General features: G+C 36.5%; 1 protein-coding gene across 2 annotated transcripts; it reads left to right on the top strand.

Moving 5' to 3' along the window:
- Positions 1-27,938: 27,938 nt before the first annotated feature.
- LOC138709162 (uncharacterized) lies at positions 27,939-70,675 on the top strand. 2 transcript variants are annotated; one of them, XM_069839725.1, is made up of 3 exons: positions 27,950-28,062; positions 36,787-36,833; positions 68,697-70,675. In XM_069839725.1, the coding sequence occupies exons 2-3, from the start codon at positions 36,788-36,790 to the stop codon at positions 70,412-70,414; spliced, it is 1,764 nt and encodes a 587-aa protein (XP_069695826.1). In that variant the 5' UTR covers positions 27,950-28,062; position 36,787; the 3' UTR covers positions 70,415-70,675. The 2 variants fall into 2 exon arrangements, with proteins under 2 accessions (XP_069695817.1, XP_069695826.1); XM_069839716.1 differs by lacking the exon at positions 36,787-36,833 and having other exon boundaries at positions 27,939-28,062.
- Positions 70,676-72,089: the final 1,414 nt, after the last annotated feature.

The raw sequence follows: 72,089 nt of genomic DNA, 5'->3' as shown, positions 1-72,089 counted from the left end.
AAGTGTAAGAATATATTTTTGGCATTTATATGTAAATCTGAGTGCCAAAAGTTAAGCTCTGTCTTTAAATTAAGCAATTAATGCTGTGATTGTTTTAAGAGTCAGAAAGGTACAATTATAACTTAAGGTGTGCCGTTAGTAATTTATAACTGAAGGCTGAGGGAATCTAGTACTCGTAGAGAATCTGAACGTATGTGAAAGCTTCTACGAATGCGCACTTCCTTATAGATCAATAAGATTTATATAGTCCTACATTCCTTAAATTTTGTTGTTTTTATGTAGAAGGCAGACTGTCCTCAAATTACTTTAGTTAAGTTAATGTTTGTTCAAGAAATCGTTTACGAGGTTATAAAAAGATGTATATATCAAGATGTACTATAAAAATAATTGGAAATGTCGAAACCTATAAGTAAGACACTGTTTAAATAAGAACAATGGAAAGAAATCTAAGAAAACTTTAGAAATCTGTAAAGGTACATTCCATTTTTAAATGTAATTCATTAGGCCTAATATTAATATTATTCTGGTAAATTTCATTTCCAGCTTCAATTATTACATTTGATATATATTTCATACGACTGAGTTACCACTTCTTTCGATTAGAACACAGCTTCTTTCAACGGTGCCCAGAGTTCTACTCTAGGTTCTGCCATGGCCGGGTTTCCTCTGAAAATATCGGCTATATGTTGCATGAAAATGAAGCCACATTAATTCTTCCAGTCATGATTTGAAACTTTTTAGAAAGTTTGAGTTCCTGAGATATAAAATGTTCCACTCTTAAAATTTATGAGTGTATTCTATGTGCTTAAATAAACACTGTTTCGTTTCATGAATGTGATTTCCCCATTAATCTCAGTCACATTATCTAAGTAAGAAAATAAAGTGAATAGTCAATATGGCTGTTCAAACAACTGTTTTTATTATTACGGCTCGTACTTGTTAGAATACAGTTTGCCTAATACCTGTAACTAGTATTCACAAACAACACGACTCTTTTTATGTAATCAGCATCGTCTGAGATGTTATATTATTTTATTTTAGTAGGTTATTTTACGACGCTTTATCAACAGCTCAGGCTATTTAGCGTCTGAATGATATGAAGGTGGTAATGCCGGTGAAATGAGTCCGGGGTCCAGCACCGAAAGTTACACAGCATTTTTTCATATTAGATTGAGGGAAAACCCCGGAAAAAACCTCAACCAGGTAACCTGCCCCGACCGGGAATCGAACCCGGGCCACCTGGTTTCGCGGCTAGACGCGCTAATCGTTACTCCACAGGTGTGGACTAGATGTTATATGAAACAACACAAGAAAACAGGTAACATTCAGGAACTATATGAAAATGTTCATTTTCTTTTCAACATTTAAAATAGATATTGAAAAATTCCACATTACTTTTCCCAAGCAATAAATTCGTTATAAATAGTGAAATATGTATCTATAAGAAAACAAATTGTTGCACATCTGTACGTGCTGAATGAATATGTTGTAGAGAAACCGCAACGCGGCAATCTGGTTCTAGACCAAGCCACTCGCAGTCTCCGTCTATCTAGAGAGCTTGTTATAGATCATAAGAGGTACGCAGTGCAGTATCGATAATTCAACACACCACAAACTATTAATGTAAAATATTACTAAACATAAGTAGTTAAAGCATTATTTACTCGTCGAAATTAAGAAAGAAAATGCTTCCAAATATTTGTTGTCCCTGAATTAAGAAGTGAGAAATAATCCGCTGCAGTTTCCGTCGAGAAATGGATTCGAAGTATTCCCAGATGCTAATTTTGAGTTCTTGCAGGATAATGATTATTTTTGTACACTTATCTTTTAGAGTTCCTCAGAGATAAAAGTCATATGAAGTTAGACTGGGCGATCAACACAACGCACAAAAATAATCCACGTACTCTGCAAGAACTGAAAAATAGCATCCGGGAAAGCATCACCTCCATATCTTAATGGGAACTGATGCAGTATTGCTAGTACCTAGGCTATTTGTTCTCAGACTCCAACACGGGGAGAGCAATACCATGAATTTAAGGAGATCATTTATATTTCCCGTGTTTGGATTTTGTGTTTGAGGTTTGGTTATTGTTAGTTTGTTTGCAACTAGGAACCAACCTCATTCTTTTACGCTACATTGTTATGAAAATAATGTCACTGGTTGTATTACTTTGCTACTTTGAGTATATTTAACAAATAAGAAATACTCGATTGTAAACATAATGCGTATTGCATATCATGAAAAAAATTAGAGATGGCTGATGTATAATTTTTAGGTAGAATATTTGATTCATTATACTTTATTCTTTTAATTGCTAGGTAAAAAGAAGACAGTCAATTGCGTATGACATAGGTACTCAACTTTTCAAATCTTAAAACTTTTATTATGTTTACATTGTAGTAAATGGAATTCTTAACAACTTCTGACATAGACAGACTGTAAACGATATGAACTGCCAAAACAATTCTGGCGATAGAGCATAAATTACTGAACAAAATATCTAATAAAATGTTTTTGTAACTTTTGTGGTTTCCCTAGAAAAAAATGTTATCTGTGAAGTCTAATGTTTTTGGAAATGATAGTAGACCGTCATTATTTACTTCAATCCGCCATGTACATTGCAACTGTGGTCATATCCTGGTTTACAAATCAGAGTACTCTGTTGTCTCTCTATTGTGGTGGTGCTAGCGTGTGTTGGACGGAAGGTCATTGGCAATGACGTTCACATTCACTCGAACAATAAATAACCTACTATCAATCTTAAAAATATGATATTTTAGAATTAAAAAGAAAAATAGAAGAAAAAACAAAATTTCATTACACATCATGTTTAGTAGACCGAAATATACAGTCTGTATAATTTTGGCAGTTTGTATCATTTACATCCTGTATAGTCTCTCTACTTTGGAATTGACCACCATTATAAGTATTTTAACACCAAATTTAAAAAAGTATTCATGGTACGACTTCTGCTTAAATCAAGTAAAAAGAAAAGAAAACAACAGAAGGGAGAAGCGGTTAATATTAGCCAAATGGACTATTGTATGCAGGGCTTTTTAACAAATTTCGCGTAATTAATAAGAACGTTACTGGACGTGTCAAATTATTAATTTATTATTTTTTGGATCTAACTAGAGGTACTGATATGCATATAAAGCTAACTGAATAGATTTCCTCACTTATAGTCATAAGTAGGGCTGGCACTTTCCATACAATTAGAATTATGTACTATTGTGATTAGATGGCTTGGTCGGTGTTATGAGCGAACATTTGAGTAGGGGTGATGTGGAATGAATCAGTTTCTCAGCATACTCAAAGGAGCAGGAGGAGAACTGCATGCATGCTGACGTAAGTTATAGCTGTCTTGAACATTGGTCACGCACCTGTACTCCATGGCTAATCACAATTTTCCACTCACTGTTATCCAAACACTTGTACTTAACACAAGGCAGTCTCCTCTTTTCGCTCTTCCACTCACAATAAACTAAATTACAATTTATTGGTTCCATTACGACACTGTTTTTTCAATAGCTAGTATACTACGAACGTTCACAAGAAAGGAAGTGAACTCTACAGGAGCTGCACAGTGACTAACACACACACCCCTTTTTTCCTTCTTAGTAGTCTATAACAGTCGTGCTTACAGAGGACAACCTGCACTCAATACATATACGTGGAGCTAAGGCAGGGCGAGGTGCATTACGCTCTGATGACGTAACAGTACGCTAGCTCGAGCTACAGTAATTAGCACCATACAACACATAGTACAACATGGGTACAAATACTGCCGAAAGGCTTCAGAGAAGTGATACAGGACGCCTAACCCTGGAGAGAGACTAGGAAGAGAAATACTTCCTTGAGCAAATGGGTGAACGATCGAGATGCTTGATAATCGTTGTTAAAAAGAAATATAATGTGGAGCGCCACTATATAAATAAATATTCTCATAGTCGTGATTCGATCACAGGAGTTGATCGTGCACAAATGGTTGCGGATCTGAAAAAAGTCTTGTCAACAGAGGTACGTTGTATTATTAAACAGGAATAGTTTCTTTTTATTTTGTAAATTAATAATAAATAACCGAAATAACAATGTGCTGCAGTTATGTGTTGATGCTTTAATTTTTATTTGTAGAGCAATAGTGAAGAAACAAGTAATGGTGCTTTGAGGGCGAGTTACAAAATTTCGAATTTGATAGCACGAGACTGAATCCGTTCATCAAGGCGTGTTTACAATTACGGGCGGAGCGCATGTATCCTAATGAAACTGATAAGCTAAATAAAATACTCCTTTCTCGGCACACGGTAACATGCCATATTGAGGAGCTAAGTACAGATGTGAAAGGCAATTGTTTGTTAAAGTGAAGGAATTTATTGTGTATTCTATTTGTCTGGACGAGTCTACTGATATTGTGGACACAGCTCATCTAGCCATTTTTGTTCAAGGGGTGGACAAACAATTCAATATTACGGAGGACTTTCCAGGTATTGTTTCCATGAAAGGGACAACAGGTGAAGATATTTTCTATGCCGTTAAGGAAAGTATAGAAAGATCGCAACTGTCCTGGGATTTACTGACTTCAGTTGCCACTGACAGCGTCGCAGCCATGGCGGGCCGTAATATCGGGTTTGTGGGACTTTTAAAAACAAAATTGCCTGCAGGTCAGCAAATCCATTGTATACATTGTGTCCTTCATCAAGAGGCATTACGTGCAAAAACCATTAAATTTGAAAGCGTCATGAGTGTTGTGGTGCAAATTGTTAACTTCTTAAGGGCTTCAGGGCTTGGCCACAGACAGTTCAGGGATTTTTTTATATCTCTTGATTCGGGGTAATTATATTGATGTGCCTTACTTCTGACAGGTTCGGTGGTTAAGTCGTGGGAATATGCTGCAACGTTTCGTTCTTTTGATTGAAGGAATTTGTTTGTTCCTTTATATTAAAGGAAAACCTTTGCCCCAGCTGACTGACCCTTCTTGGCTTGTAGACTTGACTTTCCTGACAGATGTGACAAATCATTTAAATGATCTAAATATTTCCTTGCGAGGTAAAAAATCTCCTGATTGTTGATTTGTTCAATAAAATTAAAGCATTTCAAATGAAATTAATTTGTGGACACAAGTGCAAGAACGCAATTTGCCCCATTTTCCAAACCTAAGCAAATTTGTGTCTGTTACCGAATTCACAATATACTGCATTTTTGGAGTCTTTGACTAACTTATAGAAGGCATTTGAGGAACGATTCAGGAAAATAAACTCCCTTCAGTTGGATTTTCAAATATTCATGTTCTCATTTTCTGTTGATACATGCACAGTTCCCACCATGCTTCAAATTGAATTAATAGATCTAAAAAATGTGACGCCTTTCTTGAGGAGAAGTTCAAAATAACTGAAGATATAATCACGTTCTATCATTATGCTTTTGCTTCATCGGGAGTGCCAACCAAAAGTGGACTGATATTATCTTTCAAATAAAAATTATTATTATTATTATTATTATTATTATTATTATTATTATTATTATTATTATTATTATTATTATATCTCATCTGATCGTTTTCCACGTCTGCACAGGCATGTAGCGAAAATAATGAGTATGTTTGATACGACGTACTTATGTGAGTAGGTTTTCTCTGTTCTAAAAATATGTAAAATCAGCCACAGATCACAGCTAAGCAATAAGCATTTGACATGTATGATTCGGCTGCATTCGAGTAGATCGATTGTTGCAGATATTACTCGTCTGCTGGGACAAACACACAAGTAATGCCTAGCATTTTAAGTTTACGTCTATTCCTAAAACACTGTTTATGCTTAATTTTTTTTGTCAATGTAAATGCAATAAATTTATTTATATTGCTTATATTTTGTTTGAAAGACGATCCTACATCCTCATCTTCTTGCCCCGCTGGCTTCGCTGAGTTCCATAGGAGCGAGTTCTACTCGTTGCCTGGTTCACTTATACCTGCCCAGTCTGCACCCATATCGCCCTGGCGAGTCTTCAGGGCACTCCCGTGAGCACCCCTGCTCTATAAAATGGGCTTGTCTGGTTTACTGCGCATGTTTTGACCGCCATGCTATCCAAAAGCAACAGCATTTTCAGATAATACCTACTGTACGGCAGTTGTCTCGTAAACACTGTTTGTACGACAGCAACTGGTTCTAAATAGGTACAGAAGATATTCAGTAACAGGCGATTGTATCGAGTTAGTGGGCATCCGATGTCGAAAATATTGCTTAAAAAGCTCTTTTTAAGTTGTCAATATTTGGGGAAATGGCACCAGGTTTGTTTTTTATCTCCAAGACCGGTGACAGCGTTGGGAAACGTAGTCAGAACATATCGATGGATACCTCGTATCTGTAAATTGGCAGGTGAATAAAAATGATTTAAAAGTTAATTTTTGTCAAAACAGACAAATTTTTTATATATATTTCTGCTTTTCACGATCTCCTGCTCGCGCTAACTGTCCAATTTTGTGAACATAATAATAATTTGGTTAATCTAAATAGTAATGTAGTTTAACTAAATGACCATTTTTGTAGATACGTATGAGGTATCACTTCTTACCCATCAATATTTTCATACAATCGTGGAAGTAATAAACGCAATCAGTACTGAAGATAGTTCTTCGATTAGAGAGGCAAAATGCCTCATATCGAACCAACTCTTTCAAGATTTACTAATACTGAAAGAGATTTTAAACATGTAGCAAGGTCAATCACAATGGTGGAACCCGGAAATTGTTAAAAGCTCCTCATTGTCTCGAAGATTTGCTCGAAATCATTATTCAAGCTACATGTGAAGCAAGTGCAGCAGTGAAAGAAAAGTTGAAAAATGTTTTAAGAAAAATGCAGTATTTTCTACTATGACATATGTAAAATTAGAGATGAACTCTTGAAGGGTCATATACGACGTAAAGTTTGGCTGCATTTGAAATAAGCCTAAATAAACGCGATATTCCTTTTTCAAGTTTGCTCCCATCACATGTTGTGACGTGAAAAGAATATTTTCTGAATTCAAAGCATGTTTCTCCGAAAATCGAAGAAACATTGAAAGTTTATACTGTTCTACATTGCAATAGGTTTTTACAATAATGTGTAAGTTATTATCAGGCAGCATTATGCAATACGCATAGATTTTAAGGTATAATATGTAGGTGTATATATTATACTCGTACAGTACCAATAGACGTATATGTCCATAAATACATAGAATTTATTGTGTCGGTAAGTGTACTGTATATCGAGGGCTTAATGTGAAACTAACGTACGTACGATCGATGTTATATTTACAAAAAAAAAAAAAAAATAATAGGCCATACGGGTATTTCACATTAACTATACCATCCTGCTTTGTAGTTACGAATTGTATTATATACAAAATTGTTCGGAAGTGTGTTATGATTTTTTGTGACCAAAGAGAAGAAAGATTATTATCGACTGGCGTAAAAACCTAAAAATGTCACTGATTAACTTTACAACTTCTTTACCGTGTTAACTTTTTAGAAAATTACCTGGCTGACTAGTTTCGAAGTGTTTTTCTTCATTGTCCACCAGCGCGGGACCTTCACTAGGCTTCGGACAATGAAGAATAACACTTCGAAACTTGTTAGCCAGGTAACTTCCTAAAAGTTAAAAAGTAAAGAAGTCGTGAAGTTAATCAGTGATTATATATGTGTTAAAAGTGTATATGGAAGAATAAAGAATAAAAATGTCAATTTTTGTAGTTACGTTAGCTTCACACTAAGAACTCGATATAGGCTATGTTTGTAAATATTTAAATATGTGAAATGTATAGTATAGGCGTATATTTATTGCATGAATAATTGAAAAGTGTGATCCTAAAACGCGTTCAGTCCACGTTTATGAAAGGACTGGGCTAGTTTTTGTATCCACTATTCTATATATTGAGCGAGTTTTCAAGTGCCATGCACAATAACGCAAACTTTTAGACGAGGTTTGCAGTTATCTTGGAGGAAAACATGCTTAAAATATGATAGATGGCTCAAACATGATCATATTATATATCTGTATGTGCGTGCGTGTAAATAATAAAAATGGGCACTGGACTGAACGAGTTTTGGGATGAGACTTTTCAATTTTATTGTATAAATGTTTATAAATATGTAAGTATTAAAAGTGTGATTATATACAGAAGACATTTTCTTTTATATCCGTTGCACTGTATCTTTTTGTTGGGTCAATGAAGTTCTTGTTGTCAGACCACGCAAGTTGCTTGTGATTGGATATAGTAGGTGTGCAGTACACCTCGCGTCCACGGGTCGGAAATGTGCTAGCTAGCCCTAGTCACAAGCAAAGTCTGAGTTTGTTTTTTTTTCTCCCTCTCTTTATGAGGGCGGGAAGGGAATATCCCATGCTCCGCAACCTGAGGTCTATTGTGCGCACCCTGGGATGAGTTGCATGCTTACCGACCCCACCTACGCCGCACCGACCTAACCGCAAACACCCTGACGACCAGTCCCCGCCATCCTTCCAAACTCGTGTACCATTCTACGCCAACAGTCCCCCCCCCACGTTTCCACCCTCAACGGTCTGAGTTGTAAGCCCCCTCTCTCGTCTCCTCAACGGTCTGAGATGTAAGTCCCCTCTTCCGTCAGGAGAGGAGTGGATTCCGCTGCTACTTTGAATACAAGTTAGATGTACCTCGATCACACTAGTTCCGCTTGGTACGGACAGCAAGTTGCGAGTCATGAGTTCTCGCTGCAGTGAAGTAGTTTCCGGTACTGTGTGTTTACATCTATTTATTCGTGTATCTGTGTGTAAGTCGGTGAACAACAGGAATAATATTCAAGTACAAAATACCACTTGGATTTAATAATAATAATAATAATAATAATAATAATAATAATAATAATAATAATAATAGTAATAATAATAACGAAGTATTTATTTGAAGGCAGTTTATATGCAATAAAATATGTTTACGAGGGATAGAGAAAATCAAACAATTTTCAGGAGCGAGCACATTTTGCTATGTAGTGACAATATCTTGAGATGAGCAACAACTGTAATAATATTAATCTAAAACGCACATTCTTCCTACAACCGCGTTTGTTAACATGTAATCGTATTAGCCATAGTGACATAAAAGAAATCGAAGTCTTAAAAAATGTTGAACTCGAAAACTCTGGCGCCATATAAAAATTTTTAGTCGCCATGGCTACCTGGTGCCCGGAATTTGTCTACCCCTGATTTTTATACGAGTAAGTAAAACGCATGTAGATTACTTTACATCAAATTAAAGGTTAGAATTAACAAATGAGAAAATATAAATGAAGAGTCCACTGCAAGAATTATGGATGTCATTTGGAATACATTTTGCAGGAGAAGCGATTGAAACTTTGAAATGCTTAGCGCTCAAAGCTTAACTATGATTTTCCGATCATTACTGGACAATGTCTATCAGCGTTAATGTCATGTAACTCTCTATATACAATTTATATGGCTTAAGCTATGCATTGACAGTCTTGGTTCATTTTCGACAAAAAAGTGACATCCATCATTCTTGCAGTGGACTCTTCAAATGTTAGCACACACTTAAAATAAAAAGTTCGTGCTTTATGAGTCTCTACATATTACGATCAATGAAGCAAACATTTCAAGTGTTCCAAATGAAAATTTTCTCCTTCTTTCTGACAAAATACATTTTCTTCTTTCCTAATGAAGTGCTCGCTACCAGATTTTTCTATTAGAGCACTAATCTCCAAGAGTCTAGCTTTGTTTTGTTTTCGTATGTTCACTGAACAGCAGACCTGAACTGTTTAAGTAGGATTGGATGACGTCAAACTATACTTACTCCATACATACCTACACTATTACGGGTTGCTTGGAGACTATAGGTAACCAAACGCAGGACTCTAGTGATAAATCACGCTAATGTTCAAACGATATTCTGCCCAAATATTTCATTAACCAATATGATTTTCTGAAATACGTCTTATACTTCTGTTGGCATAAATTGACAATAGAAATGTTATTGGGAAGAATATCAGTAATTTCACACTTTATAACTCACTATGAAGTTACTGTGAATGTTCAGTCTAGTGTTTCGAGTAACTTCTATAGGCCTACTAAGTGACAAATGTCTGTTAGCAGGCTTCGGTCCTGGGCACAGAAACGCATGAAGTTCAGGTCGCTCGGGCGATAGTGTTGTGTTGGTCGAGTGGAGTGGGAGATGGAGCGCGCCGTTACTTCGTGTCTCAACATGTAAACAGTCCGTCACAGCACGGCACAAAATATATTTCATCCTGTACAGTTGCAGTGTATACAGTACATTCCTAGTGTAGACAATAAATGTCTACCATTAAAGTATTAACATGAGTTGTAACCTTCAATCAGGTGTCCCTACGCCGAAGCCTGTTACACGTACCGCAGCCAAGCAGCAATAGGCCCGCACATAACGGTAATACACATTACGGACCCACCTGTGCTGTTGCAGTCGGGTGACTGCACACGTGTCATGACGTTATTTATACTCCGTGTACTCTAAATCTCATACTGGTTACTCTGTGTCCCTAGGTCGAAGCCTGGTTATCAGGTAGTATACATTAGGGTGACCAGACGTCCCGTTTTTAATGGGATTGTTCCTCTTTTCAGCCTCTTGTCCCCTGTCCCGATAAAAGTGTGCTCGGGGCGCCGCCAAATGTCCCGTTTTTTTTAAATGGCGTCCCTTTTCCCCAAATTATTGTTAAAATATTTCTCTTCCTTCTATTTTATTATGAAAGAAAAATACATTAGTTTTACAAACATAATTCAGAATGTACGTTTTGTGTTAGAAATACCTGGCACCAATGCATCACCAGAAAGAGTTTTTCATTGATGAATTCAATTCAGTCTGACGAAAGGAATCAGTTTTCAGTTAAAATCATAAAGGCCATGTTAATCACAAAATGGTATTTAAAAAATGTGTATTGCATGGACTTTCATAGTTTCCTGAAGGAAAGGCCAACACTTCTAGAGCAAATTCACACATCTAAGAAATTGATACAGATTGTACAGTTGATCTTCATGGAGAATGATAAAATAGTTCAGAGGTAATATGAGGGAAAAATTGTGTTATGAAACAAGTTCAGAATACAGTGAGATGGATATGATGTGAGATCCAATTAACCTGAAGTAATATTTAAACAGATAAGTTAACCTAATTAATCCAGACTAGTTACAATATAAAATTTGTCAACAACGACTTGACCCAAGTATCCATGCTACTCTATTATGTACTTGCATAATTATTATAGTCTAGTTATTGTAAACAGTGCTGCATTTATTACTTTAAAATAAATAAAACTGGACATTATTGCTCACTGACATTATACAAACACAAATAGTAATGAATGTTTAGATAAAATGTTGATTCATGTCAACTTTAATAAGTGTACCGATTTTTTTATTCTGGAAATCTGGTCACCCTAGTAAACATCATATGCCATAACAAGATGAAATGTCTTAAAATACTGCATTCCTGTTAATAAAATAATGTAAATATAACTAGAAAAATGATATCTTAAGGAGTATAATAATTATTTAAAGATAATTTTATTCCTTTGTTATAATACACGTAGACTAACAAAAATAAAATAGGACTTATATTTCTGCATATATTCTGTACGTTTTGTAGCGAATGTTGAACGGTCAAATAATCGATTACTCTTTCTTCAAAATTAGAAGAAAAGTGAAATAATGTACACAACACTGTCATAGAAATCTTGCTTCGGAACAAAAATATCCTGTGATGTGTGAACTTATTTGCACTAGTGGTCTCTGCTATTCTAAAAAAATTATTTATTGTTATATTGTAATAAATATTTTGTGTTCCAATTCCAGGTTTTATTTGTTTACTGTATTGGAATTATTTATTATCGATTTAAATAAAAATCATTTGTAACAGTGCTTGAAATTTACTGTGTTTCATTCAATTTTGTTCTAATATCCCATTAACAATGTGTCGCTACAAAATTCAACAGAAGGTATTGTCTCTACATATTGTGTTCTCTTTTACTCTAAATACTCATATGAGTATATGCTGTTGGTGAATTGGTGGCATTTGCTTATTCGCACTTAAAACACTGGTCTGCATTTTGAAACTTTGTTTCCGTTGCTTTGCATCAAATATGCGGTTTTTTAAGATTTTTCTGCTGAATTCGAAAATAATCTCTAATATTTTTTCCAGCGCGTCAGGTTTTCATACAAACCCTAAAAATGTGAATTTTATGCTAATAAATTAATTTCTATCTAGAAAAGAAGTTACAGCTTTGTGAAACGTCATGAAAATTATTTTCAACAAGCATCTTGTGAGAAAAATCTGGACTACAATTTGCTATTAACCATAAACAATCACAGTCATAACATTGCCTCAATATTGCACTTCAAATTTCCTCCTTGACCTCCTCGAATGTTGTTCAGAGCAGTCCTTTTTCAACATCCACCAAGCAACCACAATGTTATCACGCCACTTCCCTTGTTACTTCATTTTGCATTTTTTGAAAACTTGGTGAAATTTTTCACCTTGTTCCTCATTAAAATCTCCTAAATTATCAGAAAAATAATTTAGATGTGAATTAAGGAAATGTACTTGACACTCATGTTTCAACCAATCTGTCTGAAATTTTATAACATCTCTTTCGCTATGTTAACATAATTTTTTTTTCCAAGAAACTTAAAAACTGCGTTTCTGAACGCATTTCAGGCATCAGTTACATTTTCACTCATTCTCGGACTGGCTGTCCATCATCAATTTTCTAATTTGGGGGCCAATGAATATTGCCAGCTTAAATTTGTTCATTGGTCAATGAGGAAAATTTAACAGAAAGGTATTTAAAGCATTCAATATCTTTATTAGAGCTTTCACAAATTATTTCATTAAACCTAATTTCACACGTTTCGACATTTATACGAAGCAACACTATTATTCTGTACTCTCGTGGAAAAATGAGAACTGCTGTCACACTTCACTTTTACACGACAATGAACAAGACAGGACTGAATCTGCAACTTTAAAACAACTTTTAAAGGGAGGTAGGTTATCTCTGAAAGGTTTTTAATGTGTAGTCTCAGGCTAGATCGCACACCCCATAAATCTATATACAGGGCATATCAAAAGTCCGGTAACACTTTCAATATTTTATTACACAAAAACTACTAATGATAGCACTTTCAAACACACGTCAGTTTAAAGTCAAACTCTCAAAGTTCTGTTTACACCTTACAGAGATTCAATGTGTGAACCACGAGTGACTCAGCAGATGTCCAAACGATAATCAAACTCTTCCCATGCCCTTTTCAACATATCCTTTGTGACCGTGGCGGCAGCTTCTCAAATTCTGGTTTTTAGTTCCACTAAATCACGTGGCAAAGGCGGTACAAACACACGGTCCTTTAGGTACCTCCATAAAAAACGTCACATGCAGTCATATCGGGTGACCTTGGTGGCCATGTCATGAAACATCTGTCCCTTACTCCAGCACGTCCTATCCAACAATCAGACATCTCCGTATTCAGGTAAGCACGAACTGCATTGTGGAAATGTGGCGGAGCCCCATCTTGCTGAAAGATGAAATCGTCATCGAGATCTTGTCTAAGTTGAGGCACCAACCATTGCTCCAACATGTCCAGATATGAATGTCCAGTCACAGTAGCCTCAATGAAGAAGAAAGGTCCGTACAGTTTTCGTTGTGACAACGCGCAGAAAACATTCACCTTTGGTGAATCACGCTCATGTTCAATGATTCTGTGAGGTTTCTGTGTATCCCAAACACGACAGTTGTGCTTGTTAATTTTCCCACTCGTATGGAATGTCGTTTGGTCGCTGAAAATTAAGCGGCTGAATAACTTTGAGATTTTGACTTAAACTGACATGTGTTTGAAAGTGCTATCATTAGTAGTTTTTGTGTAATAAAATATTGAAAGTGTTACCGGACTTTTGATATGGCCTGTATATCTGACACTACGTCAATTAACTCCCTCGTGGTTTATTTCAATAACAAGCTCTTGAAAGAGTAAATATTTCCTTCAATACATTTTTACGACCTGAAAACACGTGGATTTCAACTTTCTCTTTATACAGTAGATGCTGTTGGGTGGAGACAGATATGAATTTTCAAGAATAAATAACGGTTATGTTACAAGCAGTTCATTTTAAGCTATTAAAAGGACGAAAATAGTACAGAAGGAAGAATATTGTTTCACATTTTAAGTAATAAAGCTGAAATTATAAACTGTCGTGCCTTTCAAATAATTGTTTTTAACAAATGTCAAGTTCATAAAAATAATAGGCCTAATGATTAACTATTTTATGAAAAATATTAGAAACATAAAATGTTAAATTGTGAAAAATTCTGACGTGGTATACGAAAATGCATTTCATTTTTGCAATCAGCATGAAATTCTGGTTCAGAAACACTATTTTTTTTTTCAAAACAACAAAACTCATTCAGATCAGTGAAATTAATCGCCGGCATCATTGCTAATTTATTACAGGAAATATATGGTGCAAGGTCATACACAATTTGTGTAGTAACAAAACCAATATGTGCGGTAATACAAAGTACAACAGAATACTTGAAAACAACAATATAATATTCATGAACATTTATTTTGCATAAGTTACTTGATACAATTGCAAAGCAAAAGTATTCATATAAACAATTACAGTATAATTATGTAGAAGTCAAGTGAAAAATTATCTTGTAAGAATCATCATTCATCAGCAGACAACGGGTGTTCGGTCCCTACACAGTGACAAGACGTCAGGTCCCTTGGCTTACGGAGGGAGCGTAGCAACGAGTTCAATGATCTCCCTGGAACTGACGTACACCTAACGTTCAGTATTGGGACCCAAAATCCGCTGTCTGCACATCAGTATCTGAAACAGTCCATTCTGATGTACAGAGTGACCGTAAGTAATGTCATTAATTTCAAGGGGTTATTCTTTGAGACATTTCAAACAAAAAAGTCTAATACAATTTTACTTGTTTCTGATTCCTTTTCGAGATAAAATTTGTTTTATAAGAAACATTTCATAGCGTGTTTTGGGAAACCAATTGATTGAATTCCAAATATGCTCAGTCAATTTAAGAGAGCAGTATATTATGATAATAAATGAATGAAAAAATTTCAGTTTTGAGCCGAACAAATGTAACATTTTAAAATTCCTTTTCAGAACCAAAAGTTATATTTATTTGGAACAAATCTGTGCACGTTTACTTACTTACTGACTTACTTAATGGCTTTTAAGGAACCCGGAGATTCATTGCCGCCCTCACATAAGCCCGCCATCGGTCCCTATCCTGTGCAAGATTAATCCACTCTCTATCATCATATCCCACCTCCCTGAAATCCATTTTAATATCCTCCCATCTACGTCTCGGTCTCTCCAAAGGTCTTTTTCCCTCCGGCCTCCCAACTAACACTCTATATGCATTTCTGGATTCGTTCATACGTGCTATATGCCCTGCCCATCTCAAACGTCTGGATTTAATGTTCCTAATTATGTCAGGTGAAGAATACAATGCGTGCAGTTATGCGTTGTGTAACTTCCTCCATTCTCCTGTAACTTCATTTTAGCCCCAAATATTTTCCTAAGTACATTATTCTCAAACAACCATAATCTCTGTTCCTCAAAGTGAGAGTCCAAGTTTCACAACCGTACAGAACAACCAGTAATATAGCTGTTTTATAAATTCTAACTTTCAGATTTTTTGACAGCAGACTAGATGACAAAAGCTTCTCAACCGAATAATAACACGCATTTCCCATATTAATTATTCTGTGCTTAATATCCTCCCAAGTGTGCACGTTTATAGGAAAATAACTAAAATCCTTTCAATCATTTATTATCATAATAAATTGCTCTTAAATTGACTAAGCATTCATTTCATTCATTTAGTGTTCTGCCCAAGGGCAGGTCTTTCACTGCAAACCCAGCTTTCTCCAATCTTTCCTATTTTCTTCCTTCCTCATATGATCCATATATCTTAATGTCGTCTATCATCTGATATCTTCTTCTGCCCCGAACCCTTCTCCCGTTCACCATTTCCTTCCAGTACATCCTTCAGTAGGCAGTTTCTTCTCAGCCAGTGACCCAACCAATTCCTTTTCCTCTTTCTGATCAGTTTCAGCATCATTCTTTCTTCACCCGCTCTTTCCAACAAAACTTCGTTTCTTATTCTGTCTGTCCACTTCACACCTTCCATTCTTCTTCATATCCACATTTCAAATGCTTCTATTCGCACCTCTTCACTTCGTCGCAATGTCCATGTTTCTGCCCCATACAATGCCACACTTCATACAAAGCACACTTCATTAGTCTCTTCTTTAGTTCTTTTTTGTCAGAGGTCCACAGAAGATACTCCTTTTTTCTATTAAATGCTTCCTTGGCCATTGCTATTCTCCTTTTGACTTCCTGGCAGCAGCTCATTTTACTGCTTATAGTATACCCCAAGTACCTGAAACTGTCCACTTGCTTTACTGTCTCCTTTAGAGTTCTCAAGTTTATCTTCTATATTTTTCTTCCTATGACCATGCTCTTCGTCTTATTTGACTGAGCATATTGGGATTAACTCAGTAGCTTTCCTCAAATACGCTATGAAATGTTACATGTATCTTCAAAAGGAAGCAAAAACAAGCAAAATTTTATTAAAGTTTTTTGTTTAAAATATGTCAAAGATTAACCCCTTGAAATTAACGACATTACTTACGGTTCACCCTGTATAGTAAAAGTTCTTGACCTCCTCCCTGAAAATATTTTTAGTCATCTCCCCTGCATTTCCTATGCTCTTCACAATCTTTAAAAATCACTGTTCATGAAACGTACTTCTTGTTCTCTTGTTATAAGTTATAGCAGGAAGCTTTCTACTGCCTTAATTACGTCAGAAACAGTTGCTTCAACTCTTTTAATGTTTAATGTTTTATAGCTTCTGAAAATATTACAAGCTGACTTTACAAGAAAATGACTGAGCAAGAATTGCCTCTCTTCTCAAAAAGAGACCTAGGGAGTGGCGGGAATTTAAGAATTACGCATTTAGCTTCTTTCGTGAAAACGGAGCATTTAATGTCCCGATTGGACTTTGTTGGAACACCAGGACAAAATTCCTGAAAAATGGGACTGTCTCGGATGAAATGTGATGTCTAGAATCTCTACTTAAAAGAAATTATGACAATATACAGTAATAGACACATTTGTAATTAATTAATTTAGAGGAAGTTCCGAGCGAGTGAAACTACAGAAACGGTATAGAAGTAGTTGAGCCTACGTCAAGTTAATTCATTCATTCATTCATTCATTCATTTATTATCTTCCATACATCTTACATGAGCAATGAAGCTTTAAGATGTGGAACAAGTCAAAATTTTACAATATTACAATTACAATTTTTACAAATTTTTACAATATTTTACAATTTTTACAGTTTTACGATGTAGTAATTTTCTACAATGATGAGGTGAGGTCCGAGGATTCGCCAAAAGATTACCCGGCATTTGCCTTTTGGTTCTCATTAATGTCATGTCAATCCCCAGTTCATGTCAGTAAGATCAATTATTCACGGTAAATTTCATCAGATATTTATGATAGTAGTATATGCAGGGTCGAAGTGAATTAACCCTACAGATTGAAAGGGGCGATAGGGTACACTTAAAGGAATAGAAAACCTCTATTATATTTTGTAATTAAATGCACAGTTAATTATAAAATCAAGTTGAAAGTTTCAATAATCCGGCAACATCGCCGCTAACACAGTAATCTTTCTCCTACAGTCCCGTCGCTCTTATTTCCGGCAGCCAATTACATTGCAGATCGGCTACATTTAAACGTCTTCTTGTCATTTGCTGCTGATGACGTTATGCACCTCCTAAAGCTCTATAAATATTGTGTATAATCGTCCGCCATGTTGGTTATTTCGTTGCCGTTCGCAGCAAGCAGACGAAAACAATCTCTAACAGGCGGTGCGTTAAACATTATCATGTCGTAGCTCCTATGAGAGTTAATAAATCGTGCTGTAATTTTTAGAATTCATAGATAAATGTCTAAGGAAAGCGCAGAAAAAAATTCGGAATCAAAATCCTTTTTTTGGAAAGTGAGAAAAAATCACTAACTTAGAAGTAACCCTTGACTCAAAAGTTGATATGCGAGAAACTTTTTTTAATTTTCACTTTAGATGGAGGTCAAAGCGAGAGAAATGTTTAGAAAGAATGGAAATTACTTTTAAAAGTGGCTTCTATTCAAAATCTTTACCTGTTTGCGAGTTAACCAAAGGAGGATTTTGCTTCGCGGAGAACTGAAGACTCAATTTTTGTCTTTTAAAGAAAAAGGACGATTTACAAAATCATGGGCAGAGAGAGTCAAGATTGTATTGGACATTTTTGATGAAAATGAGTTTGTTTTATCAAAATGTGTTATATTTTTCATATACCTTTAACTCCTGATCACATATTATATAACAAATTGACTATCCCCATTTTAAAAACCGTAACATGTGGAAGAGAACAACCACCAGGATCGCCACCGTCAATTGAGAACTACAGTGACTGTATGAATACAGTGTGGCCATTGGACGTATCGTTTCTGATTGGATGTTACGGTCACGTGGTACAATGCCGCCATTAAGATTCCAAACAAATAGTTGGAACCCGTGTTATTCATCTTCAAGACGTGAAAAAATAAAGAATTATGTCTGATTTTCAGCAGATTTTATGGATATACCTTCAAGGTAAGATAATAATTACATTTCTTTAAGATATAGATATAGGCCTAAGTATTCTTACCGTAATCCACGTAATATTTGTGCTACAACGCAAAAGATGAAATCTTACATCAGTTGCTAGCATGATAACTGATTTTATTATTTCCTTTAAGTAATTAAACATGTAAGCAGTCGTCCGGATAAAAATCAGAAATTATATTAGACTGACGTTTACTCCATTATTTACAGTGTTTATTTCCATTTTCAGCCATAGTTAACAAGTTATGAAACAGAAAATCGCGAAAGAAATATAAGTTGGCCACTATTCAGTACATTTAAGCTTTATTAAATACATGAGAAATTTTTTAATGCTTTAAGCATTAACGAACTTTATACAATTCCTACAATGAAAACTCTCTATTACTATTAAATTATAAGTAGGCCTACATGTCACAATTTATTTAATCTGTACCTATAAATATTTATTTAAGATGTTCTTCAGTAAAACACAATAGACGAGCCATATTTCACTAATCAAATAATATTTTAGCTTATATTTGAACGTATTTTCTGCCTGGTGTGGAACTACGATATTCTATACCTGCTCCAAAATTTGTATAAAAATATATAAATTATTTCACATGCGGTTTTTATTACAGATATGGTTGAATGTGCGCCTATGGATGTACAAATCGACCCGAGAAGAGCTTTGTAATGAAAAAGTTCACTAAGGATCCTGGAAGTAGGAAGACCTGGACTCCTAAAGTCACAATGAGGGATGGATTCCTACAGAGAGCTCTGTCCTTTGTGAGGTAGCTGCATTTTGAAGAATCCATATGGGGAAAAACCCGAGAGGATGGAGGATACTGACATCACGTTTCACACAAGATTGGAAAATTTGTTTAGTGTGCCGGTGGTGAGATCAAAACAAGTTACTCCTAATCCGTCCCAATTTGAGAATACTTTAATAAGACTAAGATGTGTGTCACAGTTTCTTAATGATGAGTCAAAGAGTAGTTATGATGAGGATGACAAAGAATTTTTAAGTGGTTTCCGAGATGTTTTACAAGAGAAGGGTAATACTGTACGTGATGAGCAATTGAGATATTGAAAGAGACCGCGGGCCTTCAAACTGAGTTACAGTGAATTGAGTTCATTATATAATATTTGTGGATATATTAGGCCTATAATCTCTGGTATTATGAAGACTATAAAAACTTGTGAAGTGTGTTTAGACAATGTTGTCTCAAATATAATTCATTACAGTACTGATAATGTTGAATTTACAAGTACCGGTATTAAGTGCTTCAGAGAGAACTGCTTGTTTTTTTTTTATTTATTGTAATCATTTAACTCAAATTGTTCTGTAAATCAGAGCAAACTTTTAGTAAATATTGAGCTATTGTAAAATATCTTAACATTGACTTGAAAACATGTTTCCTACAAAAGATGCAGAATGTAAAAACAATTCGTTTTCTCCCTGTCATAATAATATGGCAATAAATTGTCCCTAGGTTTTCAGTCTTCGGCTTAAAATAGCTGGTATGCGTAGGCCTAAGCAGAAGAGAGAGTAGTAAGTTGTTGCTATGCACAGCATTTGGAATATTATTGTTCAATTCCTGCAAATTGTTTGTTTAGACCCACATAACCATTCTACTGATCTAGTTGTTCATTTGTGTTTAACAGACCCTAATGATTTATGGCTTAAAATTATTCGCGACTTTTGGTATTCCTTGCACGTACAAATATGTGACAGGTTAGGTCAGGGGCGAATTTAGGCCTAGGCAGACTAGACAACTGCCTAGTATGGCAGATTTGAGGGGGCGGTTTTTAAGCTATCACGGTTAATTTGTTTATGTTTTTTAAATTTTATTCATAACTCTTTAAAAGAGTACATAAACTTAAACACACAATGAAAAGGATATGAATACCATTGGCAACAATTAGTTCAAATTTAATCAACGGTCTGCCAACAGAAAAAGGACAGTTTTTCAATAATAATTAGTGTCACAATGCGATCATAGCACTTTTTAAACTGATATGCCCTCTCACTTGATAACATTTAAAAACTTACTGGCATTATATTACGATAAAAGAAAAATTAAATGCTTAAGTAGAAAAGAGAGTAATGGAAATATGTCTGTTGCTATGCAGATACACAGCATTTAGAATATTATTGTTTAGTTTCCGCAAATTTATGAGTTTGTTTTTAGGCCTACCTAGCCATTCTGCTGACCTGGTTATTCATTTGTATGTAATAGGGATTGATGACTTTAAAATGTAGGAATTTTTTTACTGTGATTATATGGTATTATTGTTCAACAATGATCTTAGCTTGGGAAAATATACAATCCTACAAGATGTAGTTTTGATGCAATAAACATAATAAAACATCTGATATCCCATAGCAGTTAACCTAACCTTACTTTTTACAGTTTAGACCTATATAATTCCTCGACAACATACAGGAAGCAGGTAAGACAGGTAGTATTTTTGTTTTTATATACCTCAGATCTTATTTAAAGACGTTGAGTGTCAATAATTGTGAATACATGAGTATTAGGTTACGATTTTCTTATTAGCTCCATAAGAGCCTTCAGTGTGTTTGGAATCTTAATGGCGGCGGGTGGGTGTGTCCAACTCCAATGGCCACACTGTATACATACAGTCACTGTATTGAGAACGACCGCTACATGTAAGTACAGTTGCTCCATATAATTCAAATGAGAGTTATAACGTGACTTCTTATGTAGTCGCTAGATGGCGGCATAGTGAAATTGATAAAAGATGTTGTCGTCAAGGCTGATCAATCTGCTATATAATTATGTGATCAGGGCTTTAACACATAGAATATTTGTAATATTCGTTATTTTTGCTCCTATTGATATTTTTCCAGAATTTTCACGTTATTTGAGAAATACAAAGTTCCATTTCAATCTTTCTTTCCTTAGACATTTATTTATGAATCCTAAAAATTACAGCGCGATTGATTGACTATCATAGGAACTACGATGTGATAATGTTTAACGGTGCGGCAAATAGAGTAGTCTGCTAACCGCAACCGGCAACGAAAGAACTAAAATGGCGAACGATTATACCTACCTAGTTTTTTAGAGCCTACTCTTCCTAGGACGTAAGTAAAGCGGAGAAGCCACGCCGGAAATAAAGGTAGAAACGCATTATTGACACGGCACGCCACGGAATGTGATTTCCTGTGCTGTCACGTTCTGCATTCAATGTGTGGTATTCGTTTTCTCCATTTGTTTACGTTGCTTAGAATCACACTGTTCCCACGCCACGGACGCCACGTCCTCTCCTGTGTAGCACTCGTGCCATCACGTTTACATTTTCTGTTGCACCGGGCATCGGTGGATGGTGGAGAGCACGTGCAGTTTCATTCTGGAGTAATAAATGATTGAAAAAGTAAGGCAAAATTAATTTTTGTATAATTTTAAGTCCTCTAATTACAGAGACTTGAACATGAGAAATAAAGGATGGGAGGAAATAGGAAGAGATTTGAATATGAGCGATGAATACTGTAATTAGTCGATTTATTCAGTATTAGAAACTAAATCATCGACTGAACTAACCTTTTATTTCCATTATTATTATTATTATTATTATTATTATTATTATTATTATTATTATTATTATTATTATTATTGTAGGTACAGCAGTGTAGATGTGACCATACATATTAATAAATGCGTGGGGCTACAGCCCGTGAAGGGCCTAGACCGACCAGCCGGCTGCTGGCCTCACGCCCAAATGCCAAAGCAGAGATGGATGATCATCCAACCAGAATGGAGGTATCATGTGGTTAGCACGATGATCCCCCCCAGCCGTTATAGCTGGCATTCGCTACCTATCGTAGCTCCCCAAGTGCATCACGATGCTGAGTAGGCATCGATCCCATACATTGATTGGCCGAAATTTCATGAGAAAATTGCTTACCCCATGAGGACTCGAACCAGCGCGCATTCCGTAACGCGAGACCTAGGCAAGATGCCTTAGACCACGACGCCATACATATTAAAAATGCATATTAATCATAAATACTGTATTATTAACGATTACAACAATAACTGTATTGTTAAACGTGTATCTTAATTTTGCGATCTACTTCGACGAACAACATTTAATGATAGAGCAAGAAGAAGGCAATGAAAAAACACAGCAGCAGTTGCAATAAAATTATTGCGTCCTTTATCTGCGCCATCAAGTTTCTATATATTTCCATCACATGATGACGCTCTACCAACTACAGGACCATCCCATTAACAGCACAAGACATAAGTGCAGGTACGCTCACAAACTGTGAGCCATTAATGGACAATGATTATTATCATCAAACTATTATCAGGGTGCGTTCAGTTGTACAACAATGGACATTATTCAAGAAGCCACTTCACATAGGTATGAAACTTCATTGAAATATTAAAATAAAGAGTTATTTAGTTTAGTCAACTGTCCGAAGACAGGTCTGAACCTCACAAGTGATACCAACAAGACACTATTTATGAGGAAAATAGGCCAGGAGATAATGAGGTAGGGTGGCCAGTTCCTTTCCCTCTCCAATGCATACATCGGCGACTAGCTACATACTACACTAATCAGACTTCAGATGCATACAAACAATTGTCCTTCCTCTGACACATTCATTAAGTGAGTGTACCGCTTGACAATAGATGCACATATCAATAATATTATGATTTATTTAACGACGCTCGCAACTGCAGAGGTTATATCAGCGTCGCCGGTGTGTCAGAATTTTTGTCCCGCAGGAGTTCTTTTACATGCCAGTAAATCTACTGACATGAGCCTGTCGCATTTAAACACACTTGAATGCCATCGATCTCGGCCGGGATCGAACCCGCAACCTCGAGCATAGAATGCCAGCGCTATACCAACCGAGGGCGACGATGCACATATCAGACATAACCTAAATCAGGGGTAACTAAAGAATATTATTATTTAATTTTGTAGCATGTATTCACTTTAAACATACGACTAATTTTTCTCCAGTGTTAACTGCTGTTCGAAATTGAGTGTTCTGTTTCTATATTTTCTCTTTTATCAGATTGTAAATAAATTCGAATTCTTCTTTATTCATTCTAAAGTGCATATGAAAACATTGTTACAGTTGTTTAAACAAGGTGTGAAATTCACCAAATTCCTACGGTTTCAAGTTTATGTCATGCACCCACTTCTAACACTTTTTTTTTTCCTGAATGATAATAGCCGAAGCCGCATTTTCGATGTCTTCCTCAAACTCTGAAGAACTGCGGGATCTACTAATCCATTCACTTTCCATCTGTGCTACAGAAAAGCTATCGAATAAAAGAGCGACTGAACAGATTGTAAGTGTGAAGTGACATGGCGTGGCGATAATGTGCACACAACACGACACAGCACGTGCCTTCCAATTTATATGATCTCACAGGAGAACACATGCCGTGGCAATAGTGTGATTCCACCTTAAACAGCGACGCGAGTATAGTAATAAAGATGTAAGAGGTCAACGAACTCAGGTCTGTCTCTGTACGCGAGTCTCCCTCTCTTGCTACGACGTTGCAATCTGTTCGCAACATTCAGTGGCTTGAAATTAGTGGTTTTTAAATTGAATTTACACGAAAACCTTCCACGCTATTGAAATACGCCAGAGGGATATATGATTCTGTATTAGATTTTCTATCGATATGGACAAAAGTCACGATCCTACTCGCAATAGTTACTGATAGTCAAACATTTCGGGGGAAAAAAATGTTTTTTTTTTCTGAGAAAACTATGAACTTTCCACCAATATGGTATGACACTTGTTTTGTTACATACAACATGAACTATTCTCTCTGAAAATCTGCAGGGTTATTTCAATTCCAGTCTGTATAACATCACCTTCAAGAAGGGAAAAGGTATGAGGGATGCAACTGGACTATTACGAACAATCGATGAAAGATACCTAGAGAAAAATAAAGAAGTGTATATAGTATTTGTGGATTTAGAAAAGGCATTTGGCAGAGTGGATTGGAACAAACTGATGCGGATCTTAAAGAAAATAGATGTGGATTGGAAAGAGAGGAATTTAATTGAATTGAAGAGAGGGAAATAGGCGGATAAACTAAAAAAGGTACTACGTGAAAACGCTTCCTTTCAAGGGAGTTCGTGGCTGAGAAAACCTGAATATGTGAGCTCCAAGCCTGTTGGCCACTTGTCTCACTCTGGGTTTCGCTGCTCCACTGAAGGAGCTCTAGAAAATTTAAAGGGGAAAACTCGAAAATGGACGTAACCTAATAGGTACCGCATATGGGGGGAGGGGAAAGCGTACGAGGAGCTGACTGCAGGATCGGAAGAAGAAACTTAGTAAGGTGTAAGTCTGCACATTGAAAGGTACGAGTACTTTGTCCTTTCGCAGTGCAAGTGGAGTCGAGTAAACTCGCTCGTGTAACAGGTGTGATGTTCGAAAGCTAAGGCAAGGCCGACGGAAGAAAGCCGGGAGTTGTAATTCTACACGTTGAAAGATACACTGTCCTTTGCAGTGTGAGTAGAGTCGAATAACCTCGCTCATGTAACAGGATAATACATGGAAGCTTAGCCAGGGCATCTATGTCAAAAATTTACGTTGGAAATTTCGGGAACTTTATAAGGAAGGTGTGTAGGTCCGTGGTTCATTTCTTTTAGGGCTCATTCCGACATATGTCTTAGCGCCGTAGGAAAACCACGAAGAAACCTTAGGCAGGACCAGTTGTCTCCATTTAAGAGACTAGCCAATTGGCTCTTAGGAGAGAAGGCTGTTCAGTGATCTTATATGAAACGAGTCAAAGTCAGGATAGGAGAAGAAATGTCAGAAGGGAGTGAAATAGGGAGAGGAGTACAACAAGGATGCCTTTTATCACCTACCCTGTTCAACATCTATTTGGAGGATTTAGTGAAGAACTGTTTTTTAGAACATGGGAGGGGTGATAGTAGGAGGAAGAATAATAAAGTTAATAAGATTTGCTGATGATATGGCGTTGTTAGCAGAACCGGCTATATGTTAAATGGACCTAAATGACAGCTGTGAGCAGTATGGGATGAAGATAAACGCAAACAAGACGAAGACCATAGTTGTCGGAAGAAAAATAAAGAAGATAAACGTGTGAATACTAAATGAGGTAATAGAGCAAGTGGACGGCTTCAAATACTTGAAGTGTACTGTAAGCAGTAACATGAGGCTGCTGCCGGGAAGATAGCAATTGCATAGGAAGCTTTTAATAGAGAAAGGAACATCTTCTGCGGACCTCTGGAAAAAAAGGAAAAGCTAGTGAAGTGCATTGTGTGGAGTGTGGCATTGTATGGAGACAGAAACATGAACATTACGACGGAGTGAAAAGAAACGACTATAAACATTTGGAATGTGGATAAGATGAAGAATGGAGCGTGTGAAATGAACAGACAGAATAAAAAAACGAAGTTGTGTTGGAGAGAGTGGGTGAAGAAAGAATGATGCTGAAAGTAATCAGGAAGAGGAAAAGGAATTGGTTGAGTCACTGGCTGAGAAGAAACTGCCCACTGAAGGATGCACTGGAAGGAATGGTGAACGGGAAAAGAGTTCTTGGCTGAAGAAGATATCAGATAATAAACGACATTAGATATATGGATCATATGCGAAGACTAAGAGGAAGACAGAAAATAGACAAGATTGAAGAATGCTAGGTTTGCAGTGAAAGACCTGCCCTTGGGCAGAACACTATGTATGTATGTATGTATGTATGTATGTATGTATGTATGTATGTATGTATGTATGTATGTATGTATGTATGTATGTATGTATGTATGTATGTATGTATGTATGTATTATGCATGTATGTATACCTATGTATGCATGCCTATATAATATCACAGTGTTTGTGTATATCCTCTGGAACGTTCAGCTACACATGACTTAGCTTGCTATATGAAAAGAAATTTCGTCTACATTCCTTAGCACGTGCTATGACGAAGTGACACATAAGGTAAGCCTACCATAAATGTCTCATGAAAATACGGGACGCACTTAATATCGACGTTTTTGTTAAGACAATTTAAGTTAGAATTTACTAAAAAATGTCCCCCCCCTTTTTGCGCAGAAGGAGCCCGAAGGCTTGCACCGCAGCCTGAGGCTCATCATCCCTGTTCAGTGATGATTTGTCTTCGAAAGTTCGCGCGACAAAGTGAACGTAACCCGGGTTTTGGTAGGGCCTAATGATGACAATGATATGTGAATAAATGATGACAAAATGAGTCCGAGATTCAACGCCGAAAGTTACCCAGCAATTCTGCTTCAAATGGTTGACAGAAAATCTCGGTAAGCTTCAACCAGGATTTTAACCCGGGCCCACTCGTTTCACGCGCAGACATTCTAAACGTTTACGTCACTTGACAGTACTTTGCACGTATACCTTTTCATTTAACAATACCTTTCATACATAGTTATTCATATTTACTGATTTCAAAATAAAAAATTTGCGAACTTTTATACAAGTCAAGACAATATTTCAACATTAATTTATGAAGTAAACATCAATTTGATTTTTACGTTATGAAATAAAGTTTGGTTAAAATACGGGACTTCTGCGTGCCCCGACGAAAATTACGTAGACGCCGGACACCTAGACCGAAAAAGGGACTTTCCCGTTTTTTATGGGACGTATGGTAAGCTTAACATTAGGCCTACATCATTTATTCGTTTATAATAATTTTTCAGGAGGATTTTATTAAAAATCAATGGGCGTACATAAGAATATGTTAATGATTCTGTAGAAAACGTTGGTGAATATGATGAACATAAATGATATCATCGAGGATCAGTGTAGGCCTGTTGATATTTAATTAATTTTTTCTTCCATCTGAAAAATTATTTTCTGTACTATCACATAGGAAGTTTCATAAAATCAACGATGATATGCAAGAAACCACTTGATTGTTGTAATGCTTATATAAATCTTCATAGTTTTCTACAAGCGAAAAAAAGCTTTCAGTCTTCCAGTTTGGCGCGACACTGAACATGGCATAACGTAATATTGACAGTTGAGCAATTACAATTGATTTATTAAAGAAGAACGTGATCGCACGCATTAGAACATGATCGCACGTCCAAGAATCGTGGACGGATTTATCGATAGTCGATGCGTGCGATACGATGTAATGAACGCGGTTACATAACAAAGATTGTTTTTTTTTCTTCCGATCCTTGCGATACGATCGTAGCACATCGTAGCTAACGAAACTAGTTAGCCACGGATACGATGTAGTGAACGCGTGCTGCTCGACAACATTTTATGACAATGGATGAAAACGAAGAAAAGTGCAATGAAAGCAAAAATCATTCGTGAAAACAATAAAGAAGGTAAGAAATGAAAATGTCGTTGGTTGTAGAGAAAAAGTGATCTGTAGAACGGAAAACGATTTCGCTTGCACAATTACTTCATTAGAACTAACGTTGAAACTTCGTATACTTTACTGTATATTTTTAATTAGTTTCCACTTCTTTCTTTTTCAATTTCAAATAAAACTAGATTTTATTATAACGACAGCTTGCTACATATTATCCATAAGAACACGTAGCACTGTATTGGATTAATCACAACCAATATCAATAAAGATACATTAACATTATCAATACCGGTAACTGAACTACGAGTATAATAGCCTATAATCGCTTAGAACATAAAATAATTAAGTAAAAATCTGTTTTTCGATTTAAAAGATTTTGAATAGATTATTATTTACGATTTTAAAATTTAAATTCTTAGAAAAATAATGAGCAGGATATGTTATACGTATGGATGACTCCAGCAGCGCAAAACAAACAAATATATATATATATATATACACATACATATACATACATACATACATACATACATACATACATACATACATACATACATACATACATACTTTAACAACACAAGACCACTGGAAAGACCTCCAAGTACATGAAAAGATGAAATTCAGAAGGAATGCATGGATATGGGAATTAACAACTGGGAGAATCTAGCAAAACGATGGTAGGTAATGAAAACCTTGTAACTCCATTTCGGTAAATTTTACAGGAGAAATAAATAACTGTTTTTAAGAAACGTATAAAGTGATACAGAGATAGTTGCTACAGTTTTTACTACTAGTACAAGCCTAGTTATTAATAGATTAGAGAAATCAATGTACTTTCAAATCTCTCTTTGAATATGGAGTTCCGAGTTTTTCATTGTGATATTCTGGATTGAAACTGGAGATACGAGGTACTTACAGTAATACAAGAAAGTGAACGTGGTTATTTTAAGTTTGTATAAAAGGATACAATAATACAAAACTTTCATTATTTTAAGGTACTTCAAGATTATAATTCCATAGTAATGAAAACTAATTTCAGTATTAAAAAGAACATTCTTAATTTGTGTAATAAATAGGGTAGTGCAATCTTTTATGATTGGAACACACAGTAACATTGGTACAACTTTTTGCATGGCTAGTGAAAAAAAAAAAATAGTAACACATTATTTTAGTACAGAGTGAGACAAAAGCAAAAATCTTACAGTAATAATAGAAAATGTTATTACAGAAGTTCAATGTATAAGCAGTTAAATATTTTAAATCATGTACAAATTAAAGCTATACAAGACCCCTTGTAGCAAGATATCAGCTTGCCATTTAACTTCAATTGCTTTTGTTCAGACTGATAAATTATCATACAAATAATTATGATCCTTTGGAATGACTTCCTTAAGCTGCTGCAAATGTGCATACTTTCTGCTTTGATCTTCAGTGGAGAAGAACTGTACAGAGCAGGAACTTCAAATGAGTTGTAAATATTAGACATTATTCGTGGAAATGTCTGCCATGTGTCACTGAATTTCAATTTGTACTGAATTCCGCCTGAGAGATCATACTTCAAACATCGGATATCAGTCACTGTAGGAACCCAAGTCGTGACCAAAGTCGAATAGACGAATATAATGCCAGTTTGTCAAAAGCCTTGAAAAATCTATAGTCCAAGTATTTCACGACATAGGGTTTGGGCTTTAGCCTTACAGTAGCACAAACCTCAACTTATCCAGCAGAACTGTATATCTGTCTGTTTCTCAATCGATTTTCTATTATGGCATACATGGAGTCACACTCCATTTGAATGTGACCTTTCTCTAAAAACTTCTGAGTTATAGTTATGCCCTTCTGTTTTGCCAAACGAGCCAGTGCATTACTCATGATTGAGTTGCGATTCTGGTAGGTGCATCCATCACTACAGAAAATAATTTCTGAATCATCTTTGATATTAGTTTCAATAAAATGCACAACTATGCTGGCAAACTCTGAAGCATTCATACCTTCACACTCATTCCACAGGAAGCAGTAGCCATCATTTCTTTGAAGGTCATAGATAGTAAAGTTGTGGATCTGCAATTTACTTTTGTAATATAATGCAGACGCCTGTAATCTGGGAGATAGCAAAAGGACTTGGAGGTCCATGGTAAACGCCCTAGCCGGCCCTGATTTAACAAGGTTTTTGGCTTCTCTTCTTACCTCATTTTTTCGGTCCACGTGCAAAGGATATTCACTCTCTCTCTCTCTGTCTCTCTCTCTCTCTCTCTGTTTCTCGTAAGTAGCCACATGAACACTGCCATGCGCGGTGAAAAACACGCAATTCCACATTAATTTAATCAGCATCATTTATAAGCATTAATAGTTACATTATAATAAATTATTATTATTATTATTATTATTATTATTATTATTATTATTATTATTGTTACGTATGTACCTTTAGTTAGGAATCAGAGTTGTATTCACTACACAAGATCAAATCACATAGAAAACACTAAAATATTATAGAATGTTACTTTTCAGTCTACACACAATGGCGGTACTTGGAGATGCAAGGTTTTCAGCACAAACAAAATACCGCGGGAGATACGAGGTTTTCATTTTTTCCCTTAGATCGCGACACTTAGTTCGTGTTCTCAACAGGTTACGCATCAGATTTTTCTGCGCTGGTTAATGGAATAAAGTGGTTTTCACAGTCTCATGGAGTTACGTGGTTTTCATTGTCTACCATCGAAAAGTCAGAACAAAGTGAAAGCGTTTTGTGAAATCGACATGGAGTCGACATGCTCCATGATGTCCTTTGATTGATTGATTGATTGATTAGAAAAAATAATGCAACATTACCTCAATACATACATCTCCGAATGAGGTTCTGGCTGATATGTAATCTATTATCAGGCTTGACGGTATGTCAGAGGAAGAACAATTATTTGTATGAAATGTGATTAGTTAATATGTTAATAGTCAGTGATGTGTGCGATAGAGGGGGAAAGGAACTGGCCAACCTACCTCATTATCTCCTGCCTTAGTTGTCTCACGAATGATGTCTTATTAGTTTTATTTTGACGTTCAAACCTGTCTTCGGGCAGTTGACTAAATAACAATAATCTTAATATTTGTTATAGTAAATGGTCTTCCAAGCAATCATTTTACACTTATTACAAAATAAGGAAAAATCTGTTGTGAGATGTGCTGTGTGACTATCATGCTGCAACCACGTGCTTTCTTGGAGAAAGTGCAAGTAGGTTTTGTCGTTAAGGCGGGCTGAAAATAAGATGTTGGTTGCAGCGTACCAGCTAAATAAACAATCCTCCCGGTTCTAACGCCATTTAAACCTTACGTTCAATTTAAACTCAAGTTTTTCGTTCTGCTTCGTATTACAAACCTTAACTACCAGTTAATCTTGAGTTAACTTGAGTTTAACTTGATCGGTAGTCCTCTGTCGTTTAAACTGCAGTTCAAGGCAAAATGGCATATGGATATGACATACCTACATATGGATATCGTCGTTGTTCCTGCAATAACTCCTATGTGACATTTATCGATTTTCAGTTTTTTGCTCTATTAAATAACTTAAATAGTGATACAGCAAATAATAAAATCTCCTATATGTAATTATATTTCTTTGTTTCGAAAATTTAATAATTCACAGTCTCCTACGTACGACTGCCATAGGATGAACAAATGTGTTTTTTCTTCCTACTGAAAAATTGTATATTTTGCACATAGGAGTTATTGCAGGAACAACAACGATATGACATGTTTTCCAAGAATTTATGAGTGATGAGGAGTAAGTGATCAATATTACTGAACAATCACGGCGGTCAAGAATTATTCGAAATAGAGTGCATCACTTTGAAATATAAATGGACATGAGTTTTAAAACAGATTCAGGTTTTCGAAGCAGATAACCCCAATCATCAGAATTTTATTAGGCTAGGCTTTATGGTCCTAAACTTGTTTCGAAAAATTGAAGCTCGGATACAACATGAAAAAAAAAAAAAAAAAAAAAAAAGAGAGAGAGAGAGAGAGAGAGAAAGTGCAAAAATATGTGTATTAGTGTTTATATTTAAAGATTATTTGAAAAGATAAACTATTTCCTTTTTATTTTTGAAAACATTCTGTTGAACGTCTGCATCAGTTACTAATTGCGCCGTGATTTTTTCCCCTTTGGTAGTGGGTACCTATACTGAAAACGATAGAAGATTTCGGAGGTATCCATAAACCTAATGTAAGCCTATTGCGCATTATACTGTGTGTGGCAGACAGTCTCCTGATAAGATTTACTATCAAATACTGGAGCGTCTTTTATAAACACATTAATAATTTTACCAAATATTACTAGACTTATAAAAATAATTCTATTATCTGACTGAATTCTGTTTCATAAACGTTCTACCCAACTTATAAAATACGCACACTAATATTATTAGTTCATCAGTCAGCTCACTCTGTATGGAGTTAAGTCGCGGATGATCATGCAGGGTTTAGTCTGGTTGCAATGTGTTTGGGAGTTAATGTTGGTAGCGAGCATTAAGAAACTATATTTGATGTTAAGTCTGACAAGCATACTGAAGTATGCTCTACAGGCTTTTTTTATGACATTCTCTTATTATCTCTTAATGAAGATTCTCCACGAGTTACAATACCAGGCCCTAGTGGGCTAATGGTGCAATGTCGACTATAAGTTGTCTGACAAAAAAAAAATTGTTTTGGCCTCTTCTACCATCCATTAAATTTCTTCTGCACTTCTGGGACACCTGGAATGCAAGCATCCACACAAAACCTCTGAAGATGACTACCGTTTGCTGCATCTGCCGGTTAGTGCCAGAGGCAACTACGTGGTGCCATTTTAAAACAGCTGGAAACGTAGATGTTCAATTTTTTATTTTTATGAACATGTAAATAATAATTATGGACTATGAATTGTCTTTATTTATTTCTATATCTTTTTTGTTGTCGTCAACTAGAATGACAACGTGAACGCCATACGAACCGATGCTTCTGGTAAATTGAAAAATTTGGCTGCAAACAGGAGACGATATGCCTCAACAAGTAGGGTGACCAGACGTCCTCTTTTGTCCGGACAGTCCACACCTGTGGAGTAACGGTCAGCGCGTCTGGCCGCGAAACCAGGTGGCCCGGGTTCGAATCCCGGTCGGGGCAAGTTACCTGGTTGAGGCTTTTTCCGGGGTTTTCCAACCCAATACGAGCAAATGCTGGGTAACTTTCGGTGCTGGACCCCGGACTCATTTCACCGGGATTATCACCTTCATTTCATTCAGACGCTAAATAACCTAGATGTTGATACAGCGTCGTAAAATAACCAAATAAAATAAATAAATTGGCCGGACATGTCCTCCTTTTTAGGCCTTTGCCCGGGGTCCGGGCGGATTTAAAAAAAAATCAAGAAATGTTCTCCTTTTCGTAACTTCTATGCCTGATATTTTGAAATTATCTCATTTAACGCCTTTCTCAAGTAATTTGCCTGTAGGTAGCAGCAGAAACAACGACGGAATATACTCTTTGCCAACGATCATAACTCTCTTTGCTCATATTTCTTATTGTCGTTGCTTTCATACGTAGCTTACTGTAAAATCATTTTACAGTATATTATTAAGTTTTATCACAAGTAGACCTATGCTGTAATAAAATATATATTGACATAATTTTAATTATAATATGAATCAGGAAATTGAAATCAAACATCTAGAAGCTCCGGACCTCCCCCCTTCCCTTTTGGAATTTGTGGTTCATCCAGTGTAAATAAATACCGGTACATTTTCTGGTGATACTTGTGCATTGAAGACCCTTCCACAACAGTAAAATTGCAAGTAGCCTATATATTTATCTGCTATAATATGCTATTTGGTGTGGCACTTCAGGGTTCACTAAGTTCTTCTGACAATCGAAGGAAAATGTTACTAGATTATCACCTACTTCCTTTAGTTTCTGGAAGAATGCTTTTCCTCGAAGTTTGTGAATCCTGAGATCAATCATTAGAGTGTTCTTTTTTTTGCACAGCCAGTCTCTGTCTTTATATCGGCCAAAAGTTCAATGTATCATGAACATGGATCTGTCACAGGTGTGCCAAACCCGATTTATAGTCCAAGGAAAATATTTTAACGAAAAATGTTTTCTTCACTCAGAAGTGAGGTTCAGCTGCATTAATATAATATATGCGCCAAAGCTTGCTGATGTTCATAACGCTTGACAGGTACTGTCGCACTCTTTAGCTCGACAATAGTGCGACTCAATCACTTTGATTCTATCAATTTCTTAACAGACAATCTCTTGGGCCCATGCATGTATTTGGGATCGCCTGTCTCCTCTCTTTTCAGTTGGTAGCTGTCCGTCATGATTTCGAGCTAAACTCTGAATTCAATCTTTGAATACGTTTAGTACGGCAAGAAGTATTTTCTGATACATCTGAAGCTCAAATGTTTTGCATTGCGCTACTTTCACGAAGTATTTCACAGTAACTGCGTTCTGAGAGCCTTCGAGTTTCATAAATCTGTTTCGTTGTGGCTTAGATAACCTGATGTATTTCACAATGAAATAGTCTTGTTGCAATTTGAAGCTACATTTGTAAAAATTGGAATGGAAAGGATACATATCTTTCATTGATAGCTGCCTGCATCTGTATGTTCATCTAAGCACAACAAAACTTACTCAATCTGCCTGAAATATGACTAACTCTTCAGAATTTGCCTTATCCTCGCCTACTGCCACAACAGCACTCGCCTTATCCATGTGGCCAATAGGGGCCTCATATGCTATGATGTTTCATCATGGTTGCTGCCTGAACCACACAAATACAACATAGCCACGTCACGTCGTGTTGCTCACTGTTCATTGTTCTGTGTGTGGTTTTCAAGGTATAACTCGAGTACTATTCAACTGTGATAGTCTCAAAAGTATTATGGAGGTGTCAGTTGTAAGTATAATATAGGCCTAAGCCTAAATCTAAATAGATATTATCTGTCCTCTTTAATAATTGGATCGGTTATTTCGAAAACATAATATGTACCGGTACTGTTCTGCGCAAACTACTTCAGTTCCATTTATTACTTTAACCAAACTAAAAGTCCATTTCTTATCCATTTCTCTAGATGAAATATGTGACTTATTTTATGATTTTTAACAATATGTTATAGGAAAGATTAAATAGCACTCTGGTTAAAAAAAAGTAACATGCGCGAATATGTAGCATGTTACGTTTTCGAAATAATCGATTCAATTAATGTAGTTTCCTTGACTTTGAGGTGTAGATAACTGTAAAATCATTATTATTAATTTTTCATAATTATTTTGTAATAACATAGATATTAATATACTTTTAAAGAGTATGATATAAACCTAAATCTATACAGTACTGTAAATATTTTGTAATAAAATAGATATTTACTGAATTGAAACTACCGGTACATGTATAATAAGCCCAAATCTAAATACATATTTTCTGTCCTCTGTTTTCGAACAAGGTCCTCCTTTTTTAATCTTTATGTTCTCTTTTTCATCGATGTGAATCTGGTCACCCTAACAAGTGATTACGTTCAATAACTTAATGACAAAAACCATTCAACGCATTTTCAGTATTAAAATAATTTGATATCGTTTAATATATTAATGACAAACATCAGCTAATTTATCTGACCAAAACAATTGATTATATTACGAGCATCAATCAAACTAACATCACAGAAATTGACATTCAATATCTTAACGAGAAGCACCAGCCAATGAAGCTCTCCACACAGTTCCGTATTTACGCATGGGCCCGGATCCAGGTCGGCAAATTCTTAGGGACGGTAAAATTTTGAAATAAAAAACCCGAGCTGAAAATAAATTTTCAATATTTTCCTACATCGGAGATACATACTTTAAGTAGGTACCGTACCGTATAGTAGTATATGTTATAAATTGTTTCATACCACTTTTTCTTTTTTTTATAAGGAGTGCAAAATAAGGGCCTATGGGCGTACACTACCTAAATACGGGGCTGTCTCCACATTTATAAGTTCAATACCTTAATGATTAATATTTAGAAAGTCATTTGTTCGCAAATATGTTCTAGGCAATAATTCTCCTAATTATTATTCAATACCTTATGGCCAACATCAGCTATTCCTGCAGTATATGATATTCAACAACCATGTAAACATCAGTCAATCCATTGCAAATATTTACAATGTTCAACATCTTGAAGACCCAACATCAGCCAAACCAACCAACCAACCAACCAACCGAGAATCTATTAAAAACATTTTAACTGCTACCCACCAAAGAAATACTCAGCGTTACAATATTAGTCAATCCTGCGCACTAAATAGAATAATGAAGAATATAGATAATCGATATCATGATATTTAAAGCAAGCTAATTAAAATGTAATTCAAAACCACAATAGCGAATATCTGTTAATATTATAAAATTAACCGGCCAACGGCATAGTTCAGTCGGCTAAGGCACTTGCCTGCTGATCCGCAGTTGCGCTCGGGCGTGGGTTCGATTCCCAATTGGGCTCATTACTTGGTTGTGTTTTTCCAAGGTTTCACCAAACTGTAAGGCAAATGTCAGGTAATCTATGGCGAATCCTCGACCTCATCTCGCCAAATACCATCTCGCTATCATCAAGTCCATCGACGCTAAATAACCTACGTAGTAGTTGATACAGAGTCGTTAAATAACCAAATAAAAATAAAATTAACCAATTCAGTGATAAAAGCCTGTACGGTGTTCGTTTCAGAATGCTGCTGTTGGTGCTGATTTTGGCCTTTTGTAGCAGAGAATCAGGTAACGCAGTTACTGCACTAGGTAAGGAAATCAGGGCTGTGAAGTCAGTACACAAACTTCTAAGCTGACTCTGGCTCTCACTCCTATTTCTTCACAAAAGTATAAATAATAGTGACCCTAATAATGGGTGATCAGATTATGAGTTTCCCGTCCTACGCGCGGGGCTGTATCGGGCGCGTAGCCTGTAGAGCCCGATCGCAAACTCGTGGCACCTGCGCGAAAGACGAATTGGCATCCACTTACATGGACTCGTCCAAGAGTCTTGCTGGAGGGGGGGGGTATTTGAACAGTACGCTCTATGAGTAAGCAGTCGCCTGCACACACAGAACCCCCCAACTCCGAAGCCTGCGAAAAAAACTCGCTCATGTTGTTGCCACGAGTTTGCGATCGGGCTCTACTCACGGCCGTACGGCAACACGAGTCCGCGCTTTAACAAAACTACAACTTCAAAATTGGAAGAACTGACTAATAATATTACTAAAAAAGAAAATAATTTCAAAAGACACGTACTCACCCGTATCACCCAAGGACATGAAGTTGATTTCCTTCATATTACAAACATTTATGGCATCGACTAATAAAATTTTCTAGGAGAACTTTCTAGGCAATGCCCAATGTCATTGATAACTTCAGTGAGCACTGTGCGTCGTCGTATTCGCTCCTTATCTCGAGCACTCCTCGTTTCCCGAAATTTGTTAACTAATTTAAGAATCGCAGCACGACTTAGGACACGATCATGAGGGAAATTTTCTTGAAATAATCTTCTGACAGTACGAGCCGATCCTGTACGCACATATGAATCGTAAATAGACACTCGTGTAATAGAATACTTTTGCCTACTATTAGTTATACCTTTCTTAGCACACGTGCGGTTTCAACAGCCGTTTAACTTAGACCTTAGGCCAGCGGTTCCCAAAGTGTGCTCCGCGAAAGATTCTCAGGGGCTCCGTCCACGGAAGTTATGAAGATGACAAAAATTGCTAATTCCATCTAGTTTCTAGCGGGGAAAACGGAAACTACTTCCATCAAGCGAAAAATACTTTCTGAGAAAGTAGTTTGCGTTCTTCTTGCTACATGGAAGCATTAATATTAGATCTACTCGTCACTGGAACTATCTCGATCTTTCTTGCTTGCCAAGTACTCAATGATTCTCGAAATTTATTTTATTTTTTATATACTGGGCAGGCAGCGTTTGTTATTCGTGGAATCTACAGTCTATTAACTGTTAAGTTACTTCAAAAAATATATATACTGTATACCTGCATGTTAATTTGATAGCAGATGTGTTAGCTAAATTTTCGTTGAACCGGAACTGTCGCTTAAGACGGGCTCCCTAAGACCTAAGAGTCATTAGCCATCAACCAGTTCTCAGTCAAAGGGAGATAACAACAGCTATAATCTTACTTTCAAAGAAGATAGTGCGAATTCCTGGGAATTGAGTTCGGAATATGTTGAACATGATCCTGTCTCAGAGTCTGCGATGCCCAGTGTAGAGGTATTGAAAGTAACAAACGAAAATATTGTGATTTATATTTAATGATAAAACACACATGTTAGGTCAATAATACAGTGTTCATTGATTTTATGAAATACATTAAAGGTGATATGTTACAGTTGTTTGAACAATACTTATTAGTGTTCATACAACTGTAACGTATCACCTTTAATGTATTTCATTACGATTTATATTTGGACATGGGATTCACTGAGTTTGCTGATGAACGTCCACAATGTGTGATATGTAACAGTTTTTCCCCAGTAGTTCTATGTTCCCTGCCAAGCTTAGACGGCATTTCTCAATTCAAAAATTCACAAATAAAACTGCAGGCTACTTCGAAAGAAAAAGTGACGAACCCTATGCAGTTCAGACAAAATTTTACCTCGTGTAAAAACAAACAACGAGAAAACACTGAAAACGTCGTCATGACCAGACTCTTGGTGGTAAACCTCACCCTTGCTGAAACTCTTATGAAACCACTATTAGTGAAGGTAGTGAAGTGCATGGTGGACGAGAAAACTGCAAACTTGATTTCCAGTGTGTCCTTATCAAATAACACTGCATAATCGAATCCAGAATCTATGAAAAGATGTAAAAAATATCATGATTTCCCGTATAAGTTAAACGAAATTTTCGTTACAACTTGACAAATCCACGGTCTTTGCCGGATTAGCTATGTTAATGATGTTTGTGCGGTATGAATTTTCAGGTTCTTTCATGAAATATTTTGTTCTGCAGCCATTGCCATCCTCTACAAGCGGTACTGAAATTTTTTCTTCTTCATTGAAAACTCGATACCGTGGGACAATTGCATTGACGTGTGCACAGATAGCGCAAAGGCCATGGTAGGTCCTGTTGCTGGCGCTGTTACAAGGATCAGGAAATTTTAAAAAACTGAACAAGTAGTCACTGTGTACTACACCGACACGCCCTCGCAACGAAAAAATACCAGCGTTATTAAAGCAGGTACTAGACAACGCCATCAAAATGATCAACTTTGTTAAGGCACGACCTTCGCAGTGTAGGCTACTTAAAATCCTGTGTGAAGATATGGTAGTATACACAAGTAATTGTTAGTAATATTACACACAGAAGCGCGATGGTTGTCGCGCGGTAAAGCGTTGTCCCGATTACATGAACTTCCAACCGAAGTTTCTTCACTTTTAAATTACCAGAACAGTTTGTTAGCAGATTATTTGAATAATCAGGAATGATTGTACAAATTATGTTACTTGGCAGACATTTTTCAAAAATAAATTCAGCACATACAGCACAAAAATAAATTCAGCACATACAAGGTAAACGGAAGACTATATCCGATGCTGATTACCAGGGAACGGATTTATATGGACTAAAAATATATGAAATATGTAAATATATATGTAGTTATTTTTACCAAAATATGGAATTAAATATGGATTTTTACCAAAATATGGAATTAAATATGGACTTAAAATTATAAAAAAATGACTATGTACGTTAAATATTGGTACATTTTAATCAAACTAAACAAAAAATATAATGGACGTACCTTATCTTCCAATGTAGTTTCAACAAAACACAATTTTTATTGTCTGTTACCATAACAATAGGTTACAAACATTTCTTTCAAGTGCTGAAAAGTGAATCTTCTTCTATTGTCTCTGAGGATAGATTTATACTGACTAAAAGAGCGTTCGACGTCACAAGAAGTAACTGGTACATAATTCAATTTCACAATGTCTGCTGGGGATAAGTCCAAGTTAATCTTCACTGTTGATTCACCACTCATCACAGCAACAACCTTTTGTAGTTCTTCATATCCAGGGTTTTTTGAAAGTACAGTGTCCACCTTAGCTCTTACTGCATCTGCAACTTTACCTCTACCACGATTCAGTTGTTCCACAGTACTATTTATAATTTCAAAACTTTCAGATAGTGAAAGGTGCCTATTTTGGAGACTTTTGAGCGTTTTTATGATGCATGAAAATGTATGCTGAATGTGAGCTAAGTCATTCTTCACACTTATGTCACAGGTAACTGTTTTCGCAGTATCAATTGAGACTGCATCTTCAGAGTCCAATGCAAGGAGAACATTGTTAATAGAGTCTATATGTTCGGCATAATATTCAACTGCTTCTAGCCATGTACCCCATCTAGTTAAAATTGGCTTTGGTGGCAATGGAATTTCAGGGTACATTTCTTTCAACACGTTAACTCTACTGGGAGCTTTGAGAAATACTTTTTTCACTGATGAAATCAACAAATCTACTTTAGGGAAATTGTCTCTGACCACTTCTGCCACACGATGAAATGCATGCGCCACACAAGTAAAATGAGTCAATTTAGGATATACAACAGATAATGCTTGTCCAGCTTTGACCATATAAGGGGCAGCATCGCTAATAAAGAATAACACATTATCGTACATAATACCCTTTGGCCACAGGATACCCATAGCTTCGTTGAACAGTTTAACTATAGTTTTGTTATTGCACTTTTCTAGAACATCACAATGTAAAAGAATTCGTTCAGAATATTGTTCACTTAACAAACCGATAACTACATTACCAACAAGTCTACCTTCTTTGTCGGGAGTCTCATCAATGGAAACCCAAATTGAACTATCTTTAATTTCATCTCTTATCTTCTGTATTGTCTCATCGTAGATGGATGGAGCATACGTCTTCCTAAGTGTTGACTCATCGGGGATTGTATGTTGAGTATATTTTTCAAGGAATTCCCTGAAGACCTTATTCTTTAGTTTGTAGAGAGGAATATCAGCAGAGATGAGAGAACGGCACAGGTCGATGTTAAACTCAGATCTTACATTCGATGTTGTTGGTTGTGTTAAAAACAATTGTCTCTGCTTGGAATTTAGTTGTTTGTTGGCCTGATGTTTACTAGTTGTAATGTGTTGTTGCACCAGGAACTTTTGTGTAGATGATACTGCACACTGACATAAATTACAAAATAATATTTTATTGTCAGTTGATAAACCATCTTCTTTAAATTCTGAAATGTAACTTGTTAGTTTTGATTTTAAATTGACTGAATGACGTACTTTTGGCATATTTACCGTCTTTATAGTATGATTTACAAAACTGAACCTATGTGTACTCTGACTGGCATTTAACTGTTGAGCTGCACAACTGAAGTCTGTTAAAAATTTTAAATTAAATTAATACAGTTTTGTAACTTACTTTCCCATTGTTGATAGGACTGCTAATTTTCAAATAACTCTGATGTTAAAGGGATTACTGAACATGTGTTTAAATCTCTATTGTTGAAATGTATTTTTAAAAGTTAATGGAATTTTGTTTTGTTTTATTGTTAAACCTAATATAATATGGACTGTTTTATATGAAATATGGAAAATATATGGAAATTAACGAAAATATGTACTAAACTCTAAAATATGGAAAAATATGGAAAATAAAAGTAGGATTTTTCAACCCTACACATTGTGAAACATAAAGATAATGCAAAATATAAATTATATTAGCTTTATAAGTAAATATGTATTTACATATAAATCCTTTCCCTGCTGATTACGAAATTGTCGCACTGAAGAAAAAGATAGCGTTCTACATAGAAAGCGTCAACAATAAGGATCTTACGTTTCTCATTGACTTCAAGCTTTATAGAAGAACTTAACATAGAATGTCTCATTCATAACGATAATGAAAGAACACCTTGACAATTTGCTTCAAAATATCAATTCATACTTTCCAAGGGACACTCAGGAATCGATTCTAAAGAAATATGAGTGGATTGTAGATCCATTTCCAGTGATGTCAAAACCAGCAGCCCTCACTGCTTCAGATATATGGTCCTTATAGACATGGTTTCGAACAGCCACTGTCAGGCATAATTTAAAAGCAAACCATTTCCCGAATTTTGAGCTAAGTTAGGGGAGGATCTTTTGATATTAAGTTCAAAAGCTAAATTTCTTTCACTGCCTTTTGGTAGCCTACTGTGTACCTCAGTGAAACGACGTTTTCGAGGTACACGGCTATAAAAACAAAATATCGAACTTGTTTGGACACAGAAGACGATATACATCTTCAACTGAATTCTAAGACACCGGACATTGACAAACTCTGTCGCAAGAAACAGGCACATTCTTTACGTTAACTTCGGGTTTACATGTAATATTGTAACATTTTTTAAATATCTTAACTACTTGTTAATATTATTTTGTAGATTTAAATAAATTATATCCAGTACTTTTTACTATTGTTTCCTTTATTAATATATAGGGGAATTCGGGGGAATATGGGCACGTGGGGAATATGGGCAATATTACGTTTTCATGTCGAAACTCTTGCAACGAATTATGTTTCTTCGCTAATAACGATTAGTATACAGTGAGAGTATCGTAAAGTTTGCTGTGGGAAGCGCGCTGTGCAGTATTGCCTCGTATTGTTGTTAAAACAGCCATCTAAAACGTGAGTATTGACTTCAAAGTATAGGGGAGGACCGTGTATATTGGACCACCTAAGTTTGAATGGCCGTAACTCACTTATCATATTGAGAAAAATGTCCCTGAATTTTTTTATGATGGTAGATTGCCATAATAAATCCCTAAGTAGAATAAGACTTATCTAATTTTAATTCTAATACTTAAAAAATAAAATTTAATCAAAATTTCGAAGCCGTGTAACTTGGGCCAGGGTCGTGTAATATGAACCAGAGGATCGTGTAACTTGGACCAGGCATATTAAACACATTTAACTCCTATAATGTTGTTTATTCGAATAAAAATTTGTGTCAAGCAATTATTTCACATACAACAGTAATAAAATAGTTCATCTGTAATTGTTGCACATTCTTCGTGGGCCCATTTTCCACACCGATTGCAATGAATCCAGTCTGTTCTCACACAGCTTGTTTTGGATGTCACCTTAACTTCGAATCAAATAATTTTCTCTTCTTTGCGGCCTTCCCATCTGATTGTTGCTGCAGAGCATTCTTGTGTGGCATAGCGGTCAGCACCACGCCAGATGCATTGTATCTCGTTCCGTATTTTCTCTGTCCAGATTTTGAAGACGAAGGCAAAGGGCTTATTTCCTGCACTGACACATATTCCGTGAGACCAGAAAGTAGCTCCACATTGTCTCCCATCTTTTTCTCTGCTGATGCTGCTGTTGTTGCTCCTTCCACTTCTTCTGCTGCCCGAGATGCTGATGCTGATGGCTTACCATTCAAAGGCCGATCGGTCACCAAAGAAGGCGCGAAATCAGCCTCTGAAAACACATTTCGGTCGACAGGCCAAAGACCAGTGTGCCTGAAGCCATTCATTGCAATCTGCAAATTTGCTGCTCTGGGGAATGCCACTCCCACCAGTGAGGCAATATGCTGGACATTCAGCCGCTGTCCTGGAAGTTCCCTCATCTTCGTTGATATGGCAGCTGACATGAATGTGTTCAGAGGTTTGAAGAACGACACGTCCAGTGGTTGGAGACGGTGCGTGCAGTGCGACGGTAGAGATAACATAATCACACCGTACTGACGGCAGATCTCAATCGCTTTGAGCGATTGCGTATGGCTACTGTGGCCATCTAAAATCAACAATACTTTCTCCTGAGGGCTGGGTTTGACAGTTCTAATGAAGTGCCTAATCCATTCACAGAATGTGTCAGAATCCATCCATCCCTTATCCTGACAGCGGAAGATGGTGTGAGGAGGTGCTCCAAATGTGAGAGACTCCATTTTTTTCCTAGCGTAAATCAGCATAGGAGGTAAAAGAAGCCACTCGCACTCACGGCATACACTCCTGTCACATTCTGACCTCGCTCACACGAAGAAATGGCTCCAACCTGATGTTTTCCCCTCTGTGCCAGAATCTTCTCTTGGCGTTGAACGACACTGTGGGATGTCTCATTCATGTTGAATATTCTGGCAGCAGTTAATTTGTGTTGGTCGACAAGTTGTTCCAATATGTCAAAGAACTTGCCGACGACAACCCTGTTGAATCCTGAAGCCCTGGCAAGTGATGTGGCTTCTGGCTGCCTAAGGCTAAGTTCGGGATGGCGCTTCATAAAGCCGGAAAACCATTCTTTGCCGGCAGACTTCGTTTCCTTGTTGAACCGAGTGGCCAGTTTATTCTTCTCTGCAATCTCGTATGCTAATTGCATAATACTTCTCCGTCTCAGTCTGAAATTAAAGAATAAGCAGATTAAGTATTAGGCCTATATTAAGTTTGATTGAATTAAGTTGTAGGCCTAATGTAGGCCCTAATATACATGTTGCTGTAATGTATTTACCCATAGAACATTTTTTCTAGCTGCAGAAGATGTGTCACAAGATCATTTTCCACCTCTTGTGGCAAGTCAAGTGGGTGACCGGGCTGTCTAATTTTAGCATCCTTCCTTTTGTTGTATCTTTTAAGGGTGGCACTAGGTATATTATACCTTCGTGCAGCCTCATTGACGCCAATCCCTTCCGATATTGCAACTAAAGCGAGTTGCAGATTTTCTTCTTTCCACTTCCCATACACTCCCTTCGCTTTTCTTGCCTGTCTTGTAGTCATCTGTAAAGTAATGGCGAAAGCAGAATTTGTTAAAAAGTTGTAATTGTCGACCCACCAAATGAAACGAAGTCTCATTACATAATTTAAGAAATAAAATAGTATTAACATTGAAATAAACTAAAGTAATGTTTTATAATATTATTATTTATATAATATTATATAAATAATGTTATAATTATATGTCCTTACAAAATTTTCATCCACTGACCTCTGTTTTTTTTGGAAATTCACACTAGTGAAGACATAATGGACAATTTTATCTTCTAAATTTGTTATATTGTAAGGGTTGGTACATTTTAGCATTGGCTCAAGTTACACGCTTTGTGATGGTTCAATTTACACGCATTGTAAAAGAAACACTAAAAAATTATTTACGTAAAAACTACTTTACAAACATTGATATAAATTTCACTCAACTTACCTCAAACACTGGTATTTCTTCGTATGTATAAGGCAGTCTTGTATTTCTAAACTTCTTCGCACAACACGCTGTCAAACTATTGTGAAAAGATTTGAAGAATTTGGGGACAGAATGTTGGACACCGTTATGACCACGTCAAGGCAACCCTGCATAATGAGATTTATGGACAGTTGCCTACCATGCAGAAGGTTCAAAGCGCTGTATAAAGTACCTTGCAAACTATCCTGGAAATAGTGATTGCATCGGTGGATCAAGTTACACACTGGTCCAAGTTACACGGACTTCCCCTACTAAAATTTCACAATACTTATTTTAGCTATGTTATATGCAATAGATTACACATGAACTTTAAAAAATAGTTAAAATCTAATAGTATGCATACAGAATACATATCTTGAACTGCCGTTCTATTCCGTCAGACGTTGTTTTGTGAATAGTTTACGGTAGAGCCAACTGTTGAAAATAAACCCTACATGTCGGGGTAACATGGGCGCTAATGTTCGGGGGAATATGGGCAAGCATTATACTTCATAAAAATGACTCTTCAATCTTGATGAAAATGGCCTACAAATGATTACAAGAGCGAAAGATGTCATTGCACCCAAAGAACACAAAGTAGTGCATTGCATTTACCCTAAAGAAAAAGGAGAACCCATTACCCTTCTGGCCGGCTTCAATGCAGCAGGGAACTACTTTCCTCCAAGTATCATTATAAAAGGAACAAGGACAAACATGACTGAAAGAATAGCTGCCTGCTGTCAGTAAGGTGTACTTCAACAAGCACTCTGCCTACATTAACGGAGATACGAGGTGTGATCGTTAAATTCTGAGTCCTGTCCCATAATTGGAAATAAAATTACCTCATTTAAATTTGGCTGCCATCCCCTTCAAGGTAGTCCATTTGGGCAGCTATACACTGATCCCAACGTGGCTGCCATTTTTGGAATGCCTCCTGGAAGTCGCGTTCTTGAAGCCTGTCAAGCACCTTCTGCGATTCGCGTTGGATCTCCTTCACAATGCCAAAACGGCGACCTTTAGCTTAAATTTCATCGTCGGAAACAAAAAAAGTCGCAGGTGGCCAAAGCTGGTGAATAAGGGGGTGAGCAACGACGACTATCTTATTACGGGTGCAAAACTGGAGTGTTGCGAGAGCTCTATGAGTTCCGTGAACTGGCGCAGTGTCGTCGTTGCTTTTTGTCCAGAGTTGTGATCGTTCATATTAAAAACGGACGTGAGGATCATTATGCACAATTTGTATAATTTTTTTACATTTTCGGCAGTGTTGCACGTGTGTGGCCGACCTGGCCTCTCGTCGTCCTTCAGCAATGTTCTCCCATTTCTGGCGGATGCCACTCAAAACACCTCGCCTGACTCACTGCTTCGTTCCCGTAGGCTTGCTTCAACATTCCATGGGTTACGGCTTCAGATTTCCCAAAGAATTTGACTTTGGCTCTCTGCTCCAGTTTCGTGATTTCGCAAATGCGCGGATGCGCGTGCTATCAAAACCTTGTGTAACACAGGTCTCAATGAAGATAGCGCTTCGAAACTTTGTGTCTTCTCTCTTCAAGGTCGTCTAGTGTCACTGCTGCGCACGCGTGTCAATCACGTGATCCCTTCGCCCACAGCAGACACAATCTCAGAATGTAATGATCACACCTCGTATATTTTTCTTAATAATCAAGAATTTCGTTGTTTATTTCAACATCAGTAAGCATGCACCTGCAATTTTGATAGTAGGTGGACGTGATTCACATAGTTGTAATCCTGACACTCTTAACTTTGCAGTAGAAAACGGATTATGCATGTTTTGTCTTCCTCCACACACCACAGCCTGGCTTCAATCAGCAGATAGGGGTCTGTTTAGTTCTCTGAAGAAAGCTTACAACAGTGGTGCTACAAATTTTTTCAGGCAACATAGGAGACCTTTTACGAAGGTCGAGTTTGCTTCCATTGTCAAAGAAGCATGGGACAGATCTGTCAATGTATGTCTGGCTGTAAATGCCTTCCGAGCTTCAGGCCCTTTTCCACTGCACATGAGTATCATTCCTGATTATGCTTACATTGACACTGCAGCATCAGGTGACAAACCTACAGTTCATACAATTCCTTCCACTGATTCAAATGTCTTAGAATCTCCAAACGTCATTCATCTGCCAAAGGTCTTACGCAGTAACCATCACAAATTGCATATACAATATATAATATAGTTAATACAGTTATATTTTGAAGTATTTTAAGTGTTTTTTTCACTTCTTTCAATTGATTGTGATTCACATCGTTAATGCCCATTTTACCCCCACACTCGGGGAAATATGAGCAAAACACATTAACTTGCATTTTTCAGTTTTACTTGCATACGTTTAGGAGTAAGCAGTCAGGATTCTTATATAATATAGCTAAATTGTTCAGAAACATATCCCAGCTGTAAAATTAATTATTAGAAAAAAACTAAAGATATTGCACCCGAAATAGTACTAAGGTGCCCATATAGTATATATATTCATACTTCTGTTTATGTATCGTTTGAAATATGCTTCATAAAACGTAACAAGATAAAGCTAAAAAGTAAACATTTCTTGGGGCTCCACGAGAAACTTTTGCTTCAAAAAGGGCTCCATGGCTGAAAAAGTTTGGGAACCGCTGCCTTAGACCAACGATCATCAGCACAGTGCACTCTCGGGCTATCGTCTCTTACCTGCGGATAAAACATTGCACTAGCGTGCATCCGTGACTGCTGGCGGGTATGCTCTCTCCGTCTTGCTGCTGCACGACGGGGCATATTACGAAGCACTGCTTACCCTTTACACATTTCAGCGAGTGTTGATGACCACTGCCTTAGACTGATGACGCGTTCCTACGCTTTCTGCTGTGGCTGGGCTGACAGCGCGCGAGCGGCAAACTCATAATCTATTCACCCTATAGTATGGCACCTAAGTGGTAAGTTACATGATATATAATTACTTTCACAAGAACATCCTGCTATTTTCAATATAACCACAATTTAAATATAATTCTAATGACATTCTAATGACTACTGTAGAAAATCGGGTCATAAAACACCTCACCCAAAGTTACAAATAATGTTAGTTGCATACCATGTAGGGAGGCTATCGGTAGCAAAACATTAAAATCAGTATCTTCTTATATGATTACAAGACTTTATATCTAACTTAGGACCGACTCCACCACAAATTGTTTCTGGAACAACTGGATAATGCGCATGGTAGAGCAACACCGACTACGTTGACCACTAGTCACCGGGTCGTACCGAGGCGTGTGAAACAAAAGACAATCGAAATGGTGGTGGTAGTAAAATTCGCGACTATATCATGGATGAATATATAATATATTTATCCATGACTATATTGTTAAATAATTGACTGCACTAGTCAAGTGCAAGGTTTACAGAATATAACGGCGGTGTTTTGAATACACTGAAAGAAAATACAAATGTAGTAAGATCATATAGTAGGTTATCACAACAAAATAAAGGGGGGAAAAAAAGGTATGTTTCAGGGAATATCATTGAAATAAACGAAAGTAGGCTAAATTTGCGGAAATATGACCGCATTGCCGTCTTATTTTTGGCCTAGAGAAAATACCTCGTCATATAACATTTTTGTATTACATACGAGTAATATGTAAATGAAACGGTTTATGTTTAAAGTTACAAATTATTTATTAAGTACAATATGATATACGGTAATTTGAATTAGTAGGCTACATGGAGAATGAAATGAAATCTTATGTTTAAATTGATAAGTTTTGTCAACAATATAAAATATGATAGCATAGTTTATATTAAAATCTCCTGTCACTTGGCCAACCCTTCAACTAACCTAACCTAACCTTACCTTGTCACATTCCTCGACCTCATGTCTCTTAGTATCTATCTCGTCATCAAACCCTCTCTAACCTTGTCACATTCCACAACCTCATGTCATTTAGCGATCTCCTCATCTAAGCCACGTAATGTACTCGCAATATTTACGCAAATACACGCCGAGGGAGAGTAAAACATACCGGTAGTCGAAAACAAGGTTCTTTCTTAATAAGAAAAATAACAATATCTAATTCTAACGTCAATATATTTGAAAATATTGATAAGAAACAACATAATACTAATGAGAATATACTTCAAAATACTTTTAAAAATAAACATAACCCTAATGAGAGTACAGGTTTATTTCAAAATATTAATAAGTCTTATTACTGTCCGTGTGCCTAATTTAGATTAATACAGTATCTATCTCCTCATCAAACCCTACCTAACGTTGTCGCTAACAGTGGTGCTATCTCTCAGTAATGTTCAGAACGAAGTAGAGAGAGAGAGAAAAAAAGTCTTCTTCTAACGCCACAAGCCGACGTCATGCCCTTATGTTGGCGATATTGTGTATTTAGTTCAGTGGCGGTTTCTCGGAGGAGGGAAGGGAGGAATGTCCTCCTCACATTTTTCTTCTTTTGAAAGTAAATACCAAATGAAATATATGCCATGAAATTCGAGGAAGATTCGATAATTTTTAAGTTCACAGCTATAAGAAAACCTTGGTTGATCGAGTTTTAAACGACGCGCAATCATGTACTGCTATAAAACTGCGAGAAAGATGCGAGTTTGTTTATGTGGAGAAAAGTCAATTCTTTCCTCCTTTACTGCATAGACAACAGCGCACTAGCGGCGAGAGACAGAAGCAGAGTTTTAAAGCAAGTAAATGAACGGAGAGGGAGGAGATCCTCCTCTGAATGAGCGCATGGGCTGGAAATATAGAAACCGACTGGTCGTGCAGCAAGCTCGCTACCGCTATCATCTAACGATGCTGCATTCAACCAGACTATAACACATCTAGGAGGAGGCACAATAAAAACAGTTTTAACACAAAGCTATGAAAGACACCATATAAACTTTTTTTTTTGTTTAATTACAAAATAAAATATTATACATTGCACTTTATATAAGCTACTATTCATGGTTTGAAACTTTCGAGGATATCTGAAAGTTGAAGTTAGATTTATATAAAACAAAGAGGAAGTAGTTCTACGTTAGTATCGCAGATCTTTTTGGCCCCTGAAATTCACTTCCATTCATTGTGTACTAGACAGGACAACAGCCAAGTTGTCAGTTTTGTACAAATATGTTTGAAATTGAAACTACTCCAAACTACATTATTTTTAACATAAAAAATTAATCGGTCACCTGCTGCTTTGAACAATAATGATAGTATGACCAGAGCGGTATGACTTTACAAGAACTGACATTCTTCAAAAGCATGTGATACTGAACTTGCAAAATGTACATGTGGCAACACAGACCACGTGAGTGGATGCAGTGTTCTCGCTTTCCTAACTGATTATTTCCCATTCCCACTTCAGTAAAACGGTTCTGGTTATGTGTTAGTAGCTAGTCTCTTCCAACACGTGTGATGCTGTAGTGTGCGCGAAAAATACTGCGAATTTGTGAATTTCCTTGTAATTGTTAATTTGTGCAATTATCCAACAATGAGTGGAAGTGAAAACCAGCGGCGGCTCGTGGGTATTGAATTAAGAGGGGCTGCATACAAAACTAAACCAAGCAACTTACTTTATTTAAAAATTAGTTCCATGCGCCTTGTCTTGTAGGTTGCAAACTTTTGAATCATCTTCTTATTAAAATCCGATATGTCGTTTAACATAATATTTACAATGGAAAATATAGCTAATGCGGTTAGTCTCTCTTCTCTCATCGTATTTTAAGATAGGATTTTACTCTCTTCAAACACGAAAAGCAACGTTCTGGTTCGGAAGTTGTCATTGGTATGGTGATAGCTATGCGTAGTAGTTTCACAACTCCTGAAAATGAGGCCTGCAAGTTCTCAGATAGAAGAAACTGCAAGAGCTTGACTGCGTCACTGATATTTCTGAATTCTTGTCTCTGATACAACACAGTGAGTTCCGTCTTTAGTTTGTCTTTATCGAACATTGGAAAGAGCTTCACACATACATTTAGGTCATTTTCAGGAAATGAGCTTTTGTAGCATTCAAATTTTTCTTGACACAGAAGAGACGATAATATCAGATGATCTATGAACTGGAATCGGGTGTTAACTTGTGTGGTATTGAGATCACACACTTCCTTGGCTGCCACAACTCTTGTCTGAATCCCTTCGACCTTACGACGCTTTTCAGGGTTTTCATTTTCACAGATCTCACTGCTCACCTGTGCACTATTACGTATTGTCTGTATGGCATTAACAAAGCTTGACATGCAGAGTCGGCCTCGGTAGCGGGTTCGATCCCGGCCCAGGTCGATGGCATTTAAGTGTGTTTAAATGAGACAGGCTCATGTCAGTAGATTTACAGGCATTTAAAAGAATCCTACGGGACAAAATTCCGGCACACCGGCGACGCTGATATAATCTGCAGTTGCGAGTGTTGTTATTAAATAAACCATAATTTAATTTTCTTATATCCAGATTTGAACCTTAGAAATATCTAACTGGCGATGTTGTAGTTGTTTGTATAATATATCTACATGATACATCAATAAATGAAAAAAACTGAGCCAGAAATTGAATTCAGGATCTTCAAGAGTACGCACCAGGGCGCTTGCCTCATTTATTGTGATGTTGTTAGATGTTTCAGATTCCATTATGGTTTGAAAACATTCTAGCAATGGCTCCTTCTTCTCATGAACAACATTTACTGTTCTTATTTTAAAACTCCATCTTGTTACTCCAGCTGATGGAATTGTCTTTGAAACACATTAATCTAATACAGACTGCGTGGAGATCGAGAAAAGTAAGCAGGGATAGGCTTACTGGATAAATCAGCAAAAAATATGCGATTCTTTGTATTTTGTTTAGCGGCTGTTTCCATTATGAGATTCAACTGATGGACACTTAATTTCACATTTCTCCTGAATTGTTACGGTACTGAACTGAATAGACTGTAAATACTCGTATTGTACAGAATTAAACATTGTTGCACTTGTTATACTCACAACATCAAAGAAAATGTATTTAAAACTGCGCGCTACTGACAAACTACTGCAAATTTTGCAGCGCCTGGAAACCCTGGATTCTAGAAGAGGGGCTAGCAGGGGGAGGGGTAAAACTAACGCGCAAAGCATCCGAGACGATACGTTATTTAGTAAGTTTATGGACGAGACTGGAAGCTCTAGGGGAGGATGTGGCTTCATCCCATAGTCCTTGTCTCTGGTTTCGCTCTGGCAGCACCAGGGGAGGAAGTGACTTCACTAACGATTGCGTGGAAGTCAATGAGAGCGAAATTAAAAAAAAAATTCGAGCCGCTAAATAGAGACTGTATAATAAATGTATTTCACGACATAAAACGAAGCAAGAGCCACAAATGTCGGGGATGCTGCAGCTCCGCAGCCTCCCTTCGAAAGCCGCCCCTGGTGAAAACATATTTTGGACAATTTAGGAAACTCAGTTTACAAGAACAGATTATTGATATACAAAAGAGAAGGCCAACCCTAACACTATCTGATCTTACAAGTATGCATGTAGGCTAATTTGTAGCATGTTTCTCTCAAGAATGTGTCATTTTGCGCTGTTAACTTCTTTCCTCCTCTTAAGAAATGTGCAGGAGCCGCCACTTATTTAGTTCCATTTTGTCGTAACCGTAACGGCACCGTTGAAAGCTTACAACTAACATTGGTGCCCTCACATAAGCCCGCCATTGGTCCATATCCTGAGCAAGATCAATCCAGTCTCTACCATCATATCCCCTTCCCTCAAATCTATTTTAATACTATCCTCCCATCTATGCCTTGGCCTCAAGAGGAGTAGACTCCTCTTGCTTGGCCTCCCCAAAAGTCTTTTCCCCTCAGGTCTTCTAACTGACAGTGGCGGATCGTAACCATTTTTGTTGGTGGGCCAGATATTTTGCAGTATACATTAAATAATGCACCAAGATTTTTTATTTCATTTTAGTTGATTGTTTCTGCTTAAAAATTAGTTCAGCACAATACAACTAAAACTACCACTCATTACTGCAGCACCATCATATGCTTGAGCTATGAGTTTATTTTCTAAATTGAAAAGTTGTAGACTTTGTTTTAGAACCTCACTCAGACCGTTAGCCGTGCGGTTGTTTACCGCTTTGAAAGAAAGAAACCTTTCCACAGGTTTACAGCCTTTTATGTATCTCAAAATAATAACAAATTGGCTTTTGCAGGTTATGTCTGTTATTTCGTCAGCCTGCACAAAAACAAAATCTGTAGAATTAGTTTCAGATCTTCGATATATACATCATACATACTGCCTAATAATTCATTTTGTATAATGTGTAAAGTATATTTAAAAACAGAAGTATCGTTTAAGTGTTCATCCAATACATTATCAAGACTGGCAAGTAAAGATAACAAGTCTAACAAATTTCCCCGATTTGCAGATCTCTGATTTTCGTTCTGAACCCTCAGCTATAATTCGTGAGTTCTGTAAAATACTAAAGAATCAATTAGTCTACTCTTACTAGTATGGTATATGTCTGTTTTTTGTGACCTGTTCGTTGTGCTTCTGGATTGAAAATTTGAGCTGGCCTTCTATGCCGAAGGTTGCGGGTTCGATCCCGGGCCAGGTCGATGGCATTTAAGTGTGCTTAAATGCGACAGCTCATGTCAGTAGATTTACTGGCATGTAAAAGAACTCCTGCGGGACAAAATTCCGGCACATCCGGCGACGCTGATATAACCTCTGCAGTTGCGAGCGTCGTTAAATAAAACATAACGGAATCAATTTGTGCTGCGATATTTATTGTCCCAAATAGTTTAAACTTACAAGCATTTTCTAAATATATTGCACTTTCCTCTTGTTCCTTGATGCGCTTCCTAAAATGTTTTAGATCTTTGCAACCTGTCGACGTCCACAGCCCTTCGCCATCAAACAATAGACAATAGAAACAAAATAAACTTTGTTTTTCGTCACTTACAGTTAGCCAGGACTTCTTTGTAAACCACAAGTTGCAGAAAGTTCTCCTCTTCATACCATCCACCTGTGTAAAACTGAAGCCATTAGGTTGATGTGTGCCTAGTCATTTAACTTCAAGTTTACCTTCTAACTTTAATAAAGAAAACGATGTTTTAATAGGTAATCCACTTTATTCATGTTTTCACACTTCGCTCGCATGCACTATTCAAAGTTCACACGGACATTTCTAGAATTAACCCACTTTTCAGTGGCACTGCGACTCACAGTGCAACAAACAACTGCGACTGTCGCTTCCGTCCGCCAGACGGGCCAAGCTCGTCGGGCCCCAACGAAAAGCATTATACTCGTGACGGTAACTTCGTAACACTTCGTGAATCTCCGTCGATAGCGAACATTGCATACCTCGCACCATGGCAGTTGAGCGCTAAAGTGATTCAAGTTGTGGAGCCCTTGACGCGGGCCCAAGCTCCGTTTTACTGACATATTGCGCCATGTTATGAAATTTATTGAAATAATTATGAATCCAGTACACAAATTTTAAAAATTTACGCATTTTAAATGCGAAAATAAAATTGCTGGGGAACGAAATATTGGTAGGGCACGTCCCCGGTGTCCCTAAGGACGGGCCACACCTGCTAACACTCTATATGCATTTTAGGTTCACCCATTTGTGCTACATTCCCTGCCCATCTCAAACGTCTGGATTTGATGTTGTTCATTATGTTAGGTGAAGAATACAATCCATCCACGTTGTGTAACTTTCTTCATTCTTTTGTAACTTCATCCCTCTTAATTCCAAATATTTTCCTAAGCACATCGTGAAAACTTTGATTCCGCATTCCTGGAGAAAATTACCACACAGTTCTCATTCGTGTAACTCGGGTCTTTCAAATATTTCGCAGTTTTATAGCTAATGTTATTCAAATGTATACAAATTAATGACGTTCAGATGATTTTAGGGCAACTGCTAGTAAAGAAAGCTCTGACGTGAGCCGGCCCTAGAGGAACTGTAAAATATTTTCCATCATTATCATGATAATTTTACTTAATAATAAATAATTTTGAAACTTTACTCTGTACAAATGGTAATGGCGGTAAAATGTATGCTTGAAGTTTTTTTATGCTCGACCATGCCGAAATGTAGTAATTATACACCTGGTAGCAGTCCTTTAATGCATGTCATTAAAGTACACCTCCTCATTAAAGTACAGGTGTTCAGCCAATGACAAGTCAGCTTTGTACCGTTATAAAACCGCAAGTATCGATTAGTCTCGGATATGCAATCGAAAGAGAATTGGCGAAAAGTCACGGAGGCTGGAAATCCAATACTGTCGCAGAAGGTTATGTTCTGTTACTATAATAATTAGCGTTAATTGTAAATAATATTCAAATAAATTCAATTTATCATCTCGTTTTTCAATGTCTAATTTAATTTCAATGTTATATCAAAGTTAATATTTAGTTTACTCTGTAGGTTCTTATAGGCTATCAAGGTCAATGTGGACATCTGTTCCTCGGAAAAAATCAATACTTTCGCGTCTGCGCACATCTCACAATTTACGAGGTATTGCTCAAGGTCAGTTAGATAAAAATAAAATGAATAATTTCAAATTAGAAATATGGTCGAGCATAAAAAGTCGTATGAAACTCGCCTATAATGGTAATTAAGAAGCTCGTATGACAATTATGAAACTCGCTTGCGCTCGTTTCATAAACATCCATACTCGCTTCTTAATTACTATCATTATAGGCTCGTTGCATAATGTACTATTATGATCGTACAGAATTTAAATATTAGGTTGATGCTTAAGTTAGTAGCGTTTTTGTTCATCATAACACTGCGTTGTTATGAGATTGTTTATTGTTTTTCACTTGTCATTTGGAGTATTGTGCTTGCAAATACGTCTTAATTTTGCGGATTTGAAGAAAGTTTGTGCTATTTGGGCTGAAGAAGATGGAATGTCAAGTGAAGAAAAACGAACACTTCGACATAGGCTATTTTTCTGTTTGAGTTTAACAGAAGAACAAAGGCAGCGGAGGTGGCTCGAAACATTTGTGCCGTGTATGGGAAGAATGCCATCGGAGAAAGCACTTCAAGAAAATGGTTGTCATTTCAACACACAACACCCTATATGAAAGTTAGTGTCCATCCACAGAAGATGATGTTATGCGTCTGGTGGGATAAAGAAGGTGTCGTGTACTACGAATTGCTTCCCAGGAATGTAACCATGACTGCTGACATTTACTGCCAACAACTCAAACACCTTGCGGCCGCAACTGAATAAAAACAACCGGGAAGACTGGATCAAGTGCTGCTGCAACACGATAATGCACGTCAACACTACTAACATAATGAAAGCAACTTGATTGGGAGGTAATTCCACACCGCCCATATTCTCCCGAGCTTGCGCCCTCAGATTTCCACCTTTTACGTTCTCTATTCATCCTTCAAGAGTAGGTACTCCTTTAATAACGAACATTCTTTACAAACTTGGCTTCACGATTTCTTTAACTCTAAACCAATCGAGTTCTCCAGATGCGGAATCGAGAAAGTATCCCAGAGTTGGCAGAGAGTCACAGATAATGTAGGAGATTATATTACTGATTAAGTTCTGTATTCTATTCACCTTAAATAAAAACTACTATCACAGCGAAAAAACGCTACCAGCTTTTGCATTAACCCAATATATCTTTCAGAAGTTAGTACCGGTAATAAATGCGATCCTTTCAGAATAGGTACTGAGGATGTACTGTGCAGTTGAAACGTCAAGAGAGTAAAAGTGGATGAAAGTTGTCACAGCAGTGTAAGTGAATATAGAGGCTTCTTAACTCGCCTTTAACTGCACTCTTCTCGGCCACGTTGATCTCAACATGTCCCTTCCTACTTCATTCCATTAAGTTACAGTTCGACATTCGAATGAAAGATCGAGGAGGAAGAGGAATGCTATTTCGCGGTATTTGCTAACAGGAGCGTCTTTTCAGTTTTTGCATGGAGGGAGGGGGGAAGCAGATTTTTCACGGAAGAGCTTATCGGTTATATCACGTGGCGTACTTCCTATTTCCTCTTAAATGAACTATTTTCTATACCGTAAAATGGGCTGAAATTTACCGCTGAAGTAAAATTGACCATAAACATTTAAAAAATGGATTTAAACCATTATATCAAATGGATTGAACATATTTTTAAAGTTCTTTATTTTTTCTCCATTTCTTAAGTATTTTTTATTTTAAACCACAAATAGGGCTGATAGCATGGTTTAATTTTTGATGGTCAAGTTTACCCTACTTTATATTTCCAGTTTCCACATACATGGGCCTATTTTTAACTTCTTACACTACTTACACTGGGTATTTCCAACTGCTGGCTCTGTGACATCACACATCTCTGCTCTCATGCTCTTCGAGAGGGGAAGCATAGGTGAAAGGGGAGTGGCAGTGGAAGGGATAAAGATTTTTAAATAGCGGAGACACAACATTATCCTCCCTCACGTGCTCTACCAGCTCTGCTCCGAGAGGAGAAACGTGCTTCTTACGTCACATGTTGGCCAGTTGGAAATGACTTACACGTTACGTAATTTACTTACACCTGCTGTTAATATGACGTAGGTGCGAACAACTGAACACACACAATTTTATTTATAAAGAAATTTTATTTCAAGTAAAAACATTATTTCATTTACAATAGGTAACAACCGTTAAATTATCAAAGGTTGACGCCTTGCTTTCATTTGGCAAAGTCATTAACTAGTTCGTCTTTTATTTCATAAGTGTTTACAAAAGTGGAATATATTTTAATATGTCCACACCTGTGGAGTAACGGTTAGCGCGTCTGGCCGCGAAACCAGGTGGCCCGGGTTCATTCCTGGTCGGAGCAAGTTACCTGGTTGAGGTTTTTCCGGGGTTTTCCCTCAACCCAATATGAGCAAATGCTGGGTAACTTTCGGTGCTGGACCCCGGACATTTCACTGGCATTATCACCATCTCATTCAGACGCTAAATAACCTAAGATGTTGATAAAGCGTCGTTAAATTACGTACTTTAAAAAACTTATTTTAATGTGAAAAGTACAGTTGTCATTTGTTTTCTTTTAGTGGTACTACTCAATTATTTAACTTATATGTTAAACACAGGGGGCAATTGTCCTCTATCCCCCTTATATGAGTCTCTGCTCTTTAACGTCACTGAACAAAGAGAGATATTATGTGTATCTTGATTACACAATTTTAACACTTTATATCACTGAGGAATACAGTTATAATAATAACACCTTCCATGTGTTAAAATGTAAAGTAAGTTTTAGATTACCTAATTGATTAGTTTCGGCTTCGTGTCAGCCATCTTCAGAACTACCGAGGTCCTTGCTTCTTCCGGTTTCTTCACTTGTTTGCTGAGGGATGCGTTTGTGTTTGGTAGTGTGGAGTCGAATAGTGTGTGTTTTGAAATTTAGTTATGTGTTTAGGATGTGTTGTAAATGTGTTTTTTGAGTATTTGTATATTTCGTACAGACTGGGAAATCATTTTACATACGATACAAAGAATATATCACAACAATAACCAAATCACACAATACCTCCACATAGGCCTACGCAGGACACATCACAAACACCAACCACAGCTACAGCAACATACAGAGTAATTTATATAGAACTGACACATTTCTTTCTTTCTTTATTTCAAAACGAATGATGCTAGCCACAATTTGTTATACCTCAAATGTAGAGTATCTTTTGGAGATTACTAACCTCTATTGCAAATGTTGAAAATTCTTTATTTATTCGGCTGAAAATTCACTTAATGACCAGTTTTTAACGTCAAATTAAACAGGAGTTTTGATTCCCTGTCATGAGATGCGCAGATGTTTATTTTTTATTCTGTATATTTGTCATATTCTTTTAGAAATCCAGTTGTTTCCAATTTGTTTACCAGTCCCAGTATTGTGTTTCTTTGGGGGGGATTACGAACACCAAATTCTCTCTGGTATGCCCTTTGAGTAGCTGTAATTGAATTCCTAATCCAGTATTGCTTCACAAGGTAGAGCTTTTAATTTAATGTGTACTGCATTTTCACAGGGGCGTATTTTGCGGACTACCGGGGCTACCGGCGGTAGCCCAAGGAAATTACAAAAGAAAAAGTTTATAATATAACATAATGTAATAATTTTGTATTATTAGTTTTACCATAGTAATTAAAATTAATGTAATTGTTAGATTTATATGCGCTCTCTGGTCTCGAACAGAAACAAGTTGTCAAGGCGGCATCGCTGGAGAAACCACTTGCTACGTGAGGTAGCCTGTGACCGTTCCGCTCATGCTGTCCATCGCACAACTACCCGTCTCCCCCGCTCCCTACTGTTTCCATCGTGCAGTGTAGGCCGTGAGTTGCCGCTCTCGTGATCGGTTTCTTCGCAGGCGAGAAGCAACAATACGCTTAGTACGCTAGCTCTGAATGTGATTGTGTTCTTGCAGTGCATTATTTTAAATCTGTGATTTGTTCGAGTGTCTAAGAGTTATATTAATTGTGAATTATTAAGTTTTTAATTTCCCAATTAAGTGATATTGTGAAAAACATGACAGAACAAGTTTCTGGAGAGGTTTGTATTGAAAATGACTGTGTAATAAAAGGTTTATTAAAAGTGCCTTTTAACCGTCGTACATAACAACGAGAAAGTTGAAATTGTGAAAATGGAAAGACCAACTCCTGAGTTAAATTTGTCCATGGACGTAAAAGAAAAACAGCGTGAGTACACACGCCATTTCACTTCAACATCATATGGTAAGTGGAATTGGTTGTGTGGTAGTTCTAAACTGTCTAAACTATTTTGCTGGCCATGTTTGTTATTTAGCCGCGAAACTAATGTGTGGTCAAAAGAGGGGTTTTCTAATATGAACTCCCTTCGAACGGCAGTCCTAGAATACGACGAATCAAAAGCTCATATTTGTAGTAGCATGAACTTTGCAAACTTCGGAAAGACAAGAATTGATTTACAGCTAGATAAGCAAAAAGCTCTCACATCAACCAACACAATGCTCTTGTGAAAAAAAAAAAAAAAAATCGGGAGATTTTACTGCGTCTTATTAATGCAGTCTGCTTTCTAGGAAAACAAGAATTGGCTTTTCGGAGTCGTAACGAGAGTGTGAAATCAGACAATATAGGAAATTATATTGAATATTTAAGTTCCTTAAGTGAATTTGACCATTTACTGGCCAATCATCTTGAGAGTTCAACAGTATTTCGTGGTACTTCTCCCGCAATTCAGAATGACTTAATATTTGCTATAAGTGGGGTTATGATAGAGAAAATAAAACCTTTTGTGGCCATTGTTGTTGATGAAACAAGTTACTGCTCTAATCAGAGTCAATTGTCCACTGTTTTAAGATATGTCGACAGTACTGCCAATGTTCAAGAACGGTTTATAGGATTCACAAATGTCAGTTCGGACAAAACTGCTGCTGCTTTGTTTCAGCATGTGGAAGGTGTTACAGCAGAATACAATGTCGGCAATAAGTTAATTGCACAGACATAATGGTGCTTCAGTTATGCCGGGAAATATTAATGGCTTGAAAACAAAAGTTCAAGAAAAGTATCCTCAAGCACTATTTGTCCATTGTTACAGCCATGTTCTCAATTTAGTTTTGCAACAAACTACTTCATCCATTCCAGAATGCCGCATTTTTTTCAAAACACTGTCTGGTTTAGCTGCATTTTTCTCATCATCTCCTAAAAGATCAGAAAACTCAAGGAATTTATGAACAAGAAACTCCCAAAAGTAGCACCAACTAGATTGAATTTTACATCTCGGCTTGTAAATACAGTAAAGGAATACAGAGAAAAACGGACTGCTTTCTTTAAAAATATAATTTGTCATGACTCTGAAGAAAACTGGGATGATGCTGTAATTGTGCAGCCTCAAGGATATTAGAATTTTTTCACACGGTTTCAGAATATATTTCTTCTTGAAGTCTATGCTAGAGTGTTCGCACATACAGATGTGCTCTACAATATTCTTCAGACAAAAAGTCTAGACATAGCATACTACTTGCAATACTTGCAAGAGATATCAAAGTTAAAAAAATACTATATCCGAGTTCAGATGTAGTGGGTTTCCGTCCATATGGAGTAATATGGATAATGAAAATTCTTCATCCAATACAATGGAAACACCATTAAAGCGAAGAAAAGGAGATGATGAATTGAAATACAGGCAGCTGTACTACAGCATACTAGATCGTATGCACATGGAAATTACTGACAGATTTTCTGATTATGGAAAGCTTCAGTTCACACATCTTCTAGATTCTCAAAAATTTTCTGCTTATAGAGAAAACTTCCCGAATGAGGCACTAAACAAATTATTTCAGTCCTATAACAGTCACTTTGATCAAGTACGTTTGAAAAATGAATTAAGTGTAATATATTCAACAGAAGTCTTTTTGTTTTTTCGAACAAACCTATCCATGAAATATTATCTGCCATATATGAAAACCAGCTGAACCAAGTTATTCCTGAAGTCCTTAAATTGGCAACATTAATTGTGACAATACCAGCTACGTCAGCATCGGTAGAAAGAACATTTTTTGCGTTGAAGAGAATAAAATCCTACTGTAGATCAACTCATACACAAGAACGTTTATCCGGCTTGGCACTGATGTCCATTGAAAAGTCATTTCTACAGAAACTTTGCAAGTGGCCCAACTGTAATTTCAATGACGAAGTCATCAACATATTTTCGTCCCAATCAAGACGTCTGGAATTCACATAAATATGTAAGGAATTTTATTATAGGGATTTTAAAATATATTTTGTGTAATAATAGGGTCAGTGGTAGCCCAAACCCTTTAACCAGTATACGCCACTGCATTTTCAGTGACTAAAACAAAATGTCGAAATCAGCTGCCAACAATAAGGAATAAAGAATAAACATCTGCGCATCTCGTGACAGGGAATCAAAACTCCTGCTTAATTTGACGTTAAAAACTGGTCATTAAGTGAATTTGTAGCCGAATAAATAAAGCATTTTCAACATTTGCTATAGAGGTTAGTAATCTCCCAAAGATACTCTATATTTGAGGCATAACAAACTGTGGCTAGCATCATTCGTTTTGAACTAAAGAAAGAAAGAAATGTGTCAGTTCTATATAAATCACTCTGTAGAAAGAGACATGGAAATTCTAGATATCCAACCAAAAACCTAGACATTAAACACACTAGACTGGGTGGTTGCTGATGTACCTATTGAGCACACTCTCGGTAGTTGCCTGGCTGGCAACAAGGCGATATTGCAGTGCATCTGTTTTCAGAAGTCAGTTTGTAACTCGTTCCATTTGCTAGAAGTCTTATACATATTTCAATGTAGAAAGCTAGAAAATATGTAGACATGAATGAAAGCTGATAACTAGAGTTAGGAAAAAGTAGGCCTACTGCAAATTTATTAGCTCACTTTGGAACGTGGTAGTACATTTGCATGCCAGGGATGGGGCTGAGTAACGGTAGACAGTATGATGCTGGCAGCAGTACAGTTGGTTTAAGAGAAATAACTCAGATTATTAAGTATTTTTATTTTCTGTTGATTAGCTTTACAAATTGAAGTTGTTTATAATAATAATAATAATAATAATAATAATAATAATAATAATAATAATAATGTTTTATTTTCGCTGGCAGAGTTAAGGCCATAAGGCCTTCTCTTCCACTCAACCAGCCTTAATCAATACAATACATAAATTTAAATTACAAATATTTTCACTACACTTAAAAGGTTCTCCAGCAATAATCTTCACTACACATTTATTTAAATTTAGATAAATCTATAAGGTAAAGTAGTAACTTAATTTATGAGCTAATTTAATTCAATGAATTATAATTAATTTAATATTTCAGATAGCTAGTAAAATGATGAAAATTAATTTAATATAAGCTTACTAGGACTATGTTACAGGGAGAATATATATATTTCTATTTCTATAATGAGAATATTAATGTAATTGTCATTAGAGGTTTTGTAAATCTATTTAGAGAAATTAAAGATAATAATAATAAGAATGGACAGATGTTAGTTTCATTATAAGTAACAAATATTAATCAGCAATTCATCTGTTAAGTAAGAATTTATGCAATTTTGACCTAAATGAAGCTATTGTCCAACAACCCCTTATATCACTCGGAAGCGAGTTCCAATTTCTAGCAACTGAAACTGTATAGGATGAAGAATATAAAGATGTCTTGTGGTAGGGTATAATGAGTAAATTGTTATAATGAGATCTTGTACTTAGCTGATGATATGAGGATAAATTTTGAAAACGAGAAGCCAAATATATTGGGGTAGCGGTGCGCAGAATTTGAAACAAGAGAACAAGGGAATGCAGGGCTCGTCGATCGCTTAGCCTTAGCCAAGACAGAGTTTGGAAAGACGGGGAAACATGATCATACTTACGAATATTACAAATATAACGGACGCACGCATTATGCACACGTTGTAGCCTGTTGCTCAAATTTGCATTTAGGTTACTTAATATAATATCGCAGTAGTCAAAGTGTGGCATCACGAGTGTTTGTACAAGGATTAATTTTAATTTATCAGGAAGAAAGTTCTTCAGTCGCTTTCATGAGTGAATAATGGAAAATATTTTTTTGGAAGTGTGATTCACTTGTTCATTCCATTCCAGGTGACAATCCATATAAATACCAAGGTTCTTCACAGTCGTACTGTATGGAATAGTAGTATTATTTACAATTATCGGTGGCAAATTTTGTTTGTCACACTTCGATCTTTGATGTTCTATTAAGATTGCCTGCGATTTACTTGCATTTAAATTAAGACCGTGCGTTTTCGACCATATGGATATAGAATTCAAGTCATCATTAACTTTAGTTATGGCGTCATTTATGTAGTTAGGTCGAGTATGCAGATAGATTTGTATGTCGTCAGCATAAATATGGTGTCGGCAGGATGTTAGATTAGAAGAAATATCATTAATATAAATAGAAAATAGTAAAGGTCCTAGGACAGAGCCTTGTGGTACGCCAGTCTTCGTGGTACGCCAAGTGGAATAACGATTATTAATAGACACGCACTGTTGGCGTTCACGAAGATAGGAGTCCATCCACGCTAACGCATTATCAGAAAAATGCAGTACTCTTAATTTTGCAATTAGTAAGTCAACATCTACAGTGTCGAAGGCTTTGGAGTAGTCTAAAAGTGTTAGTATTGTGATCTGTCCTTTGTCTAAAGCTTCACGTATATCCTCAGTCACTTTAAGCAGTGCAGTCGATGTGCTGTGTCCCGTTCTGAAGCCTGATTGGTAAGGGTCAAGAATATTGTGAGTATTGAGGTAATCTGTCAGTTGTTTGTGCACAATTCTTTCCAAAGCTTTTGAGAGAACAGGAAGAATACTAATTGGTCTATAGTCATTAGGTGTTACAGGTAACTTAATTTTAGGAAGGGGACGAACAATAGCCTTTTTCCATATGTCTGGGTAATGTGAAGTCATTATAGATGCATTGAATATATGGGTTAGTGTCGGAAGAATTATGTCCATAATTTTGTTCAGAAGTTCTATATTTATATTGTCTACTCCTTGTGATTTTGACTTGATGCGCTTTAGTGCTGATTTTACGTCAGAAGGTGTTATGAAGGAAAAGAAGAACTTGTCTCGTGCTGGGGCGGGTGTAGAGATTAATTCATTAATAGTCTGTTGTTTCGTTGCGGCGTCAGATGCGTGGGTAGTGGTGGATGTGAAGTAACTGTTTAAATCATCTAGACAAATAGTATTGTCAATTTGTGATTTAGATTGTCCCAGTCCCATTGACCTAACATTTCTCCACATATCGGATGCTCTAATATCAGGTTCAATGAGGCTGTAAGCATGTCTAAGCTTAGCATTTCTAATCGTCTGTGTGGTCATATTTCTTAGTCGCTTGTACCGCAAGAAATCTATGTCACTTTTTAGTCTCTTGAATTTCCGAAAAGCTTCGTCTCTGTCTCTCATCAATGATCGGATTTCTGTAGTCATCCAGGGAGCTGGAGGTCTCGTAATGCGTCTAGTTTTTATTGGGGCATGTTTGTCATATAATGTAATAACAAGGTTGTTAAAAGCTTGTACTTTTTCGTCTACTGTACGGAGAGTCCAAACATCACGCCATGGCAGTAATAACGCGTCAGAAATTAAAGAGGCGTCGTTGATATGTCGCAGATCCCTATACTGAATGCGTTTTGGTGTTGCCTTAGGACACTGCAATGAATACTCTACAAATATAATATCATGTGCAGAAATCCCAGGCGCCGGTAGTTGTCCGTGCGTTATTATTTTGTGGGGCTTTGTAGTTGCTATGATGTCTAGTAGTGTTTCTGCAGTCTCTGTGTGATGAGTGGCTTGGAGTGGTAGAATTGTCATATTGCAGGCCGCAAACATGTTTGAGAGCCGTACACTGGAAGGGGACGTTACTAGAAGATTGTTGTTACAGTCACCCATTACTACAACGTGTTCATAAAGCGGCAAAATGTCTAAAAGTGAATTTTCTACGTCAGTTAAATGATTTATCTTCGGTGGTATATAGACAACGCACAGAAGACACTTTTGTAGACTTGCAAAAATTTCAATAAATAAATATTCAGGCCGTGCACTGTACTCTGAGGGAGAATGAAGAATAACTTTAGGTCGAAGATCAGATCTAATGTAAGCTGCTACACCGCCGCCCCCTTTGCCTGTTCTGTCATTTCGACACAGTACATAACCATTAATATCTACAAGAGAAGAGGACAGTGTAGGTTTATAAAGTAATGATGAATTGATAAACATTGTAAATTTACCTATTGTTTGTTTATGTAACAGTGAGATGTTTTTCGCCTTGTACGTGTACGTTTCTCAAATTCATCTTCAGCACGATTCAGATTGTTAACAATATTTCTAATCAGTATGCTTTGAGTAGCGAGTTCTGCACCAGATGTTTCTAAGGCTTCAACAGCAGCTAGCAAAAACCCAAAATTCGACCAAATATAATTTATATTATATTCAATGGCTGCGTCATTAAATAGTTCTTGGGATATTTTGATTGCTACAGCATCACTATAATCGAATGAATGAATGAACGAACGAACAAATGAAAGAATGAATTTCTTTACTGATCATAAATTGTCACAAAATATCACGGCATGCGTTCAACCACGTTCTCCATTGGGTAATGATTGGGAATGGGAGACCAGTATGAGGACCATGAGCAACCCATTGTTATAAATCTTAATTTTTATATTTTAGACAAACCAGGTACATCATCTTAAACTACAGACTTTTTGTCACTTTTCGACATAGTCTCTATTTCTTTGCACACATTTTTCCCGCCATTCTGTAAGTTTGAAAATTCCCTTGCTTTAGAAGTCCGTTTCATCTTCCCAAATACTATTATACAATACTTTCCGGATGTCCTCCAGCATCTCGTAGTGCTGGCCTCGCAGTTGCTCCTTTACAGAACCGAAAAGATGGTAGTTGGAGGGTGCCAAGTCGGGACTGTAGGGAGATTGCGGAAGAGTTTCCCACCCAAATGTTCTGATTTTCTCGACAGTGACACGATTAGGTGAGGCTAAGCGTTACAGTGTTGCAGGATGATCTTCTTTCCAGGGTGTTTCTTGCGTAATACACGACGGAGCTTCAAAACTGTCTGAATATAGCAGACAGCATTAATGGTCTGTCCAGGGTCAAGAAATTCAACCAAAATGCATCCCAGAACTCTTTCCTTCTTGCGTTCCGTGGAGGCAGTTTGAGGGCGACCACTACGAGGCTCATCTTGGATGCTCGTGTTCCCATCTTCGAAATGTTTCACCCATTTCCTAACACTGCTAGCGTCCATGCATACATCTCCGTATGCACGCTGAAGTCTGAGGTGAATTTCAGCAACAGACTTTTCTTCTTTAACAAGGAATTTAATGAGAGCACACTGTCGAAATGAACCATCGTTGTCGACCATTTTTCAAACATTGCTTGTAGTCACATGATATAAGTTAAAGACGTCACAATATGTCATGTCAATACATAGTGTAAAGTCTGTAAATTATGATTATATAATCTTTTTTGTTACATTATTTAAATTGAAATTATAACGATGTGTTGCTCATGACTTTCAGTATAACTCTCTGTATTTCGCTCTGCTGTTTTTTGAATTCAGAAACCAATACAATTCCTTAACAAACACTTTTATTCTATCGAAGTCAGGAAATTGCGTTCTCACCTCTTCTGCAAGTCTGTGACAAATATGTGTAAGACATGTCATGTGTATCATATTCGAGTAATACTGCTGAAGAAACTTTTTCGATCGGTTCATGTACATCTGTGACAAACAGCAAGACATTTTCATAAAGTACATAATGATGGCTAGAGTAAACTCATAGCACTATTAAAAAGTTCACGTATGATAAAATAATTAGGCCTAATCTTGTCTAATACTTGAGTGGTTAGAAAGTACAGTCTATTGGCACCTTTTGTATTTAATGCAATTACAACTACATCAGCAATGTTCCCTCCTATTGAGTCCCTAATTTCATCAACTGACACCCAAATTTTCTTATCCTTCAATTTATATTTCATTTGAGTTATCACTTGTAATGTGATTGTTGTACATAATTCTTCCACAGTGTTCATTCCGGTAGAATTTTCCTCCCTTTCTACTTTCCCAAAAAGCCATCAGTTTTTCATTCTGCAATTTGTCTAGCAGAATATTCGTTGCAATGATGCTTCACGCAAACTTTTAGAACATGTTATTCCACTTAACTGTGATGTAGACTTCTGTTGTATCCAGTTAACTTGATGTTTTTTGTCATAAACACGTATATGTTTAATACTATTTTTATGTTTCCTAATGTTACTTGCTATGTACTGCCACTTTTACTGCACACAACTTATAAAAAAAGTTCATTGTCGTGAATGGAAAACATTTTCTTCCATACTGGACAACATATTTTCTTAGAACCTCTAACCAACTTAATTTTGATCGCAGCATTCTTAACATACATCTGAGTAGCTAGACTGTTGTGTTGCTTTTGACTGAGTTGTACTACACTGAGCTCTGGCATTACTGTGGCCTGCTGAGTAATGCGCACACAGGTACTCTGCTTGTAAACATTAGCTATAGTACATCGCAAGACTAACCTTAAGAAATACTTTTTCCTAACTCTACTGATAACTTCTGGCAGCTGAATTTGAATTTATAACTTTGGGACAGCATTTACAGAATTGTCTGTAAAACTGTGGAACTGCATATCTTCATCAGTAGATTGATTTACTTAATCCTATACATATACTGTATGTGTGTGTTACTGTATGTGTGAATGCGTGTGTACATTAATTGACCAAATTCGACACATTTCCAATTTTTATATAATTATGTTCCTACAAAATTAGATACCAGTAACTGAAATTCAGTGTGGCATAGAAAACGATTATTATCTACATCGTGATGCAGTGTAACATAGCAACTCCTATTCCTTTATGAACACTAAATACTTTTCATTCTATTTCAGATGAACTCACAAGAACATCGAAGAATATTCCTCATTCAGTTAACGTTAACATCACCAAAATTATAATGATACAACCTCCAAATCAAATGGGCATGAAGACAGCACCTCTAATTGAACCTACGGTGAGAACACAATATTATACAGTCAAATCTCAAGAAAGAGATCTTACAACAAATACCAAGTATTTACTGTCTTCTACATTTTCATCTGAAGAGAGGCAAAGATATCAAACAGAAGTGCCAAGTCAATACGAACAAACTTTAACAAGTAATTTAACTTCAGAACAGTACAATACAGAGGTGCCCAGTCAATACAAACAAGTTCCAACAAGTGCTTCATCTTTAGGCCAGTATGTTACGGAAGTGTCTAGTGGACAGAAACAAATTTTAACAACTACTTCATCTTCAGATCAGCACGATATGGAAATGCCAAGTCGATACCAACAAATTCCAACAACTGCTTCATCTTCAGATCAGAATAATATGGAAATGTCCAGTCAATACAAACAAGTCTCAAATACTTCATCTTCAGATCAGTATGGTACCGAAATATCCATCCAAGCTCCATCAAGTACATCTTCAGATCAGTACGGTACGGAAATATCCACTCATGCTCCAGCAAGTACTTCACCTTCAGATCAGTATGGTACGGAAATATCCACTCAAGCTCCATCAACTCAATATGATATGGAAGTTCCAAGTGCCCCAAAAATTCCAACAAATGCTTCATCTTCAACTGACGAAAGCCAACAGAACCAAATGCCAACTAAAGGAAAAAAGATCATTGTATCTACACCTGGCTATGGAGCATCTAGAGGTATGGCCATGAAGCAATTTACTATTCCGGGAAACAGCACCCTGAACAACACATTGATCGTTCCTGAACAGTTCGTAATTCCACGGCAAAAACCTAACGTCACAACACAAATAACAACAGTTAGTGAAATAGATACTCCAAACAACATCACAAAATCTAGTACTACGACCGATCATACACAAACTACAACACAATCCAGTTCTGTTGTCTTAAATATCACGTCAACATACAGCACAGCAAGAAATCTTATAGATGTGGAAGATATGTGCAATAAGAATGGTTACATTCCCTATACCCCTCCAACGAGGAAAAAGAAAACAAGATGTTCGACAAAGTTAAAAGATGAAAACAAGCCGAGAGACTTGAAAATAAAGAATTTGAGGTATAGGAGGCTAAATAAAGAGACTTCTTCAAGTATTCATAATAGAAGAAAATACATGACAAAAACACGTACCGGTAATAAACAAAATTATAACATGATAAAGAACAGCCGAAACACTGCCGTCAATCATATCCTAACTGATGTTGTGAGACCTTTAAAACACACTCAACAGAATGGCTTATTGAAGTCAAAGGATCATTCAAAAATCGAGGTTTCATCACAGGATATGGAAAAGGTGAAACAGTCCGAAACCACAGAAAACAATAAAAACTTAAAAGAAGCTTTCAAACGTTACAATGCAGGAGATCCAACCAGGGAAGAGCTACCAGAAACACATGATGACAGTTTATATAATTTGATAAGAATCATCCGAAATTTGGCCACAAAGCATAAACGAACTCAAGATATGAGATCTGTTAAAAATAATCAACGAAGTAAAATTAACTCCCAAACGGCGATATTACAACACTGGAAAAAGAAGAAGAGGAAAAATAAGAAAATGATAGAGAATGGAATATAACATCAGTCTAAAGTCCATCCAAGTCTTCAACTCATGAAATACAGATGATGGAAAAAAAATGTTCTCACTTAGCATATGTGTATAATTTCACAATCATTTGTAAGGTTAACTACGAGTGTGTTCATTATAATGGAATAAAGTTTGAGTATATTCCAAATTCTTTTGTGCGTCTGTAGATTTAAGGACATTAAATTTTGAGTAACTTTTGTTCAATGTCACATTGCTTGTACAAACTCAGATACAAATAAACTAATATTGCCATGCAAATGGCACGTCTTTTCACATATTTCGTAGCAGGAAATAAAACTGTTACCGGTAATATATATAACCTTATGTGTGGAATCAACATCTAACACAGTGGTTATCATCACAGTGCATTCTCGGGGTAGTATCTCTTACCTGCGAGCATGCTAGTGCATTTCTGGCTGTTGGTGGGTATGCAATATTTCAGTGGCAGGGTTTTGTTCATGCCAGAAATTACGTCAGCAATAATAGTTTAACGAAGCACACAGTGTTCACGTATGCATTTAAACAAACATATTTTTATATAATTAATAAATACTCAGTATGTTCGTTTATAATGTCAATAACCTAAAAATATAGGTATCACTGATTCAATTTCTAACTTCTTTACTGTGTCAATATTTAGGATTTACCTTAGCTGACTAGTTTTGAAGTCTTGTTCTTCATTGTCTAAAATATAAGTACAGTATCTTCTGAAATTATTGAGGGGTCCAGTAAAAGAAGTAAACAAGCCACAAATCCTGATATGTAGAATATCTCATTATTTCACTGGGATTTTTACCTTTCATCTGGGTCCAAGATTAAGTAATATGGATTAGAACCAAAGATAGATAGATCCAAGGAATTGATACAAACGGTTTTTCGAAAATTTCGTAATTTAATATCTGCCTAAATTAGATTTCTAGGAAAAAATATAGGCTACATTGATCAAATTTATTTTAGAGTTAAAAGTGCCCGAAAAAAAATGGAAAGAGCAATATTAAAGCTTGATAGGTTTGAGGTGGAATGGCTCTTGTGCTAGGACAGGAAAATGAAACAAGACAGCTTTAGTCCAAACAACAACAACAGCAGCAACAGCAACAACAACAGTAATACCAATAGCAAATATAAAGATTACTATGATATTCTTTTTATTTTTCTAAATTTCAAGTATGTCATACTAGTGTTTAATCAGCATGAATGTTGTGTAATAGAACTGTTTTTATTAAATTTCAAAACTCACGATTAACTCGAAAACTTTAAGCAATAGAAACATTTCGAAAACAAATTTGAAATCAAAGCAGTGATTGCTATGAGAAACCACAGTTTTAACAGACAAAAGTTTAGTCACTCTGCATACGGAAGTCCTCCAGACGAAAATCTCCTTTGTTTAACTCGCCATAACATGGAAACTAGTAAAGATTTTCAATAGCAACCACTTTTAAAACTAATTTTCATTCTTTCTAAACATTTCTCTCGCTTTGAAACTCCCTATCCAAAGTGAAAAATAAAAATGTTTGCCGCTTATCAACTTTTGAGGGTGTCAATGTCTATTTTGAACAGATCACTTCGAAGTTAGTATTTTTTTCTCACTTTCCAAAAAAGATTTTAATTTCGAATTTTTTTCTATGCCTTCCTTAGACATTTATCTATGAATCCTAAAAATTACAGC

The sequence above is a fragment of the Periplaneta americana genome, chromosome 1 (genome assembly GCF_040183065.1).
Source record: "Periplaneta americana isolate PAMFEO1 chromosome 1, P.americana_PAMFEO1_priV1, whole genome shotgun sequence".
Classification (NCBI taxonomy): domain Eukaryota; kingdom Metazoa; phylum Arthropoda; class Insecta; order Blattodea; family Blattidae; genus Periplaneta; species Periplaneta americana.
Note: the sequence above shows the minus strand (reverse complement) of the source record. Positions and strands in the feature narration are given on the sequence as shown.

Coding starts and splice junctions, on each gene's coding strand:
- LOC138709162 (XM_069839716.1), top strand. CDS start 28,005: ATGAAAACGAAGAAAAGTGCAATGAAAGCAAAAATCATTCGTGAAAAC. Junction 28,063..68,696: donor TCGTGAAAACAATAAAGAAG/GTAAGAAATGAA, acceptor ATTCTATTTCAG/ATGAACTCACAAGAACATCG.